This window comes from Ceratotherium simum, chromosome 22 (genome assembly GCF_057802395.1).
Source record: "Ceratotherium simum simum isolate JZ-2026a chromosome 22, ASM5780239v1, whole genome shotgun sequence".
NCBI classification, from domain to species: Eukaryota; Metazoa; Chordata; class Mammalia; order Perissodactyla; family Rhinocerotidae; genus Ceratotherium; species Ceratotherium simum.
This window is the reverse complement of record NC_141921.1, coordinates 12,648,006-12,708,953: the sequence shown is the minus strand read 5'-3', so window position 1 is coordinate 12,708,953 and position 60,948 is coordinate 12,648,006. Positions and strand designations below refer to the sequence as shown.

The following is a 60,948-nucleotide window of genomic DNA, read 5'->3' as shown; positions in this document are numbered from 1 at the left end:
TGCCCAGCCTTCCGCAGACAGGTGGCAACTCCCCTGCGGCCCAGTCTGGTGCAAATCGTCTTTCCAGTTGCTGACGGGCCAGCTCACCGGCCTCCGACATACGCCAGGGACCAGAGCCAGAGTCCCACCCGCGGGCACAAAACTCGCGCGCCGCCCTGCGCACGCCCCTCGCCTCGCCCAACCGCTCCCGCCGCTGTGGGCCCCGCCTTCCCCTAGGTCCCGCCTCCCAGCGGGGCCGCTCCGCCTCTCCAGCTCCAGAGCCCCGCCCCACGGCGGCCGCAGCTCTAGGCCCGCCCCCTTCCTTGGGTCGCGAGCGCCGAGCGCTTCGAACGCAGCCAATGGGTGGTGTGGCGGCAGCACGGCGGGAGGTTCGATTGACAGAGCCTGGCGGGTCCGGAGCGCCCTGGAGGCTGTTAACGCGCGCCTTGGGAAGAGGAAGGTTAAGCCCGCGGGAGTGCATCTCTGCCGCTCTTTCCAGCCCCGCCTGGGATTCCCCTCCCAAGCGCGGGTCTTTTACGTGTCCTGCCTGGATCCCTGCCCTGCCTCCCTCAGTCTGGACCTGCCATCCGCGCTCCAGACTGGGAAATCCTCCTTCTCCGGACTCGGGCGCCTCGCCCTCCCCAGGCCTCGGATTTTCACTCCAGCCTCTCTCTCTCTCTCCTGGCCTGCAGTTACCTCCCTCCCCTCAGGTATCTCTCCCCACCCCCATTCACGTCCACCTGGGACCATTATCCCGACCCCACCTGTCTCCTGCCCCCACCCCAGACCTCTATCTACTCTTCTCTGCTTGGACATTTCCTCTTTGGCCTGCTTTCCTGCCTTGGCTAATTGGCGACCGACACTCTTACAGTTTGGGCCCAAACCCTAGCCCCTGCCTGGGTTCCCTCCATCCGTGCTCCCTCTTTAATTAGCCCATCCTCTCAGTATTACAGCAGCCCGCTCTTTACCAGGCTCTGCTTCTGCACTCTCAGCTGCTGGGTGCCTTTGAACTTTGACTGATGGATACTTGAGGTCTTATGCTCCTGGCCCCAGGATGGTAAGTGTGGGCCTAGGGGAGACTGTGGGTAGCCTTGTGTTTGGCTGTAATGGGCTCAGGCTGCAGGATCCATGCAGGTACTTAGTTTTCGTTCTCCCCTTAACAGAGGAGGAGCTTAGCTCCTAGCCAGCTGGCCAAGAGAAAACCGGAAGGCAGACCATTTGCTGATGAAGACTGGCGGCCTGAGGCAGTGGTGAGTACTCTGCCCTCAAGAGGATAAGGAAGGTGGGCATGTAGGGCCTCCAGCCGAAAGGAATCCTGATCTTGGTTTCTGGGGTTACATGGAATGAACCTGGTCACCTCCAGAAGCCTCTTCCATATGTTCTGTAGTTCTGTCTCTGTAGAGGCTTCTGGCGCCTCTTTCATAGGTGCTTACTATGTGTCAGGCATTGGACAAGATCAATAAAATCTTTGTCTTCAAGGTGCTTTCGAGAAGCTAATATAGCCTCAATTTTTCTGGTAAGAAGAGGTGTTCCAAAGCAAAAGAGCAGGTTGGTTTGGGCCCTTTGTCTCCCTTGGAAAAAAAGGGCTCCCCAGCAGCAACTAGCAGTTTGCTCTTTTGCTCTTTGTCCCCTGCCCAATGTCACAGACCAGTAGAGTGTACTTGGCCTACCTTAGGGTCCTGAGCTCGTTTAGGCCTAGATTGGAGGGGTGGTGCCCCTCCAGTCCCTGCTAATATTCAAGTACAGTGTGTTTGACTTTGGACTGGGCCCTGTGCTCTGCTCCTTGACTTGGAGGCTTGCTGGGGCTGGCTGTGGGCAGGACCTATGTAAACCAAAATCAATAGGGCAATGGAGCATGTACTTCAGAGAGAGAGCAGTTCAAGAAGCAAGGGATTGGGGCCGGCCCCATAGCTTAGCGGTTAAGTGTGCGCGCTCCGCTGCTGGCGGCCCGGGTTCGGATTCTGGGCGCGCACCGATGCACTGCTTCTCCGGCCATGCTGAGGCCGCGTCCCACGTACAGCAACTAGAAGGATGTGCAGCTATGACATACAACTATCTACTGGGGCTTTGGGTAAAAAAAAAAAAGAAGAAGCAAGGGCTTGGCCATGGAACTTTAGAGGAAGAGATTAGCTAAGGAAGGTCTAGAAGGTGATTTTGGGCAGGGGTAGTATATGAGTAAAAGCATGTGTTGAGAGGGGAAGGGGCCTGGTGTTTGTTTCAGGTGTGTCTTACAGGATCATTGAAGCTTCAGATAGCTTGGCAAGCTGGTACAAGTGGGTTCTTGCCTGATGGCTTGGTAGCACTTGCTCTGTAAGTTGCACCGCTGGTGTGTAGGAGCTCCTCTACCTGTGAGAGAGGCACATTGGCTGCCCCGTGCCACTTACATAGGTCTCAGACTTGAACTTCGGGCAGCACTTGGTGCAGCTGGGTCATAAATGGTGCTGTCTGCTGCTGGTTGCTCCTGAAAATGCTTTTGGTGCTGGTGTCCTCACTGCCATGGTGTGGACTGACTGGGGAGTGACCTCAGTGGCCCAGGAGTTGGGTGCAGCATACTCTTGTCCCTTCTTTGGGAAACTCAGGGAGGGAAGCAAAGGGTTGCTCAATCGTTCCTTGGGGTCTTTGGAGTGTAGATTTGGAGGGAGCATGACTCCATGCTACTGGTGAACTTGCCCTTCACAGGCCCACATCATTCACCTCTGCTAGTGTCCCTTTTCACATTAGGCAAGTTCTTTTTTTTTTTGGTGAGGAAGGTTGTCGCTGAGCTAACATCTGTGCCCATCTTCCTCTATTTTGTATGTGGGATGCCCCCACAGCATGGCTTGATGAGCGCTGCATAGGTGTGCGCCTGGGATCTGAACCTGCAATCCCCGGGCTGCCGCAGTGGAGCAGGCGAACTTAACCTCTATGCCACCGGGCCAGACCCAAGTTCTTTAACCTCATTAAGCTCTAGTTTTCTCACCTGTTAAATAAGGATGATAATAAACCTATATCATAGTATTACTTTGAAGATGATACATGATAATATATGTGAAGAAAGAGTTTAACAGTGCCTGGTGCTTAATAAGCATTTTATTTTATTTTTTTAAATTTTATTTCTTTATTTATTTCTCCCCCCAAAGCCCCAGTGGATAATTGTATGTCATAGCTGCACATCCTTCTAGTTGCTGTATGTGGGACGCGGCCTCAGCATGGCCGGAGAAGCGGTGCATCGGTGTGCGCCCAGGATCTGAACCCGGGCCGCCAGCAGCAGAGCGCGCGCACTTAACCACTAAGCCACGGGGCCGGCCCAATAAGCATTTTATTTTTTTATTTTTTATTTTTTTAAAGATTTTATTTATTTATTATTTTTACCCCCAAAGCCCCAGTAGATAGTTGTATGTCATAGCTGCACATCCTTCTAGTTGCTGTATGTGGGACGCGGCCTCAGCATGGCCGGAGAAGCGGTGAGTCGGTGCGCGCCCGGGATCCGAACCCGGGCCGCCAGCAGCGGAGTGCACGCACTTAACCGCTAAGCCACGGGGCCGGCCCCCAATAAGCATTTTAAATATTAGTTGCCATTGTGGTGAACTCTGTGGCCTTCCAGACTTCACCTTCAATACTCTCTCCTAGACTCCTAAGAAACGGAAATCCAGCAGTGAGACACAGACCCAGGAGTGTTTCCTGTCTCCTTTTCGGAAACCTTTGACTCAGCTAACCAATCGGCCACCCTGTCTGGACAGTAGTCAACATGTAAGTCGGAATTACCACCTGCCAATGTATGCATGTGTGCTGTGGTTTTGCATATGGACACTCCAACCCCTGGTGACTCCGCCAGTGCTGTACAGTGGCCAGCAGACAGGCTTCGGGGGAAGCTTTGAGACCTGGCCTCTTTCCTTAGAGATGTGTGCCTGACTTGGAGTCCCCCTTGTTTATAGGTACTTGGGCACCAGATCTCAGGTGGCTCAGATTCCAGAGGAAAGGAGGGTATGGGTGAGGGAAGGCCATGGCAGGGTGTTGGAACCAGGATCCTCATGCTGGCTCAGTGTCTGACTCTGCATATGGCTGTAGGGAGTACCAGAGTCCTATAGCTTTCACGTGTTTCCTCTAGTAAAATCAGTCATCTCCAGGGCAGGTTCTGTGCATTAGCTCATGTAATTCTCTCTCTCTCTCTCTCTCTTTTTTTTTTTTTTTGTGAGGAAGATTAGGCCTGAGCTAACATCTGTTGCCAATCCTCCTCTTTTTTTTTGCTGAGGAGGACTGGTCTTGGGATAACATCCGTGCCCATCTTCCTCTACTTTATATGGGATGCCGCCACAGCATGGCTTGACAAGCGGTGCATCCGTGCGTGCCTGCCATCCGGGCCCGGGCGTGCCTGCCATCCGGGCCCGGGCCGCCGCAGCAGGGCGCGCCGTTGCGCGAACTTAACCGCTACACCACTGGGCCGGCCCCTGTAATTCTCATTTTTTAAGATGAGGAAGCTGAGTCTCAGAGGGGTTAACTAATTTGCCTAAAGTTTCAAAGTAGTCAGATCTGCCTAGCTCCAAAGCTTTTTACCACCAAGCTTTCTGAGGGACAGTGATTTTGAGCTCTGTGCCTTTGGAATTTCTTTAGTGATAAGAGCACCAAGGGTGTCTTTTGTTATTCATAACAAGCCCCTTTCAACCACACCTGAGTTTACTTGAATGAGATGCCCTTTGTAAAGCACCTAACCTTGGGGGCTGCTTGTCAGGGGAACCAAGCCTATGATTAGAGGGTTGGAACCCTGACCTCTGGGGAGGGGAGAAAGGCTGGAGGTTGGGTTCAATCACCACTGGCCAATGATTTAATCATTGTAATGAAGTCTCCATAAAAAAACCCCAAAGGACAGGGGTTTGGAGAGCTTCTGGGTTGGCAAACAGGAATGCATCCGTCTGCAGGGAGGCTGGTGCACCCTGTCCTTTGGGACAGAAGCTCTTGTGCCCTGGACCCTTTCAGACCTCGTTCTGTGTATCTCTTCATCTGGCTATTCATTCATATTCTTTAATATCCTTTGTGATAAACCAGTAATCTAGTAAGTAAACTGTATTCCTGAGTTCCGTGAGCCACTCTGGCAAATTAATTGAACCCGAGGAGGGGGTTGTGGGAACCTCTGACTTATAGCCTGTTGGTCAGAAGTACAGGTAACAACCTACACTTGGGATTGGCATTTGAAGTAGGGAGTGGGTGAAACAGTCTTGTGGGACAGAACGCTTAACCTGTAGGATCTGATGCTTGCTCCAGGTAGATAGTGTCAGAATTGAGGTAGAGTGTAGAACTCCCAGGTGGTGTTGAAGAATTACGCTGTGTGGAAAACGCACATATCTGGTGTCAGTTGTGAAGTGTTGTGGTAGAGAATTGAGAGTAGAGGAGACACGCAGGAGTGTATGTTTCCTTTACAGGGATGTTTTGAAGGAAAGATGGGAATCCGTAATGAAGGTTAGTTATTTGTGCATTCAGCAGACATTTTCATGTAGTAGTTGATAAATACAAAAGAATACATATATATAACATATGTAAGATATAAAACACAAAATAAGCACCTGTAAACCCACCATCCAGGACTAGAACATTATCAAAGCCATAATCCCTTTTCCCGTCCCCAGAGGTAACAGCTATCCTGGATTATGTTCATCATCCCTTGCTTTTTGTGATAGTTTTACCATATGTATATAATTCACTAAGTAATACATTGTTTGTTTCTTGAGCTTTAAAAATGGTGTGTAGTCCTCTGGGACTGTCTTCATTCAGGATTCATTCAAGTTGTCCGATGTAACTATATAACATAAGTGCAGGTGTGGTGAGAGTACACAGTAGGGGGGCTCACGGTCTGGAGGTTGGTGAAGACCTGAATCTGAGGGATTTGCTGATTAGGTTGAGTCCTGAAGGATATGAGAGTTCAGTCAGGTCAAGAACGTGGGAAATGTTCTAGATAGAGGGAAGAGCCTCTGTGAAAGCGGTGAAGGAAGGGGTCCAAAAGACAAAAGTGCCTTGGGCCCACAAAGGTCATACTGCAGCCTTGGAGATGAGGACGTTAGCCTTAGACACCATGAGTGTGAAGTCCTGTAGGATGGCTGGGATTGGAGGTGGTTGCAAATGGGGATATGGAGTGTAGGAGGAAGGTATGGACTGGAAATAGTTTTGGGGTCGTTAGCGTAGAGATAATATTTGATACCTCTGAAGTATTTTGGAGTGTCAGGGTGGGTGTACAGTCAGAAAAGCTGAAGACTGAGCCCTGAGGAACACTGACTTTTGAGGGGGTTAAGCAGAGGAAGAAGAGCCCATTAGGGGACTCTTATGAGGTCCCAGAGAAGTGGAATAGTGGGAGAATGGTGTCATGGAAGTCAAAGGCAGAGAATATTTGAGAAGGAGGGGCCAACTTTGCCTAATAAGATAAGGATAGAAACATGTCCATTGGAATTAGGGTCATGTAGGCCATTGGTGATCTTGGCCAGAGTCATTTCAGAGGAGTGAAAGGGGCAGAAGATAGCTGTGAGGTGTCGGAGATAAGGAAGGGGAGACAGAAAACTCTTTCTAGAAGTTGGAAAAGGAGGAGATAAGAGGTCAAAAGAATTTTTGTTTTTAAGATAGTTAAGCATGTTGTAAATGCTGCTGAGAAAGCTAGTAGAGAGGGAGAGTTTGAGATACAGGAGAGATAAGGCAGAACTGATAGAGTGAAGCTCTGTAGAAGAGGGAGGTTTTGACCTTGGTGGGGAGGAGGAATACTCACCCTCTTCTATCAGAAGGAAAAGGTGGTAAACTAAATGAACAAAGGGAGAGCAGGCTGTCTCGCCTGCCTTTGTCAGAGTCTAGTGAGCAGTATCAGGCCAGATTCCCCAAGGCTGGCTATTGCAAGTCTCTTGGGCTGTGCCCTCAGACATTTTTGGCCCGGGTCCTTGCAATTCTATGCTAGTTGCACAAGCCCACAGTTCTCCCTGCAGAACCTGTGGCTCCTGGGTTTTATTGAAAGGCTTGTCAAATTTGGAGCATAAATTCTTGGCTATTCAGAGCCTGAAATCTAGCTTTCTATATTGATAATCTTGAAAATAATATTTCAGTTTCAGAATTGAAAGCAGAATTGATACCAAATTGAAGAGTCCATCTCCTTCCTTTTCCTCTCCTTTGACTTAAGGGTAACTTTTTGTTAGCATTTTTCATAGATGGTTTTCTCATTATCATTGCTATTCATAATTATAATAACATGGTAACTAAAAATAGTCAATAAAAATTTTTATTCAGCTGCAAAGAAATATGCAAATAAAGAGTTGGGTCTTTCTCCAACCCTGCCCTTGTCATGTTGTTTAGTGTGATAATGACGTTCAGTTCTCCACATTCCTTTTCTGTCTTCCAATGGATCACCAGTATTCATTACATTTTTCCTATTTGAAGTACATTGAGTTTTTAGAAATTTATAATGATCTTTATAGAAATAGGTCAGAATACACAGGTAAAAAATTCAGGGCAAGACAGGCTTGCTTTTTTTTTCTATTAAGCTACCTTTTTGCCAGAGGGGAGTTTTTTCCATCACTTCTTTTTCCCTAATGTATTCCCATTAAAACTACCTTTAGGGTTTCTGCTCTTGTTTTCTCTTTGCTCTCTTGGGTTCCAGCTCTTTTTTTGTTTGGGTTCACAGGCTATTGTAATTCTTCACAGGGCTCAGGTGTGTATAGGCCAAAACTGTGATGGGAGTTGTCAGAGTTAGCTCAGGAACTGGTGCCATGGACTCTCCTGCCTCCTCTCTGCCCCACCCCAGCCCCATAGCCCAGTGCTGATTCCAGGCTTCCTGCAAGCCCTGAGGTAAAGGCAGCAAGGGCACCCTTCTCTGGGACCTACATGTGTTTGTTTCCTGTCACCTTTGTCCCACTTGATTTTTCTTGGTGATAGGCTTGCCCTTTCTCTTACGTCCCCTTTGTCACGTTGTTCTCTCTCTTGTGCTTTCCCATGGCAGGAAGCTGCTGAGTCTGGGCTGATCCACGTGGCTATACTCAAACAGGTTGGGTTAGGAGGCCATATAGCCCACTGGTTACAAGAAAGGGCCCTAGAATCAAGAAAGTCCTGTATCTGTCATGGCTGTGTGACTTGGGAAAGTGACTTAACCACTCTAAGCCTCAATTTGCTCATCTGTAAAATGGGGATACCAGTAATACATGGACCTCACAGGTCTGTCAGTAAGGATTAAATGATAATGTGAATGCAAGGGGCTTAGCACTGCATCTCGCGTACATTGTTAGCCATCATTATTGTTGTCATTTTTGCCTTTGTTAATTTTATTTTACTAATACTACTGCTCCTGTTGCTACCATTACTCTTTGAAGGGCTGTTTAATTCCCAAGGAGGCTGATGTAGGAATTGGTGTGGGAATTAGATGCAGTAGACAGAATTGATATGACAAAAAAAGAGTTGTGAGGTATGCTTGGGAAGATGTAGCCCTATAGGACAGTGGTTGAACCAGACATTGGATTTCCCTGTTAGTACTGGGGTTGGGTAAGTTTGTGGTGCTTTCTTTTTAAGGTGCTGCACCCTAGGGAATAGCCAGGTGTCCTCACTGGTGTGGTCTTTCATGAGCTAATGAGTCTGAGCCTTCTGGTTGGTTGACTGAGGCTCAGCACTTCCAATGGCACTGTGCTGTCCCTGGGTATTTGTAAAATCTTATGTAAAGCCTTAAAGATGGAGGCTGTTGTACAAAATCTAATAACCGAATATGGAGCACATCTTATGTTCTACTTACATCTGAATGAAACATAATCAAAATACAATGCTCTGAATGTATTACGATGCTTAAATAGGCATTTTAGACTGCATTTGTAAAAATATTGTCCCATAACATCTCCAATCAGTCCTGAATTCCTGTTTCTTCTTCTTTTAAGGAAGCATTTATTCGAAGCATTTTGTCAAAGCCTTTCAAAATCCCCATTCCAAACTATCAAGGTAAAAATGGAGGCTATTCTGTTTTTTGAATCAGTCATGTGTGAATGTGCCTGAATAGATAAAAAACCTCCGCTTTAGTAAATACAAGCTTAGCTTGGAATTGAAGATGTTAATCCAGTGGTGACTATGTATGGGGTGACCCTCCTGAGGCCTGCATGAAGGCTGTGTTTGGTGGCTTCAGCAAGGGCTGCCAAGAGTAACTGCCCCTCATCTGCTTGGTGGGGATGTGCCAGAGCTCAGGAAGCTCCTGGTGGGCCAGAGTGGCTGATGGACCCAGGCTTCATTCAGTCCAGGCGAGTTCAGTAGCCTCTCCTTTATGAGGTTGACTCTGTTGGAAGCCTAGGTCCTACAGACTTTGCCCCTGTCCTGTGTAGGGCATAGCATTGTGTTAAAACTGGGACTGGGGAGGGAGGAGGCCAGCTCTCAAGAACTCTCAGTCTTGAAAGACCCCTGTAGGGTTTCAGACCTTTCTAGAATTGATTTGAGTTGAGATGAACAAGATCTCGCCCCCTAGAAGTTTGTAGTTGAACGGGAGAAGTAAAATGGGAAAAACTTGTCTGAGCCAGACTGGGATAATGGTCAGGTGGAGGTGCCCAAACTGGGCTTGGAGAGGTTCTGGGAGAGAGAGGGTCATATGGGAGCTTAGGAGAGGTTGTGTAAAGGATAGGTGTTTGAGCTGCGCCTGCTGGAGCTACTCAGCACAGAGGCTCAGGTGACAGATTGTTGATTTCTAGGTCCTCTGGGCTCTCGAGCATTGGGCCTCAAAAGGGCTGGGGTCCGCCGGGCTCTCCACGACCCCCTGGACGAAGGTGCCTTGGTTCTGTACGAGCCTCCTCCACTGAGCGCCCATGACCAGCTGAAGCTTGACAAGTATGTGCGTTGGTATTTCTTGAGCAGTTCTGGTCCTCTGTAAGTACACATACCTGAGAGGGCAGAGGGCATTTTGGTGTGATTTCTCCTTGGGATTGGCATATGTTTTCGGAGTGCTGCCTTGACTACTGCACCATCCAGAGAGTAGGTAGGTGGGCAAGGAGAGTGCCTGGGGAAGAGCGTGTGGTCGCGTCCAGTTGGTGGGGGTTCCTTACCCCTTCCAGCCAGGCTCACTCAGGGGAGCAAGAAGGGTTGAGGTGATGGCATAGGGAACCCATCCCCCCTCCTAATTTTCTAACTCCTGGAGTGGGATTTGCTATGGTTTGATTATCAGGCCAAGAAGGTCCTTTCTTAGTCAACTGCCTCTGTGGCCTCTGGATGAGCAGGACACAACTTTCTTAGGACTTGCCCTTGCTCATGTCTGAGCTCCATTTTCTTTGCTGTGTTTTCTCAGGGAAAAACTCCCTGTCCATGTGGTCGTTGATCCTATTCTCAGTAAGGTCTTGCGGCCTCACCAGAGAGAGGTAAATGGGGGTGGGGAGAATGAGGTATGGGCTAAGGGGCTGAGCCTGGGAGGCTGCCATCTCTGTGGCAGCAGCAATGTGGATGTCAAAGTAGGCTAAGTGCTGTTATTCTCCAGGGAGTGAAGTTCCTGTGGGAGTGTGTCACCAGTCGGCGCATCCCTGGCAGCCACGGCTGCATCATGGCTGATGAGATGGGACTGGGCAAGACACTGCAGTGCATTACGTTGATGTGGACGCTTTTGCGCCAGAGTCCAGAGTGCAAGCCAGAAATTGACAAGGCAGTGGTGGTGTCGCCCTCCAGCCTAGTGAAGAACTGGTACAATGAAGTTGGGAAGTGGCTTGGAGGGAGGATCCAACCTCTGGCCATCGACGGAGGCTCTAAGGATGAGATAGACCAAAAGCTGGGTACGGAGGCTTAACAAAGATGGTTGCACTTTTCCACAAAACCTGCTCCTTTCTTATGTGTATACTCGCGGATGGCCAGGGTTGAGGGCAATGAAGGGGTGGAAGAGAAGAGAATTCCCATGGAATCTAGTTGAAATAGTCAGTTATTTCCAGGCTAAATTAAAGAGCTGTGAAACTGGTTTTTTCTTTAAGATATTCTAAGATTTGTCCCTTTGACAACTTTTCTGTTGTAGAAGGATTCATGAACCAGCGTGGAGCCAGAGTGCCTTCTCCCATCCTCATCATTTCCTATGAGACATTCCGCCTTCATGTTGGAGTCCTCCAGAAAGGCAGTGTTGGACTGGTCATATGTGACGAGGTACTTGACTCTTAGCAGTCTATGTGGTAGGAGAAAGTCTGTCAAAGTCTCCTCACTGAGCACTGCCATCCAAGGGCTGTGCCAGTCACTGGGAAATGCTGAGGACAGCATGTTGCCTCAGAAGGCAATTGAGAGGGAGATCCCAAGATACCAGTCTGCCAAAAGAGGGAGTAAGCAGTGCTTGGAACTCGGAGGTGGGTGAGGTGCTGTGGACTGATTGGTTTTGTTGCCTCCAGACAGTATTCCTAGATCTAAGAAGGACTTTGAAGGGTGGGAGAGATTTGGATGGGTGGAGAGACATGGTACAGTGTTTAGGGGAACAGGGTCTAGGGTTAGAGAGACCTTTATTCAAATCCTGCTCTACCACTTACTGGTAATACGACCTTGGACAAGTTACTTAATCACCTGAGCTTCTGTTTTTGTGTCAGTAAAATGGAGTGATAATATCTGCCTCGTGAGATTATTGTGAGGATTAAATGAGGTGATTGAGGGAAAGCTCTTATCATAGTCATAAGACTTTGGTAAATGTCAGCTCTGGTTTTTATTCTGGGTTGGGGGGGACTCATGATCAGAAGCACAGAGATAGGAAAGCCCAGTGTGGACAATCCATATACCTTACAGTAATCTGTGTTGATTCTCTAGGACTAAGGGAAATATGGCAGTAGGTACTTCCAGGCCTTTTCCAGCACTATGCATGAATGGTGGTAGACATGCTACTGCTTGGAAAGGAGTGATGGTGGGGCCGGCCCCGTGGCTTAGTGGTTGAGTGCGCGTGCTCCGCTGCTGGTGGCCCGGGTTCGGATCCCGGGTGCACACTGACGCACCGCTTCTCCGGCCATGCCGAGGCCGCGTCCCACATACAGCAACTAGAAGGATGTGCAGCTATGACATACAACTATCTACTGGGCCTTTGGGGGAAAAAGTAAAATAAATAAATAGAATTATAAAAAAAAAAAAGAAAGGAGTGATGGTGGCTGGGAGCTTCCTAGTGTAAAGAATTTTCCAGGACTCCAGGGAGCTTGCCTACCCTGAGGCTGCTGTCATTGTTTGCATTTCTTGGGAGAGTTAAGGTCACTTTGCACATCCTTGGAGCTCTAGTGGAGACCAGGTGGCTGAAAGATTTGGCCCTATCTGTCAACTGATTGACAGGCTTGACTGTGCTCTGGGGACTATAGATTAGCCCAGTATCTGAGGGTCTTTTGGGAGAGGACAGAGAAGAAAAGCTTACTTTGGGGTGCCTTACTTGCTAGTTGTGAGCTATTTGTCCTTAAGAAGAATCAGTCATTGTATGGCATGTCTGCCAACTTCTGATACCCTGATAGGCTGTTCTTTCTGGTAGGAGTAAGGGATTTAGCAGGTTGAGGTGGGGTATGTGTGTGACCACCTTGTGCAGCTCAGGGCCCTGGCATTTGCTTTATCACCATGGAGGGGGACTGTGCCAGGAGCCTGGTCCAGAGGCCAGGGCATTGAATAGGAAGGCAGGCTGTAGCTGTCAAGCCCTTGAGGACTGAGGGACATCTAAATTTTCTTCTGCTCTGTAGCATTCCTTTTCTTCCTCACTCTGTCCTGTTTCCTGAACTGGCTCTGCAGGGCACAAGGGGCAAGGCTGCTTCTTGCCACACTGCAGCCCCCTGACCCTCCCTTCTACTCATCTACCTTTTATTTGTCGGCAGTTTGTCAGTTATCAGAGACCTGAGGAAGCCAAAACTCTGAAAGATAACCTACTCTAAGAGGAGAGAGTTTGTCCTGTTCAGACCCTGGAAAGGGAAGTTGCCACCCCAGGCTTTCATGTTCCCCGAACCCATAGCGCTTCCTCCCAGCTGATGGTTCTCTCTGGAACACACAGTTATGCATAATAACTCTGTACAAAATCCTTGATCCTCACAGTAATCTGAGTTAGGCGGGGCAAGTCAAAAGGCTTGGGATCAGCCCTGGCTGTGCTGCTTGTAAGCATGATTGTGCAGATGAGTCTGCTGTGAAACTCAGTTTCCTTGTCTAGAGGGTAGATGGCACAGGGTCTACCTGAAAAGGACGTGATCCGGATCAAGAGAGAGGATATATGGAAGCCTTTTGTAACATGTACGAATAGGGAAGGGATTGACATCATCGTCATCTCAGTTTTGGAGATTAGGACACCAGCTCAGGGAAGTGCAGTGACTTGCTCAGGTCTACCCAGTGAGTACATAGTGAACTGGGACTTGAATTCAGGTCTGAGGTTTCCAGTCCTGGCTCTCTTTCCTATCTCTTACTGCCTTGGATATAACCCAAAGCTTGGTGTGGGAAGAAGCTTGGCTTAGGTATGGAAGGACTATCCTTGTGTGCCTCATCCAGACCCATGTATGTTCCTTTACAAGTGCTAGACCCCAAAACAAGTCAGATGAAAGATGCTGGGGAAATGCATAAAAAAACAAAAATGCTACTCATAGGACTCATGTTTCAGAGAGAGAAGTGTGGTGTTTAATCTTGGTATCATTTTTTGTTTTTAAAAAGAATAAATTGTGGGGCTGGCCCCATGGCCTAGTGGTTGAGTTCGGCATGCTCTGGTTCGGTGGCCTGGGTTCACGGGTTCATATCCTGGGCGTGGGCCTACACCACTTGTCAGCCATGCTGCGGTGGCAACCTCCATACAAAATAGAGGAAGATTGGCACAGATGTTAGCTCAGGGCGAATCTTCCTCAGCAAAAAAAAAAAAAAAAAAAGAAGAAGAAGAAGAAAAGAAGAAAAAGGATAAATTGAGAACTCTGCTAGAACAGAAATTCAGCAGCAGCTTATAAATAAGAGCTTTGACCACTCTTCATTGGGCCAAATGTTTAATTTGCTGACATGCCAGAGTTTGGGTTTTAATTTCATGGGTGATGGTGGCAGGAGCTGGGTCTGGAGCCAGGGAGGTCCCATAGGGAGCTGGGGTTGGCTTTCTCTTCCACAGAGACCCACAGGGATACTGTGCCAGCCCAGTTCATTCACTGGGTTATTTATTAAGGGCCTGTTATATGTCAGGCCCTGAGGATCCTATGATGCCTGCCCTCAGGGAGCTTCAGTTAGAGGGAGCCAAGTGTTGATGCCCGTTTTCTTAGGGCCTTTTGGGTAATTGCTTCATAAGTTTCACGTTTCATTTTCCTCTTCAGCTCAAAAGTCTCCGCCTTCTGTTTCAGGGCTAGTGCTTGGAGCCTCCAGTCATTTTTAATTCAATTTAATTTTTTTTTTTTTTTGGATGTCTTAAAAATTTTTTTTTAATTGAAGATAATTGACACAACACTGTGTTAGTTTTAGGTGTACAACATCCAGTCATTTTTTAAAATTTAAAATTCTATGTCTAATTTTTTAATAGCAATGTTGGTTATTCATTCATTCTTTCATTCAGCAAGCATTCACTGAACAGTGCTCTCTGTGGGGCTCTGTCCTATGCACTGAAGTTATAAAGGCACATCTGACATGGTCTCTGCCTTAAGAAAAGAAGTTCCTGCCCAGGTGAGGAGAGAAAGTATAGTAGAGAGTGATTAGTACTCTAGTCTACAGAGCGGTAGATGAGAGGCAGAGTAGCACAGTGCCCAGACTTTGGAATCATACAGACCTGAGTTCAAATCCAAGTTCTGCTACCTTCTACCAGCTTGATTTTGTATAATTTTATTTATTTATTTTTTTCCCCCCAAAGCCCCAGTAGATAGTTGTATGTCATAGCTGCACAGCCTTCTAGTTGCTGTATGTGGGACGCGGCCTCAGCATGGCCGGAGAAGCGGCGCATCAGTGTGCACCCGGGATCCAAACCCGGGCCGCCAGCAGCAGAGCGCGTGCACCTAATGGCTAAGCCACGGGGCCGGCCCTACCAGCTTGATTTTGGATAACTGTTCACCTCTCTGAACCTCAGTTTCTCTAAAATTGGTGTTATAATTTCCACTCATCTGATTGTTATCTGGATTATAGAAGAGAATATAGGTAAAGAGCTTAGTACAGTGCCTGGCACATTAAAAGGATTCAGTAAATAGCTATTATGTACAGAGTGCCATAGGAGCACAGAGGTGAGAGAGACCACCAGCCTGGGGTCCTTGAGGAAGGCTTTGCGTAGGAGATGACATTGGATGAATTTGCCTGTGGAAGAGAATTCTGAGCAGAGGAGTGGCATGGGTGAAGAGACCTAGGAAATGCAGTGTTAGGAGTGGTGAGGAGTTATGGCTTCCTGGACTGTGACAAGCTGTGGAGAGGGTCAGAGAAGTTTGCTGGGGCCTTATTGAGAAATGCTAAGCTAGTGAGCTTGGACTTGATCCGATAGATAGGAGAGTCAGTGGAGGGGTCTGTGTTTAATTGTATTGTGCAAGGCTGACTTATTTGTTCATTCTTTCACTTGTGGTTGTGTTTTGTATGCCTTGCCCAGTGAGGGGCTGAATAGGAGCCGGAGATAGATCACAGGCCTGATCTTGCCCATGTGGGGAAAGAGGGAAGCTGATAGGGTCCTTTACTATTTTCTTGAAAAAGACTTAAAAGAGAGAAGTAACGGAGGTGTGTACGGGGGATGGGTAACAGGGAGAGTAGGGATTGGGGAAATGATGCAAAAGGAGCAGAGAGACTCTTTGTTTAGTGTATGAGCTGTGTGGATTCTGTGGGAAGAGGGAAGGAGGAGCCTGGGCCAAGTCCCTTTAGCACTGACAGCCCAGACATGGCCTGAGACTAATACAGAAGGCATCTGGCTCAGGAGATTCTGAGTTGGTTGGGCTGGTGGGCTGGGGAGGATTCCCTGAAAACACAGGTCTCTAACATGGCCGCAGGATCTCTGAGGATAGGCAGGCTGCTAAGACTCTGGAGGTTGGGGCAGGGATGATGAGAGGAGGAAACAATCTTTGCTTTATGGATGTAGCACTGGTCTGGAAACTGAAGGTCTGTCTCTTGAGCCTGACATTTCTCCGCAAGCATGTGGGTACACTCTTACTCTCGATGCCCCCTGCCCAGTTCCCAAGGCCCAAGGGCCTGTAACGTTTCTGATTCCTCTTTTCCTGTATACATAAGACTGCTACCATTAGGGATGTCACATTGTGCCCAAGCCTAAGTGAGAATTAATTTCCCTGCAGGGACACAGGCTCAAGAACTCTGAGAATCAAACTTACCAGGCCCTGGACAGCTTGAACACCAGCCGACGAGTGCTCATCTCTGGGACCCCCATCCAGAATGATCTCCTTGAGTATTTCAGCTTGGTGCATTTTGTTAATTCAGGCATCCTGGGTAAGAATCCAGCCTTGTTTGCTACATTGGAGAGGAGCCTTGCCTTGGCCTTGGGAATGTAACTCTAGGTGAGGAGAGAAGGCTAGTGGGCCACTAGGCACTCTTGTAGGAAGACTTCTCTTGTCAGGGAGTAGCAAAGCCATTGGGTGACCTTGGCTCTGCTGAGCAACTCAGCAAGGCCTACTCTGGCTATTTTGCCACTGCAGAGGTGGCAGGGGCTCTGCAGGGCATGGTGTCACTATGAGCTGGAGGTGGAAACATTACCCCCAGGGATTTTTCTCGTTACATCCTAGCTGCCCCACAAGAGCTCTGGCCTCAGACCAGACTCTGTCTTGGGCGGTTTTCTGTTTGTTTTTTTTTTTAACCATTTTTTAATGTATAATTCAGTGTCATTAAGTATGTTTACCTTGCTATGCAGCCATCACCACTCTCCATCTCCAGAACTTTGTTCATCTTGCAAAACTGAAACTCTACCCTTTAAACAATAATTGCTGGGGCCACCCAGTGGCGCAAGTGGTTAAGCGTGCACACTCCGCTGTGGCAGCCCAGGGTTCACAGGTTCGGATCCCGGGTGCACACTGACGCACTGCTTGTCAAGCCATGCTGTGGCAGTGTCCCATATAAAGTAGAGGAAGATGGGCACGGATGTTAGTTCAGGGCTAATCTTCCTCAGCAAAAAAAAGAAAGATTGGCATTGGATGTTAGCTCAGGGCTGATCTTCCTCCCCCCAAATAAAACAAAACAATAACTCCCCATTTCCCACTCCCTTGAGCCCCTGGCAGCCACAGTTTGGGCAGCTCTTGCATGTAAATATCTGTGGAAGGGTTTGTTAGTGCCACCCCAACTTGCCAGTGCTCAGGAAATTACTTTAGCCAGAGAACCAGCTGAGCAGCAAGATTTTCACAAAATGAATGCATTTGGGTAGCCACCACCAGATCAATTGCTGCCCCCATCTCAGCAGCATCCCCTTTTAATTACTACTCTCCTTTTTCCCCAGAAGTAAACACTCTCCTGACACTCAAGATTGGTTTTTGCCTATTTTTGAACTTTATGTGAATGGAATGTATTCCTTTGCATCTGGTTTCTTTTGTTCAATGTTATATTTATGAGATTCATCCATGTTGTTGCATGTAGCAGTAGTTTGTTCATTTTCATTTTTGTATACTATTCCATTTACATTTATGAATGTACCAGAATTTATTTATTCTACTGTTGATAGACAATTGAGTTGTTTCTGGTTTTTTATTCTTTTGAATAATGATGCTGTGAATATTCTTGTACATGTCTTTACATGAGCATAGTATGCATTTCTCTTGGTTAAGTATGCATTTCTCTGTCCGGGAGTAGAATTGCTGAGTCATAAGTTACGCATGTGTTCAGCTCTAGTAGATACTCCAGTTTTCCAAAGAGATTGTACCAGCAACGCATGAGAATTCTGTGTCTCTACATCCGAGGTCAGCAAATTTTTTCTTTGTTTTTTCGTGAGGAAGACTTTCCCTGAGCTGACATGTGCTGGGAATCTTCCTTTTTTTTTTTTTTTTGGTTGAGGAAGACTAGCCCTGAGCTAACATCCCTTCCAGTCTTCCTCCTTTACTTTGTATGTGGGATGCATCCACACCATGGCTGATGAGTGGAGTAGCCCTGCACCCCAGATCTGAACCCGGGCCCCAGAAGCAGAGCATGCTGAACTTGAACTGCTCGGCCATGGGGCTGGCTCCCTAGCAAATTTTTTCTTAAAGACCTAGAGAGCATTTTAGGCTTGCAGGCCATAGTCTCTGTCACACTACTCAGCTCTGCTATTGTAGCATGAAAGTAGCCATAAATAATATGTAAATGAAGGGGCATGGCTGTGTTCTAATAAAACTTTATTCACAGAAACAGGTGGCTGGCCCACGGCTGTAGTTCGCTGACTCTGCTCTATATCATCACCAATATTTATCTTTTTTAAAAGAATTTTTTATTTTACTCATTCTGGCGTTTAGTGATATCTCATTGCATTTATCTAATGTTGAATAAAGTTGAACACCTTTTAATAGGCTCATGGGCCATTTGGAGATCCTCTTTTGTGAGATATCTGACCTTTTTTATTCCTGGCCAAAAGAAAACCCTATACCCATTAAGCAGTCACTCCCTATTCCCCCTTACCCCTAATGTTTGGTAACCACCAGTCTGCTTTCTGTTTCTATGGATTTGCCGGTTCTGGGTATTTCATATAAATGCAGTCATACAGTATGTGATCTTTTGTGTTTGGCTTCTTTAGTATAATGTTTTCAAGGGTCATCCACATTGTAGCATGTATCAGTACTTGTAGTACTGATACATGCTACTTCATCTTTTATAAGCGGCATATAGGTGGGCATTAAAAAAAATCCACTCTGACAATTCAGCTGCCTTTTAATTGGATTATTTGATCCATTTATATTTAATGTAATTAGTTATATTTTTTGGGGTTTTAATCTACTATCTCAATATTTGGCCATTCAAGTCTTCACTGCTTTGGTAGCTCTCTGGACTATTCAAACAGAAATTGCCTGTAACTTGTTCAGTTTTGTTGTTCTTGGCAGGAGGATTGGTCTGTAACAAAGTAGTTTGCCATTACTGGCAGTGAGAAAATCATTGCTTTCCCACATTCTTTAGTGCTTTGATTTCTCCTTCTCTCTTGTGCTTAGGAACTGCCCACGAGTTCAAAAAGCATTTTGAGTTGCCAATTTTGAAGGGTCGAGATGCAGCTGCCAGTGAGGCAGACAGACAGCTAGGAGAGGAGCGACTTCGGGAGCTTACCAGCATTGTGAATAGGTAATGGCGGGGTGGGGGCTGGGCTAGACAGCAGCACCTCTCTTTGGGTCTCCCCAAGTGAGGTCATCAGAATTGCCTCCTAAGCCATCCAAGGCCAATCTTTTAGGGCCTTGGCCTATGAGGGCTATGGTTCTAGGAAGGGAGTGAGATTTGTGCCCTGACCATAGCCACTAAATAAATGAAAGGGTCTTGCATGCCAAGTCCCTGCTTTCTTCCTGTCTTGGGCCCTATGGTCTGGTTTTGGGCTGCCTAGCAACCTGCCAAGGAAGCTCTTTTCTGATGCTGCCGGACTTTCTGAGCAAAATATCCCTTGGAGCATTGTTAGTACTTCAGAAGCTTCCTGTCATTCAGTCTCAGACCTAAAGCACCAGGCTTCCCTTCCCAGGCCCCATAGTCTTCTGTGACAGGTAGGAGTAGATCTGAAGGATGAGTGTGGCTCCCCGGCTGAGAGAGCTTTCTCCAAGGGGGCCACATAGCCCAGGGGGCAGGTACATTCTGCACTCCTCTGTTGTAGGTATATACACTTGATGGCTTACATCCTAAAGAGTCCTGTCCTTCCCAACTGCCTCTCCCTCCTAATTTTAGATGGCAGGAAGGAGAGTGAGTGTGTTCGTAGGAGCTGCTTCTGAGGTGCCTGATCCCCTGTCCTTCCTAGTCTGCCAGGAGGTATGGGCTTAATTTCATTGAGCCTTGGGCCATGTGGCAGCAGGCATTTGGGCAAATGCAAGCAGAAACTCCCCTAAGGACTAAGTGGTTTGCAGCTTGCTTTCCCTGTCAGAGCACCAGGCTCAATGGGAAACCTCGACCTTCTCTTGAAGACTAGCTAAACTTTTGAAGGGGAAGAGAAAGAGTTGTTAGTCTAAGCTAGACTGTTTGAAAGGGATTCTGTTCCCATGACTGAGACCTTGACTTGGATATATTTGCCATAGGGCTAATGGGTCTCTGACATTTGATACTAGGAAAGAGAGTCAGTCTTGGTCCTCTGGGTGGTGGCTTGTATTCCAGTAGTTAGCATGGCAGTTTTACCAGCCCCTTACCTTTTTATCCTGTTCTCCCCAGATGCCTGATACGGAGGACATCTGATATCCTTTCTAAATATCTTCCTGTGAAGATTGAGCAGGTGGTTTGTTGTAGGTACTGAACTCAACCGAGGGGTGTGGAGTGGGCTCTCAAGGTGTCCTCAAAGGGTACAAGTGTGGTCCAGCCTTTCCCACTGACCCAGCTGCCATTTTTTCAGGTTGACACCCCTTCAGACTGAATTATACAAGAGGTTTCTGAGACAGGCCAAGCCAGCAGAAGAGTTGCGTGACGGCAAAATGAGTGTGTCTTCTCTTTCTTCCATCACCTCGCTAAAGAAGCTATGTAATCGTGAGTTCAGTCTGTGCCCTGGGGTCCTCTGTGAGAGCGAGCAAGGAAGGCTAGGCTCCTACAGGTGGTCCAGCCACCTTTACTAAAACTCGTCCAGAGTCCTCATAGAGGCCACATGTGATTCCAGCCCACCCCAAGACATGAGCCCTGCATTGTGTACACTGTAAAGCAGACCCTTTACTTTGGAAAATTTAGCTTAACCTCTGCCCAGCCCATGCTTGATGCTTGGGGTATGTAGGACTGTGTGTGTGTGTGTGCATGTGCATGCACATGTGCATATAAAATGTTGAACAGGAGGAAAAATAACAAACCTTGCCCTCTCTGGTAGAGCTCCCTTCTTGTTGGGAGAACACACTAGTGAACAAGATTGTCCACTCATGGTCCCAGATGGTACTGACTGCAGGCTGGAATTTTGGACCAAGCAAGTCTGGGCTGAGGAAAGTCTTCTGGGTAGGCTTCTAGATGGGGTTCTAATGAGCATTGAAGTGGAAACTTCCAAAAGCAATGTAGCTGGCATTTGGTGTTTTTTTTTTTAGACCCAGCTCTAATCTATGACAAGTGTGTGGAGGAGGAAGATGGCTTTGAAGGTGCCTTGGACACATTCCCCCCTGGTTATAGCTCCAAGGCTCTAGAGCCCCAGCTGTCAGGTGAGCCCTTTCCTACAGTCTTTGGGCTCCTCTGGGAGGAGGGGTGGGAGATTATCTCTTTGTGCTAGGCCTATCCTTGCTCAAGGCAGGTTATCAAGAGTAAGAATCCTAAACTATCGGGATGGCCCATTGGGGGCTAATGTTTGCTGATTTCCCCAGGTAAGATGCTGGTCCTTGATTACATTCTGGCGGTGACCCGAAGCCGTGGCAGTGACAAAGTAGTGCTGGTGTCCAATTATACACAGACATTGGACCTCTTTGAGAAGCTCTGCCGGGCCCGAAGGTAGGGAAGAGCCTAACCAGGCTGCCAAAGGGTGCCACCCCTACTGTCCCCGTAGAAAGAGTAGGTGTTCTGATTGGGGATGTGGGCCAAGATGTGGGTGCAGAAGGGACTTCCCAGAAGATGTCTATTCACTTCTTGCTGCAATGACCCTAGCTCCATCTCCAAGCAGAATAGCCCCTGGCCCTTCAGGAACTCCCACAGGACAGAGTCCTGGCCCCTAGCTCCCTGCCCCTCCCTTTGGGAGTTTAGGGCCTCAGGCTGTGCATTAACAGCCTCAAGCATGGTTGGTTCAGTCCCTTCAGTGGCTCTGGCTCCAAGGGGTTCTGCTTCTTTCTTGGATTTTGATCTTTGGATTCCCCTTCAGGTATTTGTATGTCCGCTTGGATGGCACAATGTCCATTAAGAAGCGAGCCAAGGTTGTGGAGCGCTTCAACAATCCATTGGTAAATGCCCTTGCCCCAACACCACCAATGCAGTAACAACAGAATTAAGGGTTGATAGAGAGGCTATAAGGGGGCTCTGCTTTAGGGACTCTCTTGATTTTTTTTCTGGTGGGTGTGGTAGGGTTAGGCTGGTTGGTGATGGCTGGGCTGGGAACTGACTTTGTGGGCTGGGAAATTGGCTGGTAGGCAGACAAACTGGTGGTCCTCACAATTGGTCTGAGCATAAGAGTACAGATGTATGAGAGACAACAGTCAGCTGGGCTGAGTAGGATTCCAGTTCAGGCTGCAAGAGGTTCTTTTTCTCCTGCTTCCTCTCTTTCTAGAGCCCCGACTTTGTCTTCATGCTGAGCAGCAAAGCTGGAGGCTGTGGCCTTAATCTCATTGGGGCTAACCGACTGGTCATGTTTGACCCTGACTGGAACCCAGCCAATGATGAACAAGCCATGGCCCGAGTCTGGCGTGATGGTCAAAAGAAGACCTGCTATATCTATCGCCTGCTGTCTGTAAGGATGATGATGGTGGTCAAAGTAGGGAACAAGACCTTCAGGACCATCTTGGGTTGTTTCTCACTGCCTGTCTCTGGCCCCTCTGTCTCTAGCAGTGGCCAAGCTATAGGCTTAGCCTGGAGCCCATTATTCTTCTGTTCTCTCCTCCTCTCTCCACCCTATTCCCTCAAACTCCTCTTACTGTGCCCTCTGGACGCCTGTTCAATAGTTAACAAATTCCCCTTTGGCCTTATCCTTTTCACAGGACTTTCACTGCTTTCCCTCATACCTGATTTCTACTGTGCCACCTGCTTTGTAGTCTTCTCACACTCCATGTCCCATGGGGCTAAGAAGTGGTATTGGCATTTTCCAAGTTCTCAGTGATCACTCAGACCATCCATCCTATAGTTTCTCTTTTGAAGCTCATGTTGTTGACTTGACTACCCTCTTTTCTTCCCTGCTACAGTCATCTACCCTCAGCGATTTTCCTAATTCTCTGATGACTTTGGACACCAGCTAGGTCTTTATTTCTTCTCCAAATCCAGCTATCATCCTGGCTGACTTCAAGGACTATCCAGCACTCTGGCCTTTATGTTTCCTTGGTCTCATCTCTAATGACCTCCTTAACTCCCCCTCATTTAATTACTCCCAAGGCTACACTCTGGAACTTTTAACAGTAACAAAACTTTACACAGTACCCAAAACTTTAATAGCTATCATTCTACTCTCACTTCTGTCCTGCCAGCTTTCTCATACCTCCTACATCTGCTTCAATTTCATGTCCCTAGTACATCCCCCTAGTCTGACTTGACTTCCCTTTCTATTCAGCATGATCCTCACTGTGCACCCTTTCAGCCACTCTTTCCCTAATACCTCCTCCACTTGGATCATTACAGCTGTTTGTTCTCAGCTTCTTCACCAGATAAAATTTGCATTTACGGATTGGTACTACCACAAATTTACATTCTCCATTTTGGGCTGGGTCGTATCTCATTTCCTCAACAGCCACTTCAAGCCTTCACCACTTCCCTCAAGTTTCCTACCTAACCTGGCCTCTCTTTCTTTCTGAAGAGATTTTGTCTTCTACTTCACAGAAAAAATATAGGCTACCAGGCTTGAATTTTCTCGCCTCCCTTCCTCTCTTCTGTAAATCCTTACACCTGCTCTTCCCTTCCCATTTCAGAGGAAGTTCATTTCCTTCCTCTCTGAGGCTCATCATTCCACTTCTGCTCTAGACCACTTCCCATCCTTTCCTTTCTTAGTTGATCGATTTCTCTTTTATTCCCCTGAAGTTTATAAACATGCTCAAGTAGCTCTCACCTTAAAAACAAAACAATTTCTCAACCCTTTGTCGTATTCTAGCCACTACCTTGGGTTACTTTCCATTCATTCACCGTCAGATTTTTCCAAAGCTTACAGATTACTTCACCTACTCATCTTCTACTCACTCATCAGACCACTTATGCCACCGAACCTGCTTTCGAATGTACTATTGGCTTTCTAATTGCTAAAACAAGAGACTCTTGATTTTTCCTCTGTGTATATGACACTGTTGACCACTATTCTTAAAATTGTTTTCTCTTTGGAAACGCCACTCTGGTTTTTCTAGTCTGTGATTACATATACACATACTCATTATATTGACAATTCTCTAACTAAATTTTTAGCCCAGATCTCTTACCTGAGTTCTAGACCCAGATTTCCATCACTTACTCTTCATTTCCACTTGACTGTCTCATGAGCACTTTAGATGCATCATGACTAAACTCATTTCCCTTCTGAATTTTGTCATCTAATGGCTCCATTATCTACCCAACCCAAATCTGGGCATCATCCTCCTGGACCATTCTCTGTCTCCTAACAACCAGATTCCAATTACCATTTGATTTTACCTTCATGAAATTTCCTTAATCTAACCTTCCTCTCCGTCCCATGCTAAGGTCACAGTCATCTCTCACTTAGATATTGCAGTAGCTTCCTAATTCTTTACCTTTGGTCTTACCCTAACCCATTCTTCCCATACTGCTTCCAGAAAGAACTTTCCAAAAATTCTGATTTTGCTTTTCATCACTTCCAGAACAAGGTCAAGCTCTGTATTCTGGCATCCAAGATTCTCCAATATAGCCTCTGCTGACTTACTCAGTCCCAGCTGTTACTACACTCCCACCATCCTCTAGACAGGCTGAACTCCTCACAGTCCTCCAGTAGGCCAGGCTTATTCCTTTGTTCTTATGCTGGGAACGCCTTCCCTTCTCTCTTCCCTCGTAAACCATCTATTCATTTTTCAAGATTCAGCTTAAGGATAATCTTTTTTTTTTTTTGGTGAGGAGATCAGCCCTGAGCTAACATCTGCCAATCCTCCTCCCCTTTTGCTGAGGAAGACTGGCCCTGGGCTAACATCCGTGCCCATCTTCCTCCACTTTATATGGGACGCCGCCACAGCATGGCTTGACAAGCGGTGCGTCAGCGCGTGCCCGGGATCCGAACCTGCAAACCCTGGGCTGCCACAGTGGAGCGCGCGCACTTAACTTCTTGCGCCACCGGGCCTGCCCCAAGGATAATCTTTACTTTCAAGCATTTCAACGCTTTTCCACTTTACCATCCCTTTTGTGGGCCCCTGTATATATACCCTATACATATTTCTATCATTGTACCAATGAGTTTACACATCTGTCTCTCCCACTAGTCTATGAGTTCAAGAAGAGGGATCATATTTGATTCTTCTTTGTATCCTAGCGTTAGCAAAGGGCCTGGATAGGATACCCAAATGATATTGAGTGAGTGAGACTCCGGCTTGGTATAGAGGTCTGGTGAAGCTGTTGCAGACAAACCTCAGCTCACCCTGAAGGGATTTACCCAGGCCCTGAAACCCTCCATTGGTACAGAAAATACCCTGGGTGGGCAGACATACACAAGTCATATTCCCAAGAGATAAACTGGGAAAATGGGTTCAGCTGAGCAGAGATAGTGCTGCAGGACTCTTTACTATTCATTCATCTCGCCTTCTCTTGGGTGCCTATAGTTTCAACCCCTGGGTTTTCCTGCCCTCTGTGTATAGGGATGAGTCAGCCCTGCATCCCTGCCTCTGCCCCTCCTCCCCCGGGCCCCACAGGCAGGAACCATTGAGGAGAAGATCTTTCAGCGTCAGAGCCACAAGAAGGCACTGAGCAGCTGTGTGGTAGATGAGGAGCAGGATGTGGAGCGCCATTTCTCTCTGGGCGAGTTGAAGGAGCTGTTTACCCTGGATGAGGCTAGCCTCAGTGACACACATGACAGGTGGGTGGAGTGCCCTTACTGGCCATTATCCCTGGACTCCCTGCACAGCATGAAGATGGGATCTATAGTGACCATAGCTCTGTCTTCTGCCACCAGGTTACGCTGCCGCCGTTGTGTCAACAGCCACCAGGTCTGGCCACCCTCCGATGGTTCTGACTGCACATCAGACCTGGCTCAATGGAACCATAGCACTGATAAGCGGGGGCTCAGGGATGAGGTACTCCAGGCTGCCTGGGATGCTGCCTCCACTGCCATTACCTTTGTCTTCCACCAGCGTTCCCATGAGGAGCAGCGGGGCCTCTGCTAATAACCAGCTGGTCTGGGTGTAGCTGTTACAGGAGACAGGGAAAAGGGGCTCCCTGTCCCATAGGACCCTGCTCAATTTTGTTTTCTGGGAGAAAAATCACCAAGAAGGGCTGCATGATGTTTGCCCAAAATTTATTTTATAAGAAAAACTTTTTTGGTTAAAAAAAAGAAAGGAATAAAGGTATGAAAGGGACTGAGGCCTGGGAGCAGCATGGTAAGCCCAGCAGAGAAGAGGCCTGGTAATGGGCACTCCTATAGTTCTCTAAAGCCTGGGTACCTGCCTAGGAAGGAAAGCAGAACCCCAGGGCAGGGAGAGAGGGGCTGTCCTCAGTGACTGATGACCACTGTAACCTCTTGGCCCAGGATTCCCAGGGTACTGAGTAAGGGGCCCAAAGGCTCTAAACCCAGTTGTGGGAATGCCTTTGCTGGGCTCCATCAAGGCCTCCAGGACCTCAGTGCAAGGGAAGAAGGAAAAAAGAGGAAAAAAGGTGGCAGAAAGAGAAAGACAGAATTGGTGGCTGGGAGTTCTGGGCAGCCCATGCCTCAGCCCCTGCAAGCTGATGGTACTGAGCATGGGCCTGTGAGGCATGGGCCCCATCACATGGTGCTGACATAATCTGCGAAGGCCTGGGATGAGTCCCACGAGTCGCTAACCACGTGGCAGGTGGCCCGGAGCCGCCGGATGGCTTCTCTGGCTGTGACTGCATCCTGGTCCAGCCAGTTCTGGAAGAGGCGCAGGTGACCGAAGGCTCCACGGCCCCAGCGCTCCAGCCGCTTGGCGAACTCCAGAAGCCCATCTGGCTTGATGCAGTTGGAACTGGTAGGGGTGAGATGGATTAGATACCCAGATAATCCCTGGTCTATATCCCTGCAGCTCCATCCCTTGTCCCCCACCCCCCGCATGTACCTGATGTCTAGCTGACACAGAGAGGAAGATGAATCCTCTGAGAAAACATCTGCGAGGGCCAGCAGGCCAGCATTCCCTGGGGAGAAGGGGAGAAATGCCTGTCACCTCTACCTAAGAACAGAGAACAAGGTATCCCAACCCAATTCTGGCTGGGGAAAAGCCCCAGCACACAACTATATTCCAACTCCCATGTTCGCAGTAGAAAGACCTATGCCTTCACCCACTGAGTTTCTGGGTCAAGGGACTGGCTCCTTTCCCCTTTCCCTCCCCAGGGCCCTGCCCCCACCCAGGCGGTTCCCTGGCAGCCGGAGGCCCTTCAGTGTGGAGTTGCCCTTCATAGCAGCAACCATCTCAGGCAGAAATTGGGCTGGGCGCTTCTCAAACAGACGGCAGAAGGAGAAGGTAATCTCTGTCAAGAGAAATTAGAATAAATTCTGACGGCTGCCCTAGGACTGGTGCTGCCCCTCCTGCCCCAGCTGGCCTTAGCAAGGGGTGTGAACATTTTATAGAGGCCTAAAATAGAATTTGTATGAGACCCCAAGCAAGGCTGGAACTAAATCAGGATTCAAACCAGAAATTGAGCCTAAATGTTCACTGTAGTGAGGTTCTCTGCCTGAACAATTCTCCATTCCCTTTTTCTTTTCCCTCTATCCACTGACATCCCTTTACATAGGGGTGGGTATTAGAGACGAGTCTATGAGGGGAACCTGGCAGCACATTTATCCCTCCCCACCACCATCATTTCTGTCAGCCACTGTAAGGTAAGAAACTTTTAGGTGAGGCACTCTAAAAGTGAGTAATTTCCCATGTTCAGTATAGGAGGAGTTGAGTTTAGGACCCTTTAGAAGGAAGGTCATGCAGGTTCTATAACCATTTTATAGTTTAGGACATAAGGCCAAGAAAATAACGGTGGCAGAGCCACAATGAGGACCCAGGAATGCCTCAAGTTCTGGATGAAGAACTTACCTTGAAGAGTCAGATTCTGTAGCAAAAAGAGCACCTCGCTCTGACAGTCAGCCAGATTCATGTCATGGAAGCTCAGCCTCTTCAGGACTAGGTTGTACTCTGGATGGAGGCAGACGCCATGTGGCCTTAGTTTTCCCAAAGAACAATACAAGGTCTTCCCCTCCCTTTACCATTCTAGCTGGGTCCTACCTTTGAGTGTCTGCAACACAAGCCCAAAATCCTGGGGAGAGGCAAAGGTGGCGCTATCCAGGGACAGCTGCTGCAGAGAACCTGAGGCCTTCAGTACAGAGCAGAGCAGTGGGGCTGGCTGGGCTCCTCGTGGAAATCCCATCTCCAACTGTTCCAGGCAGTTTTCTGGATATGGTAGGGAGAGAAGATTCCAGCTGGCCATCTACTTCACTCCCATTGCAGTTCTCATCCTGTCCTTAAGGGATTCACTAAAAAATCACTTATTCATCTGCTTGTCTTTGAATGCCGACTGTATGCTAGGCACTATGCTAGGTTGTGGGAATAGGGCACTAAATAGGAGGTTCCCCCCCGCCAAAGCCCCAATAGATAGTTGTATGTCATAGATGCACATCCTTCCAGCTGCTATATGCGGGACGCGGCCCCAGCATAGCAGGAGATCTGAACCCTGGGCCGCCAGCAGCAGAGCGTGCGCACTTAACCGCTAAGCCACGGGGCCGGCCCCTAAATAGGAGATTTAGTCCTTGCCTTTATGGAGCTCTTAGTCCAGAAAGTTAGACTACTCAGACACAAGCAAATATAATAGAGTATGCAGAGTGGTGGGATAGGAGATGTAATAGAAACTAAGGGAACATAGAGCAGGGAGACCAAATCTAGTCTAACAGTTCTGTTCTTGGTTCAGACCCCTTCTCTGGAGACTGATCTGCCATGGTCACTCCCTACTGGGCTGTGGTCTGGGCCCTGTCCAACCCATGGTTATCTTTAAGAACAGTAGACTCTATAGAGGGAACAGATTCCAGATAAGACAGGAATGAGTGGTGGCAGGCCTGGATTAGAGGTCTTCACGCCTTCCCCACACAAATGTACCTGCACATTTGTGTGGAGACACACACATGCACACACAGTGCTTTACCTGGTATCTCCTCATCCCCAATTATGTGGCTAGGAGGCCCTGCATTCCCTGGCACAGCAGGGTTGTCCCTCTGGCTGGGGTGGTCCACACGAATAGAGAGGACCCGCAGCAGGGGTAGGGCTCGCACAATGGCACGTGTCAACTCCAGGATGGGCAGTGGTGAGAACAGGTCACTGAGATGTAGGGCACGGAGGCGGCATCCAGCCTGGGCTGACAGGGCCCGCAGGCTGTCCAACAGGCGGAAGATGTTAGAGCCCAGGCCTATGGCAGGAAAGAGATTAGGTCAGTCATGTGGGAGTGTCAGCAGGAGTAACATTCAGAGACAACTCCAGATATTTCTATTGATAACTACCAAATTTCTCAAGCTTTGGATCAGATTACTTAAAAATAATTTGTCTCAACTATTGATCCATTGTCTTGCTTTTTCCTCAAGTAACCAGCAAACTGATGGCTACCGTACTGGGCTGTGCCCTAAAGCGTCAGTCAGGGCAGAGTCACAAAACAAAAAATAGGATGTGGTGGGGCAGCATGTGCCTGCCAGCTAAATGACAGGCCCAGACAGCAGCAGGTTTCTGGACTTTTCCTATAGGTCATGGGGAACATCAGAAAACTAGGCAGGAGAATGACAATGACCCAATAAGGAATCTTTAAAAGATTCATTGGGTGGGAATGGGGCAGAAAAAGATAACCATATCCCACAGAAGGGAATAAGATCCAGAAAGGTGAGGGCAGCTGCTTAATGTCATAAAGCAAATAATTCCTTGGAACTCACTCCCTTATCTCCCCTTGGACTAGCAGGCTCCTATTGATTCATTCAACTAAACCTTACCCAGCCCCTAGTAAATATGTTTTTGTGGTAGACAGTAGTGAGCAGAAGATAATTGTTCCTGCCCATATGGCCTGATAACAGCAAAAATGTGATGGTAACTGGGGAAGTAGAGTACTATGGAAGTACAGAGGATGGGTACTTAACACCCAGTCCAACTTCCATCAGTAAAGTCTTTCTAGCTGAGTCCTCAAGAACATAAAGGAGACAGGCTAAAAGGAGGGAGAAGAGTGATTGGCAGAGACCCCTTATAAATGCAGAGAGAACTCAGCATATATAAAGGCCTGAAGGAGGAAGGGTGGCAGGTTCCAATAACTGAAAAATATTCAGTGTGGCTGGTATGTAAAGTATGAGGGGGAAAGTGTTCAAGATACAACTATACAGGTAAGCAGGGGTGAGAACATGAATGACCCTGTGAGTACAATTAAGCAGTATGGTGACAGGAAGCCATTGAAGGGTTTTTAAAATGAATGACAGATTTGCATTTTTGAAAAAATGGTTGGGCTGCAGTATAGACAATGGATTATATGGTGAGTATGGAGTCAGGAAGAACTGTTGAAATGATGAATCCAGGTGACAGATAATGGCAGCCTGAATTAAGAATGTGGAGACAGAGAAATAAATGGATTTGAGAGAGAGATTGTAAAGACAGGACCTGGTAACCAAATATATATGGAGTAAGAAAGAATCCAGGTTCCTCTTGGGCATCTAAGTTACCTGTGATGTCACTGACTGAAAACAGGAGGAGGATCAGTATAGAAGGAAGGAGATGCATTCAGGTTGAGGAGTTTGTGGTTTATGAAGTGGTGATATCTAGTAGTCAGCTGGATAAATGGGTCTGGAATTCAGGAGAAAGATCTGGGCTAATGTCATAGAATGGGGAGCCTTCAGCGTAGTTGGCCTTTGAAACCAAAGGAATGGACAAAATTGTCTGGGAAGCATGTGTAAAGTGGAAGAGCTCTGAGCTCTGAGGAACTCTGAACATCAAAAGATAAGAGAAGTAGGGCCGGCCCCGTGGCTTAGCCGTTAAGTGCGCGCACTCCGCTACTGGCGGCCCGGGTTCGGATCCCGGGCGTGCACCAACTCCCTGCTTGTCCGGCCATGCTGAGGCCACATCCCACATACAGCAACTAGAAGGATGTGCAGCTATGACATACAACTATCTACTGTGGCTTTGGGGGAAAAAAGGAGGAGGATTGGCAATAGATGTTAGCTCAGAGCCGGTCTTCCTCAGCAAAAAGAGGATTAGCACGGATGTTAGCTCAGGGCTGATCTTCCTCACACAAAAAAAAGAGAAGTAATGTCCAGAGACGGGAGGAAAAAATCAGAAGATTTTGAGGTAGCAGAAATGAGAGTGTCTCATGAAGAAGACACTGTTTAATAGCAGCAAATGCTCCCAAGAATTAATGAGGGGGATGAGGACTGAAAAGTATATATTGGACTTAGCAACAAGGAGGACCTTGGTGACCTAGGTCCTCAATGCAGTAGTGGGGGTGTAAGCGAGGCTGGAGGGGGCTGTGAGTGAGAGAAGAGAGAGCACAGTGACTGTTAAGGTTGTCTATGAAGGACAGGAGAGAATAGGACAGTGGTTAATACGGGATAGAGGGAGGTGGTGGTAGTTTTTGGTGGGTACCTGATTTAATGTTTAAATGTTGGTGGAGGAGAGACAGTGGAGGGAAGGGAGGCAGCAGTAAGTAGTGGTAGAAAAGCATGGATTCTGGAGCCAGATTGCCTGGATTTGAATCCTGGCTCTACAATTTACTAGCTAGGTTATCCTGGGCAAGTCACTTGACCTCATAAGGTTGTTGTAAGGGTTAAATTAGTTAATAGAATGAGAATACTTAAAATATGCCAGGTACATATTAAGCAGTATATAAAAGTTAGCTCTTATTACTAAGGCATTTGAGAAACAAGCTTTCCTAAGAAGGTGCAAGAGTATGGATCCAGAGCACAGGTAGAAGAGTTCCCCTTAGATGACAGCGAACTCTTCCATTGTGGTGAAGGAGGAAAGGATGAGTGCAAATGGCAGAGAGTTTATAGGTTGATTAACGTTAAGTTGAAGGAGTTCATGTATGACGGCTTCTATTTTCTCTGTGAAGTAGGAGTAGGAGGTAAGGTCATCTACTAAGAAAGAAAAAGAGGAAGGGTTTGGAAGTGGTAGAGTAGGAATGGGAAGCTGATAAGTGATTTTTCTCTAGCAGTGCTCAGCAACCTAGGCAGATCAGCTGGATTTAGCCAGAGTTGAAGTTTGGCTAGCTGGGCACAGCCAGGTGAGAAAGAACTGAGGAATGGTTTGCAGGTTGCTGGTATAAAAAAAAAATTGTGTCCCACACCTTGCATGGCTGCTTTGCTATGACTGGTGGGATTCAACCTCAGCCCTGGCTGGGCCTACATACACTATACTGCTCCCACCTGCCCTTGGATTGCCTACCATATCTAAAATGTACTTTCTTCAGGTTCTCGCTGCCCCTCAGGAACCCCTGCTTCCAACTAAATCAAGCCTGTAGACCTCATGTTCCTCTTCCCTAGCACCAACAGTCTGCCACTATTTCATGTGTGTGCCTTCTGCCTCCCTGTGAGGCAGGTAGGGCCACATCTCCAGCTTCCTGATCATACCCCCTAGTCCCCTCCACAGGATTGGGCACACAGCTGGTGCTGTTGGGAGACCCAACCGCTGCCCCTCCAGGGCACTCACCATTATAGGAGAGTGTGAGGCTCTCCAGAGACACCCAGGAGCTCAGCAGGTGGCACAGTGTCAGAGCCGCCTCCGTGGAGAGTGGAACTGTGAATAGCTCCAAGGTGGAAATGCTGCGGAATCGTTGGGAGGCCTCCAGTGCTGGAAGCCCCAGGCAGCTGGGATCTGATCCATCCAAAGCTCCACAAGCCACTTCTCCTATCTCCATCTCTTCCCCATCCTCCTTCTCACCAGCCACAATGAAAACAAAGTCATACAGGTCTTCAGACTCTGTACCAGGCCCCTGACGGGTGCGAGCACCCTTCTTCCCTGCAGCTCGCTTGAAACGCTTTAGGGGCTTAGGCTGTGGGGCTGAGCTAGCTGGAGCCCGTTTAGATGAGGATGTGGAAGAGGAGGGAGAGGCAGAGGAAGTGGTGGCTGGAGCAGAGGGTGGCCGCTTGGTGCCAGGAGCCTCATGGGAAGTGGCTGGAGGGTGCAGCTCCCTCTTAGGGTCTGTCCCGCCTGCTGTCAGGCTCTCCTGTGTGCTCCGGCGTGTTACCCGAGTGGCAGGTGCAGCTCTGGCCGTCTGCTTGGCTTCACTCTTCCGCCGGGAGGCCATCAGGGCTGCAGCACATCGCTCAGCAGCATCCCGGCGAGGCCGGCGTGAGCCCAGCAAGAGGGATCCTTCATCTCGGGATGGGGCCCGGCCTCGGGAGGCTTCTCCACAGAGGCGACAGGGTGGGCCACCAGGGCCTGGCTGCCAGAAGCCAGCACTCATGGTGAGAATAAGGATGAAAAGGGCTGACTCAGGCACAGGCCAGGAGTACAGCGACACCTGGCTGACGGCCCCATGGTGAATAAGCTGATGCAACAGCTGCCGAAGTGACTGCTGAGCAGCCACATCAGAGAACAGCAAGTGGCGGAACTTAAGGGTGTGTAGGGAACTGGCCAGGGTCTCCAGAACCCTGCGGTTGGGCTCAGCCACCAGCTCGGTTGCACCCTGCAGCATGTTGCAGATGGTGAGCTGCCGGACATGGCGGGAGCTATGCAGAAGAGGCGAGAAGCGCTGATCACAAAGACGCCTGTCAGAAGACACATCAATGGTCCCACGTAGAACATGGGAAAAAAAGGCCTCCATAAACTTGGCTCGCCAGCAGGTCACACTCTGAAAGCAGAGAACATGCCAGACAACTGTGATACTAAGAGTGCTACCCATGGAACTGTCATCATCCCAGTTTCCTCCCTTCCACTGGCTATTTACTGAGCCAGGCAACATTCTAAATAATTTATATAAATTCATTTAATCCTGACATCTTTGAGGTTTGTATTACTATTAGCCCCATTTTACAGGTAAGAAATCAAAAAAACAGTAGAAAGGATCAATGAAACAAAGAGCTGGTTCTTTGAGAAGACAAACAAAATTGACAAACCCTTAGCCAGAATCACCAAGAAAAACACAGAGAAAGCTCAAATAAATAAAATTAGAAATGAAAAAGGTGAAATTACAACATACCACAGAAATAGAAAAGATTATAAGAGAATACTATGAAATACTATATGCCAACAAATTGGACAATGTAGAAGAAATGGCTAAGTTCTTAGACTCATACAACCTCCCAAAACTGAATCAAGAAGCAATAGAGAACCTGAATACACTGATCACAAGTAAAGAGATTGAAACAGTCATCAAAAACCTCCCAAAAAATAAAAGTCCAGGACCAGATGGCTTCTCTGGAGAATTTTACCAAACATTCAAAGAAGATTTAATACCTATCCTTCTCAAACTATTCCAAAAAATAGAGGAAGATGGAACACTTCCCAGTATGTTCTGTGGGGCCAACATCACCCTGATCCGAAGCCAGATAAAGACAATACTAAGAAGGAAAACTACAGGGGGCCCCGTGGCATAGTGGTTAAGTGCCTGTGCTCTGCTGCTGGTGGCCCAGATTTGGATCCCGGGCGTGCACCGATGCACTGCTTGTCAGGCCATGCTGTGGCAGCATCCCATATAAAGTGGAGGAAGATAGGCACAGATGTTAGCCCAGGGCCAGTCATCCCCAGCAAAAAGAGGAGGATTGGCATGGATGTTAGCTCAGGGCTAATACACACACACACACACACGGAAAACTACAGACCGATATCCCTGATGAACATAGACGCAAAAATCCTCAACAAAATATTGGCAAACTGAATACAGCAATACATTAAAAAGATCATACACCATGATCAAGTGGGATTTATACCAGGGACACACGGATGGTTCAACATCCGCAAATCAATCAATGTGATATACCACTTTAACAAAATGAATAAAAACCATATGATCATCTACAACAGATGCAGAGAAGGCATTTGACAAGATCCAACATCCATTTATGATAAAAACTCTCAACAAAATGGGTATAGAAGGAAAGTACCTTAACATAATAAAGGCTATATATGACAAACCTATAGCCAACATCATATTCAATGGGGAAAAACTGAAAGCCATCCCTCTGAAAACAGGAACAAGACAAGGCTGCCCACTCTCACCACTCTTATTCAACATAGTACTGGAGGTTCTGGCCAGAGCAATTAGGCAAGAAAAAGGAATCCAAATAGGCAATGAAGAAGTGAAACTCACTGTTTGCAGATGACATGATCTTATATATAGAAAACCCTAAAGAATCCATTGGAAAACTATTAGAAATAATCAACAACTACAGCAAAGTTGCAGGGGACAAAATCAACTTACAAAAATCAGTTGCATTTCTATATACCAACAATGAACTAACAGAGAACTCAAGAAGACAATCCCATTCACAATTGCAACAAAAAGAATAAAATATCTAGGAATAAATTTAACCAAGGAAGTGAAAGACCTATATAATGAAAACTATAAGATATTATTGAGTGAAATAAATGATGACATAAAGAAATGGAAAAATATTCCATGCACTTGGATTGGAAGAATAAACGTTGTTAAAATGTCCATACTGGGCCGGCCCCGTGGCTTGGTGGTTAAGTGAGCGCGCTCCGCTGTTGGCGACCCGAGTTCGGATCCCGGGCTCCCACCAGCACGCTGCTTCTCCGGCCATGCTGAGGCCGCGTCCCACATACAGCAACTAGAAGGATGTGCAGCTATGACACACAACTATCTACTGGGGCTTTGGGGGAAAAAATAAATAAATAAAATCTTTAAAAAAAAAAAAAAAATGTCCATACTACCTAAAGCAATCTACAGATTCAATGCAATCCCAATCAGAATCCCAATGACATTCTTCATGGATATAGAACAAAGAATACTAAAATTCATATGGGGCAACAAAAGACCCCGAATAGCTAAAGCAATCCTGAGGAAAAAGAACAAAGCTGGAGGCATCACGATCCCTGACTTCAAAACATACTACAAAGCGATAGTATTTAAAACAGCATGCTACTGGTACAAAAACAGACACACAGATCAATGGAACAGAACTGAAAGCCCAGAAATAAAACCACATCTAGTGGCAGCTAATCTTTGACAAAGGAGCTAAGAACATACAGTGGAGAAAGGAAAGTCTCTTCAATAAATGGTGCTGGGAAAATGGGACAGCCACTTGCAAAAGAATGAAAGTAGACCATCTTCTTTCACCATGCACAAAAATTAACTCAAAATGGATCAACGACCTGAAGGTGAGACCTGAAACTATAAAACTCCTGAAGGAAAATACAGCTGGTACACTATTTGTCATCAGCCATAAAGAGATCTCGAATTCCATGTCTACTCAGACAAGGGAGACAAAAGAAAAAATAAACAAGTGGGACTTCATCAGATTAAAGAGCTTCTACAAGGCAAATGAAACCAGGATCAAAATGAATAGACAACCCACCAGCTGGGAAAAAATATTTGCAAACCATATACCCGACAAGGGATTAATCTCCATAATATATAAAGAAATCACACAACTGAACAACAACAACAAAAAACAACCCGATAAAAAAATGGGCAGAGAAAATGAACAGACACTTCCCCAGGAAGATATACAGATGGCCAATAGGCACATGAAAAGATGCTCAACATCACTAATCATCAGGGAAATGCAAATCAAAACCACACTAAGATATCATCTTACACCTGTTAGAATGGCTATAATCACCAAGACAAAAAACAAATGCTGGAGTGGCTGTGGAGAAATGGGAACCCTAATCCACTGCTGGTGGGAATGCAAACTGGTGCAGCCTTTATGGACAACAGTATGCAGATTCCTCAAAAAATTAAAAATAGAAATACCTTATGATCCAGCTATCCCACTACTGGGAATCTACCCAACGAACCTGAAATCAACAATCCAAAGAGGCTTATGCACCCCTATGTTCATCGCAGCATTATTCACTATAGCCAAGACATGGAAGCAACCCAAGTGTTCCTCAACTGATGATTGGCTAAAGAAGATGTGGTATATATATACCATGGAATACTACTCAGCCATAAACAAAGACAAAGTCGTCCCATTTGCAACAATGTGGACGGACCGGGAGGGTATTATGTTAAGCAAAATAAGCCAGAAAGAGAAAGACAAACACTGCATGATTTCACTCATGTGGAAGATAAACCAACACACATAACTGTTTAGTGGGTACCAGGGGCAAGGGGGGTGGAAATTTCTGGAGAGCAGGGACAAAATCTAAGATTTGTTTGTTTTCTCCAAGGCAATAGTTATTTGCTTTGATGGATATGAGACTTCATATCAGACTATTCTGATATATTTAGAAGAACTCTGAATGCAAAGGATTTTCAACCTTTGGTGCAAGTCAGAATTTACCGTAGAGCTTTTCTTTTTTCTGAAATTCATATGCCAGGTACCCAGACTTGGTGATTTCTGTTACAGCTGAGATAAGGTCCATGCATCTTTATTTTTTAAACCTCCCCGAGATGACTCTGATGTTTATCAGAGATTAGGAATTACTGCTACCTACCCCAAAAGCACACATTGAGACAGACTTCCCTAAGTCCCCATTCTGTCCAAATGTGCAATAGGAAGTCTGCTGACTTTGATACAGGTGCCAGGTCTGCCACTATATTCTGGACCTCTTTCTTCATCTGTAAAATGTGGATTATATCACCTGCTTCACAGGTTTTTTGTGAAGATCAAATGAGACAGTGCAAATTAAAGCACTTTGTAAACTGCAAAATAAAAATCTTACTGCTGCTGCTGCTAAAGAGAATAATTAGCCCAGATGGGCAATGTGAAATAGACTTGATAGAGGCAGAACCTGTTAAGCAGGGTGCTTATTCAGCTTGAAGCAAAGGTAGACTGAGGTTCCCCAAGACTAAAAGTAAGACACTTCTCTTTGATACTTACCCCACCTCCATGCATTCTCTCACACCAGAGTGACCCTCAATTTATATCTGAGGTTCTTGGCAGGAGCTGGGCCTCTATTGTTCTCAGGCAAAAGTGTCATTCCCTTTGCCCTAGCTCTTCCCCAGGACTCTGCTGTGGTAGTAATTAGGAATGACTTCATGCTTGAGCTAACTTCATGGCAGCAACAAGAGAGAAGGGCCTCTCTCACCAGCAGTAGTGTGGGGGCATTAGGGGTGCAGGAAAAAATACCTGGCAACCAAATCTCTACTGAGCCTCAAATGGAAGCAGGAAGGGTATTCCCGAATCCTTCAAATCCTACCTCACTAGCACTTTTCCTACACATTTGCTGGCCCATGCTCACAGCTTTGGAAAACACTTGCAGGTAACCCTAGCAAGGCTTCAGCTTCACAAGTGAGATAATCATATGGTTATTATAAGATCTGGGTCTAAAATATGGACAAAGATGTGAACCAAGATATTGGGGCTGTTTCTGACCATAAGGCATGTGGAATATGTAGTTTAGAAAACTAAATACTGGGCTTTTTCAGACATTTTATTGGTTGATGAAGACAACGGGAGAGAATATTTGAAACTGGAACACCCTAGATGTGATAAGTGCAGTGGGAGTAGTGGTTAGGAGCACTCCAGAGCCAGACTGCCTCAACTTAAATCCTGGGTCTGCCATTCATGAACTGTAACCTTAAGCAAGTCACTTTACCTCTTTCTGCCTCAGTTTCATCATTTGTAAGGTGAGGAATGACTATACCTACATCAAGTTGTGGGGATTAAATGAGTATGTAAAGTTAGTCATGACAACTATCTCAATGGCTTCTTTCTCACAAGTTAACGCATGAGCAGACGGCAGTTCACTGCATTTTATTCCATCACCACCTTTTAAAGAATTGATGCTAAAACTTCAAAGCTGACAAATACCTGAGAGATCTAGTCCAAGCCACTCATTTTGTGGACTTGTAAACTGCAGCTCAGACAATGCAAAGTGATTAAATACTTTCTTTTGGGGTGAGAGTAGGGGAAATGAGGCACCACTAAAGAGGTGAAATGACATTTGCCTACCAACACAATCCTTGGCCCATCCACAACGGGCTGGCAGCTCAGGCACTGGTGGGGGAGGGAGTATGTGTACAAACTAGGAAGGGCTAAATATTTTCTTGTACTAAACTGTTACAGCCTGTGAATGTTCATAAACTATATATTGTCCACTGTTATTTTTCTGATAACAAATATTGTTTGTGGAAAGATAAGCAAATCAAAGGTCATATGTAAAACAACTCTTTGGAGTGCATATATATATGTGAATAGCTATAGATATTTGTTTTTATAATGCTGACACAATTCTGAGCAGTTTCAAATGCTGGGCTTTTGTAACAGTATACCACCATGTCATTAAACATTCTTACCACAATGTATTTAAATATGTTCAGAATATGACTTTATTAATATTTTGAAAATATGGATGTACTATATTTAATAATTCCTGTATTGAATATTTAAATTGTTTCTAGCTTTTTTATATTAAACTTTGCTGTAATGAACATCTGGAAATAAATCTTCAAGAGTATCTCAAATTTTATATACTATAAATTCTAAGTAGAATTTCTAGTCAAAGAATTTGAATATTTTAAAGACTCTTAACAATTATCACCAGATTGCCCACCAAGAAAGTTATAACATTTCGGCTCCCACCAATAGCATATTAAAATGCAAGCTTCACCCACCCCTGGAATTACCTTTTAAAACAAAACCAAATCAAAACAAGACTTTACTAATTTAAGAGGTACAATTTTACTTCCCCATTTTTTATCTTGACATTGAACATTTTTCACTTTATTAGAGATTTTTGCATATTTTGTGACTTGTCCAAATCTTTACTCATTTTATGCTACTGGGAAGTTCACCTTTGTCTTATTCTCTGTATCCCTTTATTTTGCAAATATTGTTGCAAACATTCTTTCCCACTTAATGTACCTTTTAAATTGTGTTTATAGTGTTGGCATTTTATATGGCCAAATATGTCCATATTTTCTTTTTTTGTGGTTGTTCTGCTCATTTAATAATTAGCACTCTCCACCCTGAGATTAGATAACCAGTCACCTTTATTCTTTTTTTAGTTGTTTTGTGCTTTTACTTTTTACAATTTAATCTTTAATCCATATAGAAATTATTTGAGTATATTGTAAAGTGAGGCTCTAACTTTATTTTTTCCATATGGTTAACCAATTACTAGATAACCATTTATTGAATAATCCTTCATTTCCCCACTGCTTTGTCTCCAGAATATTTTATTCTACAGATCTCTTAATACATTCACACTAGTACTACACAGTTTGAAATATTATTACTTAGTAAGCAATCAGGGGATCTATTTATCTTGCTCACCATTGTATCCCTAGAACCTAGCATAGCGCCTGAAACTGAACAGGCACTCAATAAGTGTTTTGAATTATGAATGAAGTGAAGGTTACTGTCATGCAGAAGTAGGAGGCAGAAGACACTCTCTGGAATGGATACGCTCCAAGTCAGGACTTCTGTCTAGGTGGCTGTTAGGCCACCAAGCCTGGGGCTTCCTAAATGTCCTGAAATGCTCTGAGACAAGATAACATTCTTTTCCAGGAAGCTTGAGATAACGCTGGGAAAAAAGACATCTCCAAGAGAAAGATCTCCATCACCTGCTAGTCAACCATACTGCTTGGGAAACAATGGGACAAAGTGAATCTCACGTTTCTTTAAAAGTTGCCGGAAGCTGTTACTGTTCTCTAATATTCTTGCATCCACTTCTCTTTCTCATAAGGCCTAACTCATGTACGTAGTGCCTGAAGATTCTGTTGGGCCTCAGTGTCAAGACTGAACTCCAGGGGTTGCGTCCAGATCTGGAAGTGAAAAAGCTCAAGGAAAGGAGCTGAATGTTACTGAATCCAGTGCATCCCCAGAAATCAAATCTCTGATTCCTGATATGTTTCCTCGTCATTTGGCCTCAGTCACCATATAAAGCCCAATTCAAATACTATTTCCTAGCAAAGACTTTCTTGCTCCCTTCTCCCTCAGCTTCCTTGCTTCTCTCTATCACACCACTTCTACCATACATGATGTATTTGCAGATTTCCCCACTAAACTGGTAGTTCCTCAAGATTAAGGACTGTGTCTGTACTCCCAATATCTAGCATAAGAACTGGTGTGTAGTAAGTTTTAGTAAATGTTTATTGAACACAACCTGTTCTGTCACCTAATTATGGAGCAGCAAAAGAAATTCTGGTTAAATGAGAGTTCCAGTGAGTTATATCTGAATCAATGAATAATAGACTATCAGGGCTAAAAGGAGTCATCTTGTCCAACCTCTTACAATGTTTAATTTCCTCTAAAATACCCTTGTGTCAAGTAGTAGTTATCCAATGTTCCAAGTAGTATCCAAGTGTTCTGTTTGAACACTTAGCGATAGGAAGCGTATTACCTCTGGAATTAGCTTGTTTCATCACCAATAAGCTCAGAGTTTAAAAGTTCTAATTCAGTTTAGCAAAAATTTATCCTCCTTTAGCTTCCACCCAGAACAAGTCTATTAATCCCTCTTTCGTGTGAAACCATTCAAATATTTCAAGACAGTTCATGTCCCCCAAGTCTTCTCTTTTTCAGGAAAAACATCTCCAGTCTTCCAAATGTGACTCACATGATGTGACTTTGACTTCTTTCTCCATACTCCAGGGGTAGCCTGACCACTGCAGAGCCAGGGAGGTCTATCATCCCCCTTGTCCTTCAGCCTATATCATAGTTACATTAGTTCACACAGCTCAGGGTACAGTTATTATACAAGTGGCTTCAGCACAGTGTCGACTAAACCCCTTAATCTTTTTTTACAAGCTGCTTCTAAGCCAGACCCCTCCAGCCCCTACCCTGAGGTCATGCAATTGGAATTTCTTAGACTCAAGTGAAGAGAGTTGGTTTATTCTGTTAAATTTCATCTTGTTAGGTTTGACCATTGCTTCAGCCCTGTCAAGACCTCTATGAATCCTGGTTCTGCCATCCATTGTGATCACTACCTTTCCCTGTTTTGTGTCACCTACAAACACGGTGAGCAAGCAAGTCAGTGAAAAATGCCAAATGGGAAAGAACCTTGTGACAAGCCATCAGAGCCCTCCTCCCAAATTCATTCCATCCCTGCCCCTGTACTTTACCAGTAACCAGCTTGTGTTTGTGTGCTATTCCTGCTTTCACTGTGCAAAGTCAGGCCAGAGTTCTACCTAGTGCCTTAACTTACTTCCAAACTGGAAGGCCTTGTCTTCATCAGCTCATCCCATAGTCGGCGCCAGATGGCCTGAGTGGAGAGGCCTGTAGGGAGAAATATCACATTTACTTGGCTGCTCCTTGACCATGAGTGAAGTATATCAGCCTTTTAATGCTGTCCTTCTCTGGGTTCACAGGAGCAATATGGCAGAGTGGTAATGAGCAGTGGCTCTGAAGACACACTGCCCGGGTTTAAATATCAGCAAACCACACTCTAGCTGTGTCATTTTGGGCAAGTAAATTTTTCTGTACCTCAGTTTCCTTATCTGTAAAATGTAGTTAATAATAGCTATTTCATAGAGTTGTTGAAAAGATTAAATGAGTTTCTCCAGATAAAGGGCCTAGGATAGTGCTTGGCACATCAGGGGTAGTTAGATAAATGTTAGCTGTTAACAGATATACCCAACGAGGGGTTTGGGAAGCAGCCTGGTAAAATAGAAAAACCAAGACTCAGAAGATCTGGGTTCTAGTCTAGCTTTCCTATTAGCTGTGGCCTCACTTTTATTAATATAATAGAGATCATATCCTTGCCTTGCGTTTCATAGGACACTGAGGAATCAGATGAGAAAGTAGGTGTGAGGGTACTTTTTGAAAAGCATGAAGTTCTATGCAGGTATCAGGTGTAATATTTACCTCAAGAACATCACGGTGCCTTGCTTACAATCACTGACTGAGAAAGAGACAGAAAGACACTCACCTTTCTTGAGGGCAGTTTCCTCAATCCTCTCCAAGTAATATATATTGAGCAGAGGTAAGATGCTTTGAAGTATTGGGCCTGGGAGGGCTACAAAAACCAAAACACAAAATTTACTTTTATCTCCCAGGATTCCAAGCATTATTTATCCTAGTGGAAAGGAAAACAGAAGGGCAGACTTCTCATTTGACAAATTGAACCTGTGGAAGCTAACCGAAGTCCAATTCAAACTCTGGTCCACTTATCTTCAGCCACATAGTCAGCAGCTGGAATTTCAGGGGCATGCACATCTTCAAGGGTGAGATAATCCCACAGAGCAAGCTGATATGCTCATTTAGGAGCTGGTCAGTTCACTTCTACCCAAGCATAATGAACCATTCTGCATTTATTTATTTATTTTTGAGGAAGACTGGCCCTGTGCTAACATGTTGCCAATCTTCCTCTTTTTTTTTTTTCTCCCCAAAGCCCCAGTACATAGTCGTGTATCACAGTAGTAGAGTTGTAGCTCTTCCGTATGGGATGCCGCCTTAGCATGGATTGATGAGCGGTGAGTAGGTCTGCGCCCAGGATCTGAACCGAGAAACCCTGGGGCCGACGAAGCAGAATGGGCAAACTTAACCGTTATGCCACGGGGCTGGTCCCAACCATTCTGCATTTAAAAGGTCCTATTGAATATGTGTGATAAAAAAGTCCTTCATAATCTAGGACCTACTAACTTCTCCAGCTCCCTGCTTTGCCTCCTATACTTCAGCCACTTCTTTCATTTATCTAACACGTTATGCTGCTTTCTGCCTCTGTGCCTTTGTCACGCTGTTGTCTCCACCAGGAATGTCCTTGCCACTTTCAGCAAATCAACTACTCATCTTTCAAGTATCACATGCCCTTTATTAAGCCTTTCCTGAATTCCCTTCCCACTCTTCCAGACTGGCCACTTCCATCCTTTGGGCCCCCACTATACCCTGAACTAGAACTTTCCTATAAAGAATAGAAATAATTAGGCTCTATACTCTAAATTCAATATATCTTAAAAAGAAAACCTGCTCTTGCTGACTTCTCTAGATCTGAGAGCCATTATAGTATTGTGGCTAAACGGTTTAGTCTCTAGAGTTGGACAAAACTGGGTGAAATACTGATTGTATCAATTAATTGTGAATCCTTGGGCAAATTAACATCTTTAAGCCTCAGTTTCCTCAATTTTAAAATGGAGATAATAATAACTACCTCATAACATTGTTGTGAGAACTATAATCTTTTTTTAAGACCATGCCTGGCCATAATAAGCTCACTAAATGTTGTCTATTATTCTTATCCTGTCATTACATCTCTGTCCTGCCAAGAACAAGTGTAAGATCTTGGAATATCTTGGAGTAAGGAAAATCTTTCCAAACTTCCATTCCAGGATCTCCTTTTATCTTGTGGAATAACTGAATCTTGATATCCAAGAGTCTAGTACATTTCTTTGTACATAGTAGGTACTCAATGTACCTGCTGAATGAAAACATTAATTCCCTATGCTATTACACTAATGTAGGCTCTCTACTGCATTCAAGATAAAGTCCAAGTTCCATATCCTGGCATTCAAGGTATAACATACCTCGGGCCAGCCCCGTGGCTTAGCGGTTAAGTGCACGCGCTCCGCTACTGGCAGCCCGGGGTTCGGATTCCGAGCGCGCACCGACGCACCGCTTCTCCAGCCATGCTGAGGCCGCATCCCACATACAGCAACTAGAAGGATGTGCAGCTATGACATACAACTATCTACTGGGGCTTTGGGGGAAAAATAAATAAAACAAAAAAAAGGTATAACATACCTAGTCTACTTAAGTTTCCTCATTGTACCTTTTCCTACTGCCTCTACTCACTTTCCCTCACTCTCTCCCTACACAAAGCAACGCTAGTCCGCTACCTCCAGGAAGCCCTTCCTGGCTGTTAGCCCTTGCTGAGACCTTCCTCCAAAATAGCACTGCTTAGCAGGCCTCTTACTTGGCCCTTCTAAGAGGCCTAACTTGATTCAGCTTTTTCTGTGTGACTGTTTACCTGGGCTAGGCCCATAGACGCTCTTCCTCCTCTGCCCCTCCAATCTGCTCCCCTCTGTTTAGCCATCCTCTCTCACAGTCACAGGGATTCTCATCCCCTATTATCCACAAACTCCTCCTTTCTCCGTTCTTAAGCCAAGCTCTTCCCTGCTTCTTTCCAGTCTACACCTTTAATGCTTCCCCTTTGCAGCTTGGGGCCTCCACACCCAGTCCTCTTCCCTTCTAGCCAGGTTTAGCATCCTAAAAGCTCCAGGCTGACACAGTCAGATCCTCTCTGCCTTCTTCTACATTCCCCAAGACTTTTCTGAGCCCCTTGCTCAACTCCACTGAGACTTTTCTCCCATTCCCCATGGCTCAGCCTGACCCTTCTCAGCTGGTGGCATAAGGCCTCCACAATCCCCTCCCCACACCAGGCCTGAGAACTTCTAACCACTACGGGAAGATACTTGGGCCTCTTCAAATTGGTGCCCCACCCTCACCTCCCCAAAGGCCTTCCCACATCCCTGGGCCTCCTTAACAACTCTCCACAGCCTTGAGGCTTATTTCTGGAGGCCCAACTCCCCAAACTCCAGGGCCTTTTCTCCACATCTGCCTCCTCACTGGGGGGTATAATCCAACCCCCCCCCCATCCCACCATCTCAAGCCCTCACTCCCTACCTTACCAGGGCCTTCCTCCTGGCAGTCACCACCACCACTCCTGAGGCCTTCTCTAGAACCGACCCCCTTGACCAAGGCTTAGGGCCTCCTCTCCTGCCACCCCTTCCTCCTTCCCGGGCCTCGGACTTGCGATTTCCTCACCCAACTTCAGCCCTGGCCTCCGGACCCCACCCCCTCACACCACCAGTCAGGCCTAAGGCCTCCCTTGTCCCCTGTGCGGCCAGGCCAACCCCCAGAGCCCTCACTTTCCTCTCTCACTCGTCACAACGCCGACTCGTTTTCCTCATCAGCTGCCAGGCTGCGACCAGCGGTACCCACTCCACAGCCCGGCCTCCTCGTGCCCATCCGGCTGCAGGCGCCTCTCCTCCGTTACGGCCCGCCCCGGCACGCCGCGCTGCCAGGCCCACCGGCCGGGCTAGTCCGTTCGCCCTCCCGGCCCCTCATCCCGGCGCCCCGGGGCCGCCCGCCTTTGCTGCTCAGCCTGGTGCCCTCACCAAGGCCCGGCCCTCCGGTCCCGGGCGCCCTCAGGCCTGGGGCCTCCTTTCACTCCCACTCGGACCAAGGCCTTCTAGCGGCGACGCGCCCCCTCCCAGCCCGGGCTCCCCAGGCCGTCGCCCCGCCTGGGGCCTCCTCGGCCCTTCCCGCCTGTCCGTCATTCGAGCCTCGCTCAATTGCTGACCTGCTCCCGGCCTCCCTTCACCCGCTCTCGGGACCTTCCCCGCCTCCCAGGCCAATCCGAGGGGCCTCCAGCGCTCCCTGCCCTGCCTGTCAGCCCGTCGCTCAATCAGTTTGGCACCCGAGGCCCGGGTCAGCAGTTCGCTCCCTTCAGCCTCGGCGCCCCGAGCCTTTCGGCCTCTCCCCCAGCCCCATTCCCTCGATCTCCAATCCACCGGGCTATCCTTGCCCATCGGCCTGCCCTCCGGCGTCTCGGCACCGTGGTTTGCAAGGCCGATGCCGGAGGCCCCGCGCCGGCCGTCAGGTTAGGTGGCCCTGGGCCTGGCCTCCTTGCCTTAGGCCGGGCCTCCCAACCTCGGCCCCCGCCCCCAAGCAGCAGCTCCATCCCTGCCCGTCGGCTCGACATCCGAGACACCTCAGCCCGGCCCAGCCCGAGTGTCAGTTCGGTGCCCTCGGCCTGGCCCATCAGTCCAGCCTCTGCCGCCCGGGCCCTGCCTGCTTCGCCCCCGACCGGGCCTCCTGGCCTCGCCCCCTGCGCCCCTCAGCCAGGCCGCGCTGCGGGTCCACCTGCCGGTTTGGTCTCCGACTTGACTCAGCCCAGCCCGCTCAGTCACAGAATTCATGCTGCGACTCGACAGTCGGGCTTCCAGTGCCCCGGGCTGGGCCTTGCCCCGGGCCTCCCGGCCTCGCCCCCCGCGCCCCCCGGCCGCTGGGCCGCCTCCGCTCGTTGCCAGAGGTAGCCCCTCACCCCGCGACTTACCCCACACCCCGCTCTCCAGAACCCCCATATGGGCGCTCACCGCCCGCCCGCACAGCTCGAACAGGGCGGGGGGAGCGCTGGGGCCCGAGGCCGAGCTCTTCGCTGGCGCCGCCTCCCGGGACGTGGCCTCCATGGTCGTTGCCGCCGCTACCTCACAGAACCAGCAACTCCGGGCGCGCCAGGCCTCGGGCGCCGCCATCTTGGGGAGGTGCGCGAGCCCGAGAGTGGCACCCGTGGGCCGCCATCTTGAAAAGGTCAGTAGTTAGGACGGTTCCATCAGCGATGTGGGTAAGAATGGGAACTGCACTAAAGGAACTTCGAATAAATCTACATACTTCCCAAGTCTCTTAGAAGCTAATATTTGAAATAAACTCTTAGATCAGTTTATTTGGGTCTTCCGTGACTAAGGAGACACTTCTTAGCAAATCCTCCTCAGGTGCAAATAGCAGCTACCCCTATCCCCTGCCTATGGACGGTAGTACATGCCAATCGGGGCGTATGTTCGCGACTACGACGAGTCTGCCGCACTTCCGGCCAGATTGCCGGATATCCGCTGAGTGACCCTTTCAAGTCCTTCTTGATCCTGAAGTGGAATAGGTGCCGCTGTTGCTGCTTGTGTTGAATCCAAAACCGTAGCCGGACATGGGGCTGGAGGACGAGCGAAATATGCTGGCTGGGTCGGGAGATCCCAAGGAGGTAAGGCGAGACGATCGACTGGACCTTCTTCACTGCCCTGCGGCTCAGGACCTAGCCCGCCAAAACCCGCCCGGGGCCCTCTTGGCCCTGGTTGCCCCCCTAGAGTTTGCAGGGTCAGGAGAGGTGGTTCCCTCGACCCTTCCCCAGAATTCATCGAGTGACCTTGGGCAAGTAGATGACTAATCTTTTTCTGGGCGTCAGCTTCCCGGTTCTGTGAATAGGGTGAAGGTTTCACGAGGGCGAAAATGCTGTGTCGACTGAGCTTTTGTAAAAATAGTAGTTATATTTTTAGTCAATCAGGTGTCATGAGTCCCTGGTTTGAGGAGCAAGCTGACCAAACTTAGCCCTTCACTCAGGTCAGGAATCCCTGCCACATCTTCTATGGAGGTTCTGGAGATCTGGCCTTACACTAGTTTCTGTGAAAAAGTGGTTTCTTTTTCTTTGGGGGTGGGGGGAAGTATCTTTGGAGACAATGTAGAAATGTGAAGTATAATTCTGTGATGAAAGAAGGAGCTCTTTCTCAGAGTGAGAATGCCGATATAAGAATAATTATTTATTGGGCCGGCCCCATGACTTAGTGGTTAAGTGCGCGTGCTCCGCTGCTGGCGGCCCGGGGTTCCGATCCCGGCCGGCACCGACGCACCGCTTCTCCAGCCATGCTGAGGCTACATCCCACATACAGCTACTAGAAGGATGTGCAGCTATGACATACAACTATCTACTGGGGCTTTGGGGGAAAAAATAAATAAAAGAAAAAAAATTTATAAAAAATAAAAAAATAATTAAAAAAAAAGAATATTTATTTATTGACTGCTTACTATTCCAAGTGCTTTATATGTGCTAATTCATTTAAGCCACACAATAGTCATAGGAGATAAGTATTAGGTACTATTACTGTTGCCATTTTACAGGTGAGGAAACAAGCATAGAGAGGTTAAATATCTTGTCTAAGAACACACAGCTAATAACTCATGGAGCCAGGAATTGAACCCAAGCAGCATGGTTCCACAGCCAAGACTTAGCCACAATGCTGCACAGCTTTACTACGGAAGCCAGCTAGCTGTTTGTTTCCAATTACATTTCCTGTCTATATCTTTGTTCTTTGGTCACTTTGGGGCAGCTATTCTGGGCTTATGGGTTCAGAATAGTTGGAAACTAGTTTATCTCTTAATTTTTCCTAGTCTTATTTTCCGAAAGAGGACAAGAAAGAAGGGGAGCCAATCTCAGGAAGTTCAGCAGAAAGTATACCAGAAAATTCAGTGGCCTAACCACAGCAGTAGATGAGAAAAGAAAGTAAATAGGTAGTCAATTTTATTTTATTTTTTTTTAAAGATTTTATTTATTTATTTTTTCCCCCCAAAGCCCCAGTAGATAGTTGTATGTCATAGTTGCACATCCTTCTAGTTGCTGTATGTGGGACGCGGCCTCAGCATGGCCAGAGAAGCAGCGCGTCCGTGCAAGCCCGGGATCCGAACCCGGGCTGCCAGCAGTGGAGCGCGCTCACTTAACCACCAAGCCACGGGGCCGGCCCTAGGTAGTCAATTTTAAAATTAAGAAAACTGAGGTCTTTTATGGAGAACGTATACCTTTTAGAGATTAAGTCTTTTTATTTAGCGTGACCTTGGTTTTTCTCATTGACTGGAAATTTTACATGAAGTAGTCCATATTCAGACTTGATCTGGATTTGTTTTTCCAAATATGCCATGATACTTTTGACATCAAATTATCAAAGACACAAAATCATCAGTGTAGTAGTACTGCTAATAGAGAAATGATATAAAGGTCTTCTAGGATACTAATTTCTAGTTTCTAACTCAGGCAGCATGTGATTTCAGTTTTTTGGAAAACCTTTTTCAGTATGAATTTTTTTAAAAGAGCAAGGTTAAGAAGCTATTTAGGGCGGGCCCAGTGGTATAGTGGTTAAGTCCGCGAGCTCCACCTCGGTGGCCTGGGGTTCGCAGGTTCAGATCCCGGGTGCTGACCTGCATGTCGCTTGTCAAGCCATGCTGTGGCGGCGTCCCACATATAAAGTAGAGGAAGATGGGCACGGATATTAGCCCAGGGCCAGTCTTCCTCAGCAAAAAGAGGAGGATTGGCAACAGATGTTAGCTCAGGGCTAATCTTCCTCACCAGAAAAAAAAAAGAAAAGAAGAGAGAAAAACCTTATTTAATGAAAAACTAGCATTTACGTCCTGAATAACATCTTCAGTTTAGAAGAAACCTTTGCCGATTGTGAGAATAAATAGCCTAGGTTACAGTTGAACCTGCCCTACCCCTTACTCCCAGCTTTCATGAACTTTGGTCCCTTCTTGAAGGGGCATGGTAGAGTAGGAGGCAGATTGTGTTGGAATTTTGAAAACATAATGAGGGATTGCTGAGCTAGTTCAGCTAATGAAAAATTTCCCTGTATACCTTTTCTTTCCCTTCTCCCAAATGTGGATACGTGCATGCACAGGCAGGCAAACACCTTGCTTTTGACAGATTGAGATACTGATCAGACTCTACTGTGCCCCAGATGAGGACTATGCTAATGCTTGCACAAGAAATTGTTTTTATACTGCTCCCTTTGGAAGAAAGGAAACTAAGTTTGAGGTTGTGTACTTGAATCAGAAGTAAATAGGTAGGGCCTGGTGTTTCCAAGCTTGTGATTGGAGTAGACTTTGTGAATGTAGATCTTTTGTGCACTTATATTGATAGTCTACTTAGAGTCTTGGGAGTTTGGCAAGCCAAAAGCAAAGCAGTGACTGTAACCATCTTTAGTTAAGCTCTGGCTTAAGAAGAGTTTAGGTTTGGTCGTTTTCATATTCCCAATTCAAGTTCAGAGTCTAGAAAAAAATGTTAGTTTTCCCCCTAACTTGGTTTGGGATGTAAGGACTCAATTTAGCTGTTTCTTTCTTTTTTTTTTTTTTGTGAGGAAGATCAGCCCTGAGCTAACATCCATGCTAATCCTCCTCTTTTTGCCGAGGAAGACCTGCTCTGAGCTAACATCTATTGCCAGTCCTCCTCCTTTTTTTCCCCAAAGCCCCAGTGGATAGTTGTATGTCATAGCTGCACATCCTTCTAGTTGCTGTATATGGGACACGGTGTCAGCATGGCCCAACAAGCGTGCGTCGGTGCACGCCCAGGATCTGAACCCGGGCTGCCAGTAGCAGAGCATGCACACTTAACCGCTAAGCCACAGGCCGGCCCTAAACTGGAAGCTCCTTAAGGGGCTGTTGTGATTAATCAAATTATTACAGATATGAAAGTGCTTTATAAACTTTAGAGTGTTGTACACATTTTAGGTTGTTGCTAATCAAAGTAGGATGATCTGTTCTTGTTGAAATGTACCCAGGATTTGTTTTAATCGGATATGATAAGGTTACAGACATGGAGACAACTGTATTTGAAAGAAAAGTTTATTACTTAGAGTTCCCAAGAGAAGAGGGCAGGCCTCACCACCCAGAGCCACCTGGGGAAGTACCTGGACCAGTCAGGAGCAGAAGGAGCAAGGGATACCAGACCCTTGGTTTCTGAGGGAAGGAATGAGTGAGGCAGGATAGGCAAACTCTAGCAATTTTAGGATTAGATAGTTTGAATAATTTTGGTGGGCTCTGGGCTATAGGGGTGGTCCCTGGTTGTTTGGTACTTGGCCCTGGGGTGATTAGGGCAGGGGCAATAATTGGTTTAGTGTAGGAGAGTTAGAAAAAGGAGGTGGTTGTGATAAGGGTTTGGGTTAGTTTGCATATGAAAGGCCTGCCCCCAGGCAAGTTGTTTGCTATCTCTAGAAATTAGCCAGCCCTGCAAGGGGCTGTCTCTCCAGGATAAGCGAGGCCCCCTAAAATGTCAAAGCATCATAAAATACAGAAAATTTAAAAACATGATTAATACAGTGTCTATCCTCAGTAATTACAACATCAGTATGATTGGGAATATATGTCATAAAACTGCTGCTGACATTAATTTTGTTTTCCTTTTGTAGGAGGAAGAGGAGGAGGAGGAATTAGTGGTAAGAACTGTCTCAGGTTTGGAAACATCTCAGTAAAAGGAAGTTTGAGCTTCATGAAACTCTAAGGGAATTTTAAGGAGTCTTTACTTGACACCTTGGAGAGAATGGGAATGGAAAAAGCCTTTAATACTTCTTTCCTGTGCAGTGGAGTGTTTGGGGGTGTGGGCCTGGGAGCTGAGTCTTTTCTGGGTTTGGGGCTTCTCCAGTCGTGGTCTCAGGGAGCAGAGCAACATCTTGAGGGCCTGGCACTCAATCATCTGCTATCTGTGTTTAATAAAGAATTCTGGAAGGAATTTTTCTTAGATGGTCCTTCTCCATGTTAACACTGCCCTTTCTAGCTGGGCAGCTGGGGTGCATAGGCCTGGCTGTTAGACAAGAGGAGTTGAAATTCACTGACAGTATATATCCTAAAATGCTGTGTTAATAAGTAAGGCCTCCTGTAGATCTACTTCAAGTTTGGCCAGGTTTCCTTTACCACCTTGTTTTTCAGATAGGACTGAGGCTTTCAGTGCATACTGGCAACCTTGGAAGGCAGGAATGTGAAACTTTTCCCTACTACTTAGCATCAGAATTGAATGGGAGACCCCATTTTGCCATTTCTGGCGGCAGTGTGGCTCTGCCAGCTGGCCTTCTGCACGGTAATTCAGAGGCAGCACCTTGGTTTGGTGGTTGTATTAATCAAAGCATATGGTTTGTGGGTCTCCTCCTAAAGTCTCCATTTTGGTTTTTTTCTGTGTTTCTCCTCCAGGATCCCCTAACAACAGTGAGAGAGCAATGCGAGCAGATGGAGAAATGTGTAAAGGCTCGGGAGCGGCTAGAGCTCTGTGATGAGCGTGTATCCTCTAGGTCACAGACAGAGGAGGATTGCACGGAGGAGCTCTTTGACTTCTTGCATGCAAGGGACCACTGCGTAAGTCAGCCTAAAGTCAGGAAGGAGAAAGCTTACAGTGGCCAGGGAAGACTTGGTGCTGACATCCTTTCCATCCCAGTGGCAGATCTATCAATAAGAATTTTTTCTTTTCTTTTTTTTTTTGCTGAGGAAGATTTGCCCTGAGCTAACATCTGTTGCCAATCTTCCTCTTTTTGCTTGAGGAAGATTGACCCTGAGATAACATCTGTGCCAGTCTTCCTCTATTTTGTATGTGGGTCGCTGCCACAGCATGGCTGCTGACAAGTGGTGTAGGTCTGCCCCCCGGGAACTGAACCCAGGCCTCTGAAGCAGAGTATGCTGAACTTAACCACTAGGCCACGGGGCCGGCCCCATCATCAATAAGCATTTACTGTGGCCCAGTATATGTTAGCTACAGTACTGAGCACTTTACATAAATAATCTTACCTAGTTCTACTACTTTCACTGGAGATAGGTATCATTATCCCCCTTTTACAGGTGAGAAACTGAGGCTCAGAGAAGAGAAATGATGTCCTGATTTGCACTGCTAAACGGTGGGGAAGCTGGATTTTGTACTTTTAAGTAACAGGCTATTCTTTCAAATAATTTATATCCTCCAGTGTGTCTTGTGCATGATAGTTGGTCCAAAACATTTTTTTTTTTTTTTAAGTAAACTTGTGTTTGAGGCTCTTACATATAACAGTAAGATATTTTAAATAAATTACAGGGTAGGCAAAGTTTGATATGGTTGCTTATGTTAAAACTGATTGGGTAGATAATAAGCATATGAAAAGGTGCTCAACACCAGTGAAAGGGGCCTGGTGGTGTAGCAGTTAAGTTCACACACGTTCCACTTTGGCAGCCTGGGTTCGCCGGTTCAGATCCTGGGCACTGACCTACTCACCACTCATCAAGCCATGCTGAGGTGGTGTCCCACATAGAAGAACTGGAAGGACCTACAACTAGGATATACAACTATGTTCTGGGGGCTTTGGGGAGAAAAAAGAGAAAAAGAGGAAGATTGGCAACAGATGTTAGCTCAGGGCCAATCTTCCTCAAAAAAAAAAAAAAAACACCACAGTGAGATACCACTTCACACCCACTAGGATGGCTTTAATCAAAAAGACAGGGAGAGGGCCGGCCCCGTGGCTTAGTGGTTAAGTGCACGCGCTCTGCTGCTGGCGGCCCGCGTTCAGATCCGGGCATGCACCGACACACCGCTTCTCCGGCCGTGCTTTTCCGGCCATGCTGAGGCCACGTTCCACATAACAGCAACTAGAAGGATGTGCAGCTATGACATACAACTATCTACTGGGGCTTTGGGGGGAAAAAATAAATAAATAAAAATCTTTAAAAAAAGATAAGGAGAAATGGGTGAAGGGGTCAAAAGGTAAAAAGAAAAACAAACAAACAAATAAATAAAAATAACAAAAAACCTTTTCTTCTTTCCCCGAAAAGAAAAAAAACTAGTTAATGATTTCCACTCAACCAACTTTCATTGTTTATACTTCAACAATCCCAATATAGGTATTTTGTTTTAATTCTGTAATATATAGTGCAAACACACAAACACACGTGCAGACACACACATACACACACACCCCTATTAAACACATTGTGACAATTAAGGAAGTTTTTTTTTTTGTTTTGTTTTTTTTTTTTTATTTTAAAGATTTTATTTATTTTATTTTTCCCCCCAAAGCCCCAGTGGATAGTTGTGTGTCGTAGCTGCACATCCTTCTAGTTGCTGTATGTGGGACTCGGCCTCAGGATGAACGGAGAAGTGGTGCCTCGATGCGCACCCGGGATCCGAACCCGGGCCACCAGCATCGCAGCGCGCGCACTTAACCACCAAGCCACAGGGCCGGCCCTAGGAAGTTTTTTTATAAAGATAGGAAAATCTAGCTGAAAGCCTATGCCTAGAGATAACCATGTTTTCTTGTATATACCATCAGATATTTAAACAAAAATGAAATAATAATAAACACATTTACATATAACATATTATAAATGGAGGTATTGTATTCCTTTCCATTGATGTATATTCAATTTATTTCATCCATCTGGTTTACATACAATTATTCATATATCGTTTGTTTTTTTAAACATGAGTTGAGTGGAAAGAGGGAAGTTTTATATACAAAATATGCATATACAACTCTATATCAAAAAAAAGTTAAGTGTTAGCGATGTGGAGAAACTGGAAGCCTCATACGCTGATGGGAATGTGAATGGATGCAGCCCTGTGGAAAACAGTCTGGCAGTTCTTCAAAAGGTTAAACAGAGAGTTAACATATGGCACAGCAATTCTACTCCTTGGTATGTACCCAAGAGAAATGAAAACATATGTCTACACCAAAACTTGTATACAATATTCTTAGAAGCATTGTTCATAATAACCAAAAAGTGGAAACAACATAAATGTCCATCATCTGATAAATGGATAAATAAAATGTGATAGATCCATTTAATGGAACATTATTTGGCAATAAAAAGAAATCAAGCACTTTACTCAAAAAAATTAAACATACAATTACCATATGATCCAGCAATTCCACTTCTGGAAATATATCCAAATGAATTGAGACTGTTCAGGAACTTGAACATCTGTTCAAGTTGTGCATGGATGTTCATAGCAGCATTCACAGTAGCCAAAAGGTGGACGCAACCTAGTGTCTACTGATGGGTGGATGAATAAACAAAAATGTATATACATACAATGAGATATTATTGAGCCTTAACAAGGAAGGAAACTAGGACACATGGTACAACATGTGTGAACCTTGAAGACATGCTAAGTGAAATAAACCAATCACAAAAGGACAAATATATCATTCTACTTATGTGAGGTACCTAGAGTAGTCAAATTCATAGAGACAGAAAGTAGAATGGTGGTTGCCAGAGGCTGAGGGGAGGGGGAAATGGGGAATTATTTAATGGATACAGAGTTTCAGTTTGGGAAAATGAAAAAGTTCTGGAGATTGATGGTTGTAGGACAATGTGAATTAATGCAACAGAAATGTATAGTTAAAAATGGTTAAACTGGTAAATTTTATGTTATTTAAATACTTTTATGAACCAAGCACTGGGTTAAGATCTGGGAGTGAGACAGGCATGTTCCTTTCCTTTGCTGAGCCAGCAGAGGAAGTAGAACAGTTAGTAAACTGGTGTCTTGTGTATAACCTCAGGATGGCCTTCACTGACCCTCCTATTTAAAGCTGCTGTGCCCTCCCCCCATTTTATTTTCCTCATAGCATTTATCACTATCAGAAGTTACTTCATGTGTATATTAATTTCTCTCATTATTCTCTAAGTTCCATAAGAGACAGATATTGTCTTGTTTATCATTGTAACTCAGCACCTAGAACAGTACCTGGCATATAGTAGATGTTTCATAAATATTTGTTGAATTAATAAGCACCATGATATGTGAGATATAAGTTTCTGTGGGGAAGACAGGATGAACAGATTTGTGTGAGGATAAGAGCTTGTTTAGAGAAGGCTTGCAGGAAATGACATGTAAACTTAAGTTCTAAAGGAAAATAAACGATGAAAAAAGTGGGAAAGAGAGTTCCAGTTAGAAGGGAGATAGTATTCAGGTAACCGAAGGGAGTTCACAAGGGCTCCAGAGGAGTGTAGGGGTGAGAAGGGAAGTGGTGAGACAAGAGACAGTACTGTTCTAGGCCACGAAGGACGTCGTAAGCTGTGACATTAAAGCTGCCAGTTGATGACATCTTTTCTTTCCCCCATCTAGGTGGCCCACAAACTCTTTAACAACTTGAAATAAATGTGCAGACTCATTCACCCCAGCCTTCATCACCTGGGCATCAGGATACTTCCTATGGTTTTGAACATGCCATTTGTTTCTTATTTGTGTACTGTAAGTTCATGTGAACCTCATGGATTTTGGCTTCAGCCAGTAGCTTCTATGTAATTAGCTGTGATTCCATGTTAATAAAGTCCAGTGATCTGCAGACCTGCCTCCCGTCCTTTAATTAGATTTTTTTAATGTGAAATTTTCAATCATAAGAAGAGATAGAATAGGGGCCAGCCCAGTGGCATAGCAGTTAAGTGCGCGTGCTCCGCTGCGGTGACCCCGGGTTCCCAGGTTCGGATCCCGGGCATGCACACACGCACCACTTGGCAAGCCATGCTGTGGCAGTGTCCCATATAAAGTAGAGGAAGATGGGCATGGATGTTAGCACAGGGCCAATCTTCCTCAGCAAAAAGAGGAGGATTGGCAACATGTTAGATCAGGGCTAGTCTTCCTCACAAAAAACAAAAGAATAGGTAGAATAATAACCCCCATGTACCCATCACCTCGCAAATATGTATCTCTTAATGCTAAGGACTTTTTAAAAATTTAGCTTGATATTATCACACTTAATATTAACAGTAATTGCTTAATATTAAATACTCAGTCTATACGAAAATTTCTGTTATCTCAAAAGTGTCTTCAGGGTGAGAAAAGGGTAGCTGGGTGGGTGGTGCTGGCAATGGGAGATTGGTTACATACATAGCGGGGGTATTGATCCAGTAAGTAAATATATTGAAGATAATGGGAACTAGCAGAGAATGGGGTTACAAATCTGGAAAAGGCAAAATAACCTAGAATGAACTCTGCAGTGCTGAGGTACTGGTGTGAACCAAATAAATACAGATTTCAATGTAAGTAAATATAGATGCCAATGTATATATATGTAGGGAATACAAATATTGCCTAGCTCAGTCCACAAAGGGGGCTTCATTCTCTGATAAAAGGAACCAGGGCTCCTTGGAGAAATGGGTGATTCCAGGGCTGGGACAAGGAAAGTACTAGATAAGCCTGGAACATTTTATTGTTCCAGAAAGAAGGAAGTGCTCCAAGAACCACAGGGACACATCAAAAGTACACAAAAGTCACTAGCCAAATCTGGGACAACTTGAGTATCAAAATATATATAATGATAGTACAGGATTATAACTCACTGAATAGAATAAGAATCCATACTAATAATATATATCAGTTGAAAGTTTGGTGAGGAAGGGGATACATATTAATTGCAAAAGGAGGGGCTGGCCCTGTGGCGTAGGGGTTAAGCGCGCACACTCCGCTGCTGACGGCCAGGGTTTGGATCCTGGGCGTGCGCTGATGCACCGCTTGTCAGGCCATGCTGTGGCGGCGTCCCATATACAGTAAAGGAAGATGGGCACGAATGTTAGCCCAGGGCCAGTCTTCCTCAGCAAAAAGAGGAAGATTGGCATGGATGTTAGCTCAGAGCTGATCATCCTCACAAAAACATAAATAAATAAATAAAAATAAACAACAAAAAAAGATAACCTTAAAAAAAAATTACAAAAGGAGAAAGTACACTAGAGAAGCCTGGCAGATAGTAGCTTAGATGAAAACTGACATCACCAATAATGGGACAAATAACCATACCACCTATAGGCAACAATGAGAAGAACACAGCATCACTGTGATACCTGCAAAAAACAGACAAGCTGAATCTTACCAGATAAATCAAATTGAGGGACATTCTATAAAATAGGACATGGTACAAAATAATCCTCACTTGTGTCAAGGTTGTGAAAGTCAAGAAAAGACTGAAGAACTGTTCAGATAGGAGACTTAAATGAGACAACTGCAACATGTGATTCTAAACTGGATCCTTTTGTTATTAAGGACATTATTGGGACAATTGATAAAACTTAAATGGAGTCTGAATATTAGATGGTAGTGATATAGCAATGTTAAGGTTTGAAATTATTGATACTATTTTTTTGTGTGTGCGTGAGGAAGATCAGCCCTGAGCTAACATCCACGCCAATCCTCCTCTTTTTGCTGAGGAAGACCGGCTCTGAGCTAACATCTATTGCCAATCCTCCTTCTTTTTTTTCCCTAAAGCCCCAGTAAATAGTTGTATGTCATAGTTGCACATCCTTCTAGTTGCTGTATGTGGGACGCGGCCTCAGCATGGCCGGAGAAGCGGTGCGTCGGTGCGCGCCCAGGATCCGAATCCGGGCCGCCAGTAGTGGAGCGCGCGCACTTAACCGCTAAGCCACGGGCCGGCCCCACTATTTTTTATTTTTTTTTCTGGGAAATATTTGCCCTGAGATAACAACTGTTGCCAATCTTCCTCTCTTTTTTTTGTTCCTTCCCCAAAGCCCCAGTACATAGTTACATATTCTAGATGTAAGTCCTTCTAGTTCTTCTATGTGAGCTGCTGCCACAGCATGGCTACTGACATACACAGATGAGTGGTGTGGTTCTGCACCCGGGAACCCAGCCCTGGGCCGCTGATGTGGAGCAAACCAAACTTGAACCGCTAGGCCATCAGGGCTGGCTCAAGGTTTGAAATTATTAAAAACAAAAAACCCCAGTAATTCCCAAATGTCTAGAATAGAGACTGACTTTAGATTTAAAGCAACAGCTAGTGCTGTGAGCCGTCCACAAGCCCATGTCTAGTGTTAGAACTTGGCATATTTTCCCATAAAAACAGTAAATAGTGATTGAGGCTCTGCAGTACTAGTAGTAATGTATGTTGTTCAAGGGATAGGGAAAATGTTCCCTGTTCCAACTGGGGAGACAGGCTAAGTCAGCACTGCTCAATAGAACATTCTGCAATGACGGCAAAGTTCTATTCTCTGTTGTCTAATGTGCTATCCACTAGCCACATGTGGCTATTGAGCACTTGAAATGTGGCTAATGTGACTGCGGTACTGAGTTTTTAATTTTATTTAATTATAATTAAATTAAATTTGAATTAATTTATATTCAAATAGCCATGTGTAGCTAGTGGTTACCATATTAGACAGTGGAGGTCTGGGAGTTGTAAATTCAACCACCTGAGTGGTAACTGAGGGAAGCAGGCCCTGTAGGCCTTGGAAAACTGCTTCTCCACTGCAGTCAGCTGTTGCTATGTGGGAATGTGCATCCAGTGTTGCCAGATTGCTTGTTAAGGAGCCGAAAATCCAGGTTTTATGTGAAATCCCCTAATTTTTAAAGGTGGACAACTGACTTTTTGAAAGCATTAGGCCAAATAAAACACATCTGTGGGCTTGATTTGGCTCACCAGTTTGCACCCTCTGGTGCAAACCAGAGAAAGACTTATAGGCAAATAGTTATACACAGAGAGAAAACGAGCCATGCCAAAAATGTGTGCCTTGTGCTTCAGAAGTAATCAGCAGACCGACATTCAGCATAGCCAGCAAGACTGAGGAAAGCTTCATAGACGAACATACGGCAGTGGAGCTTCTGAGAATCTGAAGGATTATGTTTGCAAAAATGAGGCAAAGGGCCACATGAACTAGAAGCTCTTTCAATCTATTGTTGATGGCCAGCATTTCCCAGCCATTTCTGACTTAGAACCCATTTCATGGTGATGTACAATGTTACAAATACTTTTACAAATGGTGGCATTGTATTTGTTGTATGTAATATGATTATTTTCAAATATCTTACTAAATTTTCAAAAATACAGCAAAGCTAAAATTTTACAGTGAACATCCCTAAATTCATTACTTAGATTTAGTGAATGGTTAGTAAAATGTTACTATACTTGTTTCATCATGGAGAAGACAGAATTACCCAGGGAAGGGCTCCAGAATTCTGCTTAGAAGATGCTTGAATCTGTTGCTGAATACTAAGCTGCACATGAACAGGGTGAAACTCCATGTAGCCAGGCAAAGAACAACTGAGTAGCTGTAAACTGAATAATTCCCAAAGTTAACATAGGGCTGAGAGATGTTTGAGTTTTGACCAGTTAACGTGGGGAGTTCCTGTTGAAATTGTTGAACTCCGGAAGGGGACACCTCACCAGTAGGGGTAAAACTAGCCCTAGAGAGAGGCTTCTCAAGATAGGCTATAACAAATCCTAAGAAGGAGGCTTGAAAGGATCAAGCTGATTCACCAAAAAAAACCTGACTACCTGCCAGAACGCAATTCAAGACATTTTGAAGGAAGATGACAAAATCTAGCATTCAACGATGTAAATTTCACAATACCTAGCGTTCAATAAAAAATTCCTAGACATGCAAAGAAGCAGGTAAATGTGACCAGGAGGAGAACAGTCAATAAAAACAGACCCAGAATGATAGAGATGATAAAATAGTAGACAAGGACTTTGAAGGTGCTATTACAAATATGCTCAAGGATTTAATGGAAATCAAGAATATAATGAGGAGAGAAGTGGAAAATATAAAAGTGAATCAAATAGAATTTCTGGAGCTTAAAAATACAATATCTGAAATAAAAAATTCACTGGACAAGATTACAAAATATTAAATACTGAAGAAGAAAAATCAGTGTCTGGAATGTTCTTGATGACATAGCAACAGAGACTATAAAAACTGAAGCACAAGAGGAAAAAACCACTAAAAATAAATAAACAAGAAAAAAGTAAGTGGTGGCACAATATCAAATGGCCTGGAAGAGAAGGAAGGCAGGGCAGCGGGGGAGAGAAAAACTATTTGAAGCAGTAATGGTTGAAATTTTCCAAATTTGAGAAAAATTATAAACTCACAGTTCCCAGAAGCTCAACAGATCCCAATCAGAATAAACACAAAGGGGCCGCCCCATGGCTTAGCGGTTAAGTGCGTGCGCTCGCTAC

The 60,948-nt window shown here is 45.9% G+C and overlaps 3 protein-coding genes across 7 annotated transcripts; 2 read left to right on the top strand and 1 right to left on the bottom strand.

Annotated features, from left to right (window-relative positions):
- The first annotated feature begins 414 nt into the window (after positions 1–414).
- RAD54L (RAD54 like) lies at positions 415–26,066 on the top strand. Of its 3 annotated transcripts, none has more exons than XM_087446008.1 (19): positions 415–689; positions 951–1,036; positions 1,143–1,229; positions 3,589–3,708; positions 8,841–8,901; positions 9,636–9,771; positions 10,226–10,295; positions 10,412–10,700; positions 10,934–11,058; positions 16,119–16,269; positions 18,939–19,065; positions 20,125–20,199; positions 20,303–20,433; positions 20,970–21,080; positions 21,240–21,363; positions 21,728–21,806; positions 22,130–22,309; positions 25,404–25,567; positions 25,664–26,066. In XM_087446008.1, exons 2-19 carry the CDS (start codon positions 1,034–1,036, stop codon positions 25,872–25,874), a joined length of 2,244 nt encoding a protein of 747 aa, XP_087302134.1. In that variant the 5' UTR covers positions 415–689; positions 951–1,033; the 3' UTR covers positions 25,875–26,066. The 3 variants fall into 3 exon arrangements, with proteins under 3 accessions (XP_087302134.1, XP_004442095.1, XP_087302135.1); XM_004442038.3 differs by having other exon boundaries at positions 925–1,036; XM_087446009.1 differs by lacking the exon at positions 20,125–20,199 and having other exon boundaries at positions 925–1,036.
- Positions 25,989–47,129, bottom strand: LRRC41 (leucine rich repeat containing 41). Its single transcript, XM_004442039.3, has 10 exons — positions 46,785–47,129; positions 42,660–42,746; positions 41,937–42,007; positions 32,367–33,510; positions 28,846–29,106; positions 27,936–28,100; positions 27,747–27,845; positions 27,067–27,189; positions 26,781–26,856; positions 25,989–26,690 (listed from the first exon to the last, which is right to left on the bottom strand). The coding sequence occupies exons 1-10, from the start codon at positions 46,981–46,983 to the stop codon at positions 26,471–26,473; spliced, it is 2,445 nt and encodes an 814-aa protein (XP_004442096.1). The 5' UTR covers positions 46,984–47,129; the 3' UTR covers positions 25,989–26,470.
- Positions 47,130–47,321: 192 nt separating this feature from the next.
- Positions 47,322–56,331, top strand: UQCRH (ubiquinol-cytochrome c reductase hinge protein). Of its 3 annotated transcripts, none has more exons than XM_087446011.1 (4): positions 47,322–47,480; positions 51,442–51,468; positions 52,217–52,378; positions 52,856–53,012. In XM_087446011.1, the coding sequence occupies exons 1-4, from the start codon at positions 47,427–47,429 to the stop codon at positions 52,865–52,867; spliced, it is 255 nt and encodes an 84-aa protein (XP_087302137.1). In that variant the 5' UTR covers positions 47,322–47,426; the 3' UTR covers positions 52,868–53,012. The 3 variants fall into 3 exon arrangements, with proteins under 3 accessions (XP_087302137.1, XP_004442097.1, XP_087302136.1); XM_004442040.3 differs by lacking the exon at positions 52,856–53,012 and adding an exon at positions 56,112–56,331 and having other exon boundaries at positions 47,327–47,480; XM_087446010.1 differs by lacking the exons at positions 47,322–47,480; positions 51,442–51,468; positions 52,856–53,012 and adding exons at positions 51,961–52,106; positions 56,112–56,331.
- The last annotated feature ends 4,617 nt before the right edge of the window (positions 56,332–60,948 follow it).

Excerpts from the sequence above, each read along its gene's own strand:
- RAD54L (XM_087446008.1), top strand. Across the intron at positions 21,081-21,239 it reads TCTAGAGCCCCAGCTGTCAG|GTAAGATGCTGGTCCTTGAT; the intron begins GTGAGCCCTTTC and ends TGATTTCCCCAG. Across the intron at positions 21,807-22,129 it reads AGCGCTTCAACAATCCATTG|AGCCCCGACTTTGTCTTCAT; the intron begins GTAAATGCCCTT and ends CTCTCTTTCTAG.
- LRRC41 (XM_004442039.3), bottom strand. The coding sequence starts at position 46,983 with ATGGCGGCGCCCGAGGCCTGGCGCGCCCGGAGTTGCTGGTTCTGTGAG. Across the intron at positions 33,511-41,936 it reads CAAGGCCTTCCAGTTTGGAA|AGTGTGACCTGCTGGCGAGC; the intron begins GTAAGTTAAGGC and ends CTCTGCTTTCAG. Across the intron at positions 27,190-27,746 it reads ACAGAATCTGACTCTTCAAG|AGATTACCTTCTCCTTCTGC; the intron begins GTAAGTTCTTCA and ends TTCTCTTGACAG.
- UQCRH (XM_004442040.3), top strand. The coding sequence starts at position 47,427 with ATGGGGCTGGAGGACGAGCGAAATATGCTGGCTGGGTCGGGAGATCCC. Across the intron at positions 47,481-51,441 it reads GGTCGGGAGATCCCAAGGAG|GAGGAAGAGGAGGAGGAGGA; the intron begins GTAAGGCGAGAC and ends TTCCTTTTGTAG. Across the intron at positions 51,469-52,216 it reads AGGAGGAGGAGGAATTAGTG|GATCCCCTAACAACAGTGAG; the intron begins GTAAGAACTGTC and ends TTTCTCCTCCAG.